The 71,004-nt window shown below is 44.6% G+C and overlaps 5 protein-coding genes across 5 annotated transcripts; 2 read left to right on the top strand and 3 right to left on the bottom strand.

Moving 5' to 3' along the window:
- Nucleotides 1-6,463: 6,463 nt before the first annotated feature.
- Nucleotides 6,464-7,318, bottom strand: LOC136652763 (olfactory receptor 13H1-like). The gene has a single exon (XM_066629686.1). The coding sequence runs from the start codon at nucleotides 7,316-7,318 to the stop codon at nucleotides 6,464-6,466; it is 855 nt and encodes a 284-aa protein (XP_066485783.1).
- Nucleotides 7,319-12,758: 5,440 nt separating this feature from the next.
- Nucleotides 12,759-22,018, top strand: LOC136652762 (vomeronasal type-2 receptor 26-like). Its single transcript, XM_066629685.1, has 5 exons — nucleotides 12,759-12,862; nucleotides 13,670-13,961; nucleotides 14,705-15,532; nucleotides 20,295-20,421; nucleotides 21,120-22,018. Exons 1-5 carry the CDS (start codon nucleotides 12,759-12,761, stop codon nucleotides 22,016-22,018), a joined length of 2,250 nt encoding a protein of 749 aa, XP_066485782.1.
- Nucleotides 22,019-31,367: 9,349 nt separating this feature from the next.
- Nucleotides 31,368-32,834, bottom strand: LOC136652761 (olfactory receptor 13H1-like). Its single transcript, XM_066629684.1, has 2 exons — nucleotides 32,815-32,834; nucleotides 31,368-32,310 (listed from the first exon to the last, which is right to left on the bottom strand). Exons 1-2 carry the CDS (start codon nucleotides 32,832-32,834, stop codon nucleotides 31,368-31,370), a joined length of 963 nt encoding a protein of 320 aa, XP_066485781.1.
- A 7,877-nt stretch (nucleotides 32,835-40,711) lies between these two features.
- Nucleotides 40,712-43,273, bottom strand: LOC136652760 (vomeronasal type-2 receptor 26-like). Its single transcript, XM_066629683.1, has 2 exons — nucleotides 43,255-43,273; nucleotides 40,712-41,622 (listed from the first exon to the last, which is right to left on the bottom strand). The coding sequence occupies exons 1-2, from the start codon at nucleotides 43,271-43,273 to the stop codon at nucleotides 40,712-40,714; spliced, it is 930 nt and encodes a 309-aa protein (XP_066485780.1).
- A 7,126-nt stretch (nucleotides 43,274-50,399) lies between these two features.
- LOC136652759 (vomeronasal type-2 receptor 26-like) lies at nucleotides 50,400-65,899 on the top strand. The gene is made up of 4 exons (XM_066629682.1): nucleotides 50,400-50,489; nucleotides 62,761-62,973; nucleotides 63,351-63,477; nucleotides 64,989-65,899. Exons 1-4 carry the CDS (start codon nucleotides 50,400-50,402, stop codon nucleotides 65,897-65,899), a joined length of 1,341 nt encoding a protein of 446 aa, XP_066485779.1.
- Nucleotides 65,900-71,004: the final 5,105 nt, after the last annotated feature.

The raw sequence follows: 71,004 nt of genomic DNA, 5'->3' as shown, positions 1-71,004 counted from the left end.
CCTGAGCATGCCAGGAAAGGGAGTGGTGCCTTTTAGAAAAGGTAAAATTCATGCTGAGATGTGCAATGGCAGAACCTCTTTGGGGAGGGCAGTGGTGGACAGAAAGGGTGGGGAAGGGCAGTAAAAGGGGACAGTGGGTGGGCGGATCATATTTGGGAGAGGGGCGGAATCAGCAACACCTGCAAACACCATATTATATTCCAATTCCCAGGCCTCATCTGCTGATATGGATCAACTTGTACTTGTGCCAGCAATATTGCTGGTCCTGGTCTCAGTTATCACATAGCAGTGGCTGGGACTTTCCCCTGGGCAAGGGGACAAATGTTCCTTTACCCTGAAAAGACTTCACCTGCTAAATTCCCCCATGGGATGCAGCACAAGCTATGGTGGCACCAATGCATCAGTGTGGGAAACTTAGGTAGTACTGAACTGCACACCAGCGCTAGATATCGTAGCATGTCACAAAGAATATTTATAATACCTGAAGAGTAGGAAGCGCCATGGCTGGGCCTCGGTGCAAGGAGGAAGATGTGGATAAGTAACACTACCTGATGTAGTGCAGTGGTGTAGCTTTTCAGGGTAGAGGGGATGAGTGAGTGGGATGAGGATGGACCAGCCTGGGGTGGCGGATTCAGCAGAGGCCTCCTCCACTGGATCCTATGCCCCACATTGTCTGTGCTGGCAAAACAGATGGCAATAGATGAGTACCCCATTGCGGAGGCTGGGGCATTCCTCAGGGAAGGGGGAAAAAGAAGACCTCTGATGGCTTCCCGGAACCTGCAAGATACAGCAGTCACCATTTTGGTGCTGCTGTTCCTCGGGGTGCCAGGAATCATAGGATTGGGTTGCCTGTGTTTCTGTTTTTAAATAACATACTTCTGCTTCTGATACATACAGTACATTGTACCCAAAATCTCATTTTACTGAGTGCCCAGTAATATGTTTTCACATGTATGCCTTAAAGACTACAGTACATAATAGATTCCATAATGACTTGGGAATTGTCCTTGCTCAATATTGCAAGACAAATGTATGCATATCAATACACATTAATGTTTTGAAGCATGATTTCTATGGATAAAAACTTTCAAAAATGAAATAATTCTCCCCACTCACCCGGTGCCTATGAAGCACCAGATCGGCAGGGAGAAGTGTTCCTGTGCCAACCCCACCTGCCTTTTACTTACTGCACCCTCTCTCCCTCCGCTGCACTACTTCTGCTGGAGATGAACAAAATCTAGCAATATAATTGAACAGAACAGATTTCATGACTTTCTTTGCAGGGTGGTGATTCTGGTCCAAATTTACCTTGATATATTCAAACAAAATGTGCCAAATATCTATCGCAGAAAATTGTTGATGAAAACATAGAATAGTGCTTTTGACAAAACATTTCTATTTCAGATCATTTAGAATTTCTAGTAGCATAGTTACAAACCATGCTGCTGTCATTTATGTACTATTATTGAAAAGTACAATGAAAAAATAAAAAAAAAATAATTGATTGTCAAATATTAAAAAAATAGGATGATTTCATTCAAGTTAGTTAGTTAGATAGATAGATAGATAGATAGATAGATAGATAGATAGATAGATAGATAGATAGATAGATAGATAGATAGATAGATCTCCATGTTATAAGGAAAGAACAGCAACTTCTTTATGGAACAGGTACTGGCAGAGGAAAATTGCAATAGCAGAAGAGTTTGCTGTAGAATGCAACATAAGCCATTAATGTAAATCTTTCCCCAAAAGTAATTATCAGTCTAATCATTAGCCTACTTAACACATGTTGTCCTTGGAGCAACGTCTTGCACACATGGTTTGTCTTCAGAACTTTAGGCTATGAAGGAATGTTTCACCCCTGGATTTCTATATACAAACCTGAACTGAGCCCATTTTCTTGAAATCAAAAAAGATTTTGAATGTTGAATATGTAATAAAGATCAAAATTACCTTTCGTATTCGTTTTCATATGACCGTTACGTAATAAACTTGCTGAAATGGTTTGTTAGAAGAAGGGGAAGCAGAAGCTGAGAGGGCTGAGAAAATACATGAAAAGGGAAATGTTCTAATAAAACATCCACTGGATGAATGTGAGTTTTAAAGAGGGAAAGGCCACTCCCATTCTTATGGGAAGTTGCATATACAAATGACATTTTGCTGAGGAGTGGCTTTGTTTCACAGTCTTTGTTTCTATATTTCCATTGGGCATCATCCCCAGAGTCTCATTTATTTCTGTTGTAACTTTCTGAAGGTATGTGTGCCTTAAAGGTTATTGTTTTAAATGTCTTTGCATAACTTTGAATGGGGAAGACAGTACAGGCATCACCCTGTTCTGGTTCACCTTGCAGTTTTCAGTTTCCAGTGAGATTTTGAAACGTAGCTCTTCATCCGTTTCTTGCAAGTTTATGAAATGTGGGGTTACACCTGGTTTTTGTGAGTTTCCAAAATGTGATTTTTCATCCATTTTCTGCAAGTTTATGAAACTTGGCTCTTTGCCTGTTTTTTTTTTGTTTGTTTGTTTGTTTTTTGCAACTTTCCAAAACACAGGGTTTCACCATTTTTTAATAAGTTTCAGAAATGCAGGCTTCTATCCATTTCCAGTGAGTTTCTAAAACGCAGGGTGTTCCCAATTTTTGATGAGTTTCCAAAATGAGAAGTTTCAACCATTCCTGGCAAGCTCCTGAAACACAGGTTTTCACCCATTTGCACCAAATTTCTGAAACTTCCAGATGCATATGGGAGACCATGTGAGGTGCAGAGAGGTCATGTGAATTGATAGGAGTGGTAAATGGATGGGACCCCACCTTACTACCTCCCTTAGGCTGCAATTCTAACTTGCACTGGAAGCTGGCAGGCCAGCAGGCCTGCACTGCATCCAGAACAAGTCTGGGGCCAAAAGCAGTGCAGCCCAAGGCAAGGGAAAACATTTCCCCTTACCCTGTGTCACACTGTAGCAGCCCCAAAGTCTACTTGGATCTCCACCACCGGATGAGATGGTGGAGATCTGAGCAACCAGGAGCCACACCGTGCTGCTCAGAAACGAGATCAGGATCTGGCATAACTGCCAGATCCAGACCCCACCTCCTGCTCCCCCCCACTTCCAGGAAGGCCTGCTGCCTGCCTTCCCCCTACCCTAAAATGCCTCCCTCCTGCCTCTTTGCAGCCCTCCCCATGCCACCTAGAACCCTGCATTGGCCAAGTTTAGCCGACGCAACTCACCTGTCCACTGGGGCCCATGTCAGCGTGCATGTCCGTGTGCCAGCCTATCTCCCCAACAAGTGGTGCAAAGTGCCTTATGGCACTTTTGCAACATTCTCGGGATGGAGCAAGGGACTTTTGTCAGCCCAAGTGCCCCATTGGATTGAGCCCTCAGTCAGCAAAGATGCTGTGAATGAGCCTGCAGCATCACAAAAGATAACACCTTGGCTAAAATGGTAAATGCATCATCACCTTCAGGAGGTGATTACATCTACATTCAATCCTGATTATGAAGTGTAGTCTCTTACCATACAAAATATGCCAAAGTTTAGTGTTTACTTACATTGGGGGAAGAAGACGCTGTTGATCATTTGAGAACCCCAAATGCCAAAACAATAATCTTTGCTGCTTTGTGACAAAAAATGGGATGACCCTAAAAATCTGGAAAAAGTTCTGAAAAACAGCATCAGGCCTCTACTTTTCACAGAAAATGTACAGAAAAAGTTGTGAAACATTGGTGGGGGAGGTTTTTAAAGCCCCCTACTTAGCACTGGTTTGCAAATGCAGCTTTGGGAGGAAACTGTTAACTGAAAAATGTGATGTGCAGCCTGCACGCTACAGGGAAGAAACTAAACGATTAGTGAGTCTCTGCTAGTGTGGAGCCACTTTAAAAACATGAAGAAAGTAAAACCCAAAATAGCTTTCCCTACAGTTGTGCAGCAAAATCGCTGTGTTTTGAGGGCTCCAGGCAATTTTCTGAGTTCCCTGCAGCCTCTTCAGTGTCGCACGGAGGTCCTTTGACAAGACTCACCTCGGAAGGCATCGCTCAGAAGACTGTAGCCCTTTAAATGCAGCTGTTTCACTGCACAATAGTAAGGGAAGCTACATTGGACATTTTTCTTTACTTTTACATGTTTTTAAAGTGATCCCCTAGTATATGGGGATCTGGTCTGGTCTGGTCTAGAGGGTAGAGCCTCCGTTAGCCCAAACATAACATCAGAAGGTCGCCAGTTTGAGGGCACCAGCAGCTTCCTGAATGAGACCTTGAAGCAGCTGACAAGCCCAGCTGAGTGATTCCACCTGTTCTTGGTGTGAGCAAGAAGCGTCTCGGCTACCCTCCATGTGAGAAATGGAGCTGCTTGTCAGCCTGCGTGGGAGAACTGGAGGCCAGAAGTGAGACCAAACCAGGAAGATCCATTCTGAAATGTTTGTATGTTTACCTCTATGTTTACCTCTATGATTGTGAAAATCCCCTTGTGGGATTTAGAAATGCCTGCCTATGCAAACCGCCTTGAATAAAGTCAGAGGAGTAATCCGATGACCAGAAAGGCAGTATATAAATACCTAGTTGTTGTTGTTGTTGTTGTTGTTGTTGTTGTTGTTATTATATGCAGATTCATGGTATGGGGGAGGGTCTGGAACCAAACCCCTCCAGATATAAGGGATGCCAGTACAGGTCCAGCCTATTTATACACAGGTTTTTTATACATGGATTTGACTCAACACGAATGGCCACTGCAAATGAGAAAGAATGTGCTGATTCCTGGAGGAGGGGAAAAATGCACCCCTTTAAAATCAGTTTAAAAAACTGAACAGTTATTTAACAACAGCCTCCTTAATGAGAGGGGGGGGCAGCTGGCTGACAATCCATCAGTCCTTCTGTCTCCAGCGGGGCCCCTCCCTTCCCCCTTAGCACTGAAAGAAAGGTGATCACTTTGTATTGGTGAAGGGAGGGGGTAGCTTGGAGGACGACTGATTGATGGATTGTCCTTATCTTACATCACAAAGGTCAGCAAGGTTGTTTTTCAATCCACGGAGCAAAGAAACTTTGTTTTTTCAATTGATTTGCTATAGTGCGTTTTTTGCCATCCACATGAGTGCTTGGAATGGAACCCATGCAGATAATGAGGCTCAACCTGTATATACGTATGTATATGTGTGTGCATGTCTACATGTGAGCGTGTATAAAATTTACACTTTTATCCCTTTGTGTCCCTTTATCTTTCTCTTGTTGTATTTCTGCTTTGTATTGTTGTTATAATATTTTTTCTATTATTATTCACGAATATAGGGGAAGAAAAAAGTTAATGCGGGAAGGCTGAGCCACTCCCTTTTCCAATTTGCCACCCTCCATCCCCTTCCATGCCATTCGTAATCCCCTGTTCCTCCCTTTCCTCCCATCACTGTTCTTGGTCATGGACAAACCACTTTGTTGTGAGGTCTGAGCTTTCCATGACCCCTTACCTCTTCATATTGGGGGATCCTGCCTTGATAAGTTTTTCCCCAGTCCAGTGTTGAGCTGAACGATCAAGGAAGAGGGTAGATAAGAGGGTAAGTACATTAATCCTAATTTGTAAAGGTAGTATAATTTAGGAGGCTACAAAAGTATGCATTGCTTATTTCATGTGGAATTTCAGGTGTACACCTTAAACTCACCTGAAATGTCCATATTTTTATTTCCACACTTATTGAGCACAAGTAAAAATTGAAAGCACCTGAAGTAACATCTTAAACCAAAAAGCTTTACCTTGCAACAACAACCGCCCTATAAGGGACACTACCTTGTAGTGGTGGTGGGGCTCGCATGCTTTGGTAAGGCAAAATGGCCGTACCTTTACTCCGTGGATCTATAGCAGCTGCTGGAGTATCCTCAAGTAAGGAAATATCAGTTCCCTTACACCAAGGGTGTCAAACATAAGTCCCGGGGGCCAGATGCAGCCTACGGAAGCTTTTTATCCTGCCTCAGACTATCGTCTGCTGAGCAGTGTTGTGGTGTTACTGCTGAAAGGACAGCCCACTTCAAAATTGGGCTCTCTCATATCTTGAAATATGATCAAGATTTGTGTATTTTCTCTTCTGTTGTTTGCAGTTAATGAGTTCCTAAGTAAGAAAAAAGTGCTTATTGTTGATTATGACATGTTTAATAACATCAATTCCTTCCTAATGACATAACTTCCAGCTCTCAGAAGGCATCATGAATGTCATTCGGCATGAAACAAGTTTGACACCATTGCCTTACACTGGGTAGAACTCCGCTGGGCAATATGTGAGGGACCAATGGATACTTTAGAAAAGTCAACAAAACATTTCAAGGTGTAGATATTTTTTTCTATAGGCTAAAGCCTCTCACAGATCTCTCAGTTTGCTCTTCAGTTTCTGTCATCCATTTTTACTTATTTTAGCCATAAGTCACACTCCAGGCAGGAAAATCACATGAAAGCCACTTAATTTACCATATTAAAATGTTTGCAATAAGTCTTCACTTTTTCTGACCAAATAATGTTTTGAGAGCTTCCAAAATGACTTTGTTTCGGAGTGTATAAACTAAAGGGTTAAACACAGGTGTCAGCACGCAATTAAAAAGGGAAAAAATCAAGTCACTTAAATGGGTTTCTTTGGTCTGAGGAAGCGAGTAGCTAACTATGGCTGTGCCATAGTACATGGTCACCACAGCCAGGTGGAAGCCACATGTGGAAAAGGCCTTGATTCTACTTGCTTCTGAGTTCATCCTCAGGATGGCCACAGGAATGCACACATAGGAAAAGAGGATCAAGCAGAGAGGGAAGACCAAGACCAGGAGGCTGATAAAACAGAGAGCAACTTGGTATAAACACCAATCTATACACCAGAGATTGATGAAGGCTTTAAGCTCACATGCTATGTGGTTAACAATGTAGTTTCCACATAATTTAATCTTTATAACAAATAGAGGAATTAGGAAAATAATCAGAGCACCAGCCCATGCAACAGTCACCAGCAGAATGCAAATGGTCCAGTTCATGATCATCATGTAGTGCAGGGGTGTGGAGATGGCCACGTAGCGGTCATAAGCCATGAACATCAGAAGAAAGCATTTCGTTATCGCCAGCATGGTAGAAGTCACCATTTGGATGTAGCATCTTTGAAGCGACATCACTGGTCTATCCTCTAAGCAATTGGCTATGGACTGTGGAACTGCTATTGTTATAATGCAGAAGTCAAGAACGGATAGGTTACAGAGGAAGAAATACATGGGGTTGTGGAGCCGTGGTTCAGAAATGACCACCATGATGATAATTCCATTCCCAATGACTGCTGCTGAATAGGCAACAGCTAAGAAAATCACCAAGGCCATCCTTTGCTTGATCCAAAGGGAGCATCCAATGAGGACAAATTCAGTCACTAATGTCTCGTTTTCTTCTCCTACCTACATCAGGATGAATCTGGAGTGAAGAATAGATGAATCAATACAAGTGAAAAATAAGAACTGTAGACTACAATGGAAATGTTACGGCCCAATCTTATCCCCCCTCTGCACCAGCCAAAGACGTTTGCTGGCGCAGACTGTCACAAATGTGCTGTCAGGTATGTTGCAACAGCTCAGGAGTTAGTATAGCCAGAGGGAAGACCTACAACATTGACATACAATGGAGCAGCTTATATCTGCACTTGGAAGGAAAAGAGTGGGGGAGGGTGGGGAGGGGTGTAGTATTCCCCTTCTTAGGAATGATCCACAGACATGCTGGAATTCAGAAGGCTGAATCTGGGGAAAAATGAATTATAAAATGCTACAAAGTAAGCACTGTTACAATTCACAAGTGGTGGAAACATACTCCGTATTAATGTAATTAAATAAAAAAATCTCTGCAATCAATTTCTGCAGAAATGTTGTTAAAATTCATTATGGGCATAATCCTACGATAGCTTGCGCAGGCAGAATGTGCGCTCCGTCAGCAGCATTGTTGATGGAAGGTGACAGAATAACCAGGGTAATTTGCCATTGGGGCAAAAGCTTAAAAGCCACACTGCTAAAGCATAAAGGCATACAGAATAGAAAGGCTGTTTTTATTTAGAAAAATCATAGTTAGTCTCACAGAAAAAGCTGCTGGAAAGACTCATTTTAGAAAGCTGTTTTGCTAGTTTCACAGAAGCTGAGACCTTGGGGCTTCAAAGCTGTGCTATACACTTTGGAATTTGGAAAAGGGAGTCGTATGTAAGGCAAAGATAGATAGGCTTCATCATTGGCAGAAGGACATCACAACTCTGAGAAAACACATATATGCAACAACTGTAGTCATTAGAAGTAAGTTATAGCTGCTGGCTTATCAGTTGGCAATGCTTCTTGGCAAACTAATATAGCGTCTAGCTAGCAACCACAGACACCTGCAAGAGACAAATTTAGAAGACAGTACACATTTTAATGGAATAAACAAGAGCTTTCTTGAGAATCAGAAAACTTCTTCTTTTAGTCTCTTTGTTTGAATTGCAACAGAATTAGAGGCAAACCATAAGGGACCAAAAGTTACTTAAAAAGTTTAAGAGAATCATAAGAAGTTGGCTGAAGCCTTACACATTAGCAGGTGCTAGGCAACCACACTTCTTAGCAAGGATATAAACTACTATACCCCTTAAATGTACTCAAAGTAACTGGTCACATATAGAATTAAGACATAGAGTGCAACTTTTAAAGGAAGTTTAAAGGACTTTGCCTCGTAGAGGATGGCAGATGGCCTAACCACACTTTCCTGAGAATAAGCCGCATTGAACAAAATGAAACTTACTTCTGAGTAGACCTGGTTAGGATTGTGCCCTTTATTTATTAATTGCAAGAAGACTATGTGCTTCCTGCAAGGAAGTAACAGGGGAAAGGAGGACATTTAAGTTCTTTTCCAGGACACAAGACTAAAAAATAGGATGTGTCCTGGAAAAAGAGGACATCTAGTCACCCTGACCAGCATAGACTGTCACAAACATACCATAAAGCATATTGTGACAGCTCACCATCCAGGCCCACTTGTGGGAAGGACAAAGTTTTCCTGAGCATGCCAGGAGAAGGAGTGGTGCATCTGAGAGAAAGTAAGATTCACGCTTAGCCGTGCAATGGCAGAACTGGTTTGGGGAGGGCAGGGGTGTGCAGAGCATGGTGGGGAAAGCAGTGATGAGGACAGTGGGTGGGTGGATCATATCTGGGAGAGGAGTGGAATCAGCAGCAACGGTGCACATCATATCCTATCCCAATTCCTATGCCTAATCCACTGATATGGATCAGCTTGTGTCAGCTTGGACTGTCTTATGCTCATATTGCTGATGCTGGTCCCATAGCAGTGGCTGGAACTTTCCCTTGGGCAAGGGGACAAATTTTTTCTTACTCTGAAAAGACTTTCCACCTGCTAAATTCCCTCCATGGGTTGCAGCACAAGCCGTGCAGTGCATGAAACATAGGTACTACTGGGCTGCCCGACAGGGAAAGCGGCTCTCTCTCTCTTAAGCTTTGGTTTTATCCCAGAAATTTAGGGGCCAATACTATGGACCTGAAGTGCTGGCACTGGAGCCCAGCACCAGCGGTAGGTACCATAACACACCATAAAGCACGTTTATGGTACCCAGAAAGTAGGAAGCACTACCCCTGGGCCTCAATGCAGGAGGAGGACGATGTGAGGCCTCTGGGGATAAGTAACACACCTGGTGCGGTGCAGTGGTGCAGCTTTTCAGGACAGGTGGGAGGTATTCTGGGGAGGGTGGGATGGGGAAGGACCAGTCCATAGTGGCAGGATCAACAGAGGCCTCCTCCACTGAATCCTGTGCCCCACGTTGTCTGCGCTGCCAAATAGATGGTGCAGACATGAGTACCCCACTGCAAGGGCTTTCCTCAGTGGAAGAGGATAAAAGGAGACCTCTGGTGGCTTCCCAGAACCTGCAGGATATAGCAGTCACCATTTTGGCACTGCTGTTCTTCAGGGATTCAGGAAGCATGAGACTCCCCATGTGAATTATATTTGCCAATGAAGACCCTGCCTCATCCTATTGTTGGATTTTAGTGTTTAGTGTTGTGATTCCCTATTTTTACTTTAGAGAGCATCTCTCCCCATGTCAGCTTACATAAGAACAGCCCCACTGGATCAGGCCATAGGCCCATCTAGTCCAGCTTCCTGTATCTCACAGCGGCCCAACAAATGCCCCAGGGAGCACACCTGATAACAAGAGACCTCATCCTGGTGCCCTCCCTTGCATCGGACATAGCCCATTTCTAAAATCAGGAGGTTGCACATACACATCATGGCTTGTAATGGATTTTACCTTCAGAAACTTGTTCAATCCCCTTTTAAAGGCATCCAGGCCAGATGCCGTCACCACATCCTGTGGCAAGGAGTTCCACAGACCAACCACACGCTGAGTAAAGAAATATTTTCTTTTGTCTGTCCTAACTCTTCCAACACTCAATTTTAGTGGATGTCCCCTGGTTCTGGTGTTATGTGAGAGTGTAAAGAGCATCTCTCTATCCACTTTATCCTTCCCATGCATAATTTTGTATGTCTCTCCACTTACTGACATTGAAACACATTTGCTATTTTGCTGCCCATTCTGCCAGTTTGGAGAGATCCTTCTAGAGCTCCTCACAATCATGTCCCCCCTCAGGTGTCTCTTTTCTAGGCTGAAGAGGCCTAAACGCCGTAGCCTTTCCTCATAAGGAAGGTGCCCCAGCCCAGCAATCAACTTAGTTGCCCTCTTTTGCACCTTTTCCATTTCCATTATATCCTTTTTGAGATGCGGCGACCAGAACTGGACACAATACTCCAGGTGTGGCCTTACCATCGATTTGTACAACGGCATTATAATATTAGCTGTTTTGTTCTCAATACCTTTTCTAATGATCCCCAGCATAGAATTGGCCTTCTTTACTGCCACCTCACTTTCGGTCGACACTTTCATCGACTTGTCCACCACCACTCCAAGACCTCTCTCCTGATCTGACACAGACAACTCAGAACCCATTAGCCTATATGCAAAGTTTTGATTTTTTTGCCCCAATGTGCATGACTTTACACTTACTGACATTGAAACACATTTGCTATTTTGCTGCCCATTCTGCCAGTTTGGAGAGATCCTTCTAGAGCTCCTCACAATCACTTCTGGTCTTCATCACTCGGATAAGTTTGGTGTCGTCTGTATACTTAGCCAGCTCACTGCTCATCCCTATTTCCAGGTCATTTATGAAGAGGTTGAAGAGCATCGATCCCAGGACAGATCCTTGGGGCACACCGCTTTTCACCTCTTTCCACTGTGAAAACTGCCCATTGACACCCACTCTCTGTTTCCTGGTCTTCAACCAGGTCCCAATCCAGGAGAGGATTTGCCCTCTAATTCCCTGACTGTGGAGTTTTTTCAGTAGCCTTTGGTGAGGGAACATGTCGAACGCCTTCTGAAAGTCCAAATATATAATGTCCACAGGTTCTCTCACATCCACATGCCTGTTGACCTTTTCAAAGAATTCTAAAAGGTTTGTGAGGCAAGACTTACACTTACAGAAGCCATGCTGATTCCCCCTCAGCAAGGCTTGTTCGTCTGTGTGTTTTGAGACACGTGCGTTTTCCTTGCTCCCAGTGGCATCTGGTGTGAGATCCAGGAAGCTGTCTAGATGGGCCCTTCATCTGATCGAGCAAGGCTCTTCTTTTGTTCTTACATCAATATCTCTTTCTTTCTGGACTCTTCTCCCTTCTTTCCCAACTTAAGCATAACCAAGGAATGCCTGTTCTAGTGCACCCATTCCCTTCTTGAGCTGACAGTGCACCCCTTCCCTTGGAAAAGCAGCTTCAGAGTTCTTGCCATGCTTCCATCTTTGGAGTGAGTGATGTCTGAGTAAAATATGCAATATGTCCCTTGAAATGGCCAGTCTTGATTGATGACCTGTGCTTGATTGATGACTGTATGGGGAAGCCCTTTCCTGTCTTTTGCATTGATCTGAGATAACTTGGATACTTAAACTGCACAATTTCTAATTAAACTGCACAATGTTTTGAACTCAACCAAGCATAAGATGGGTAACCTTGTTCACTGTCCAGCCTGGCTGTTATCATCACTGAATGAGCCATCCAACAACACTTGGGCCTTCCTCCTGGTGCCTCCCATCCTGGAAAGCAGGGCCTCTCCCTGTGAGGCCACACAATTCGTCTCCGATGCCATTGAGGTAAAATTAAGAACAGCACACTCAGCGATCGTCCAACTGCTCTCAGTAGTACAGTAGTAGTTTGAAGCAAACGTCCTAATTAGCTACAAATGTGAGTTTGTGGACATCTTGTAAACATGTCCAATCTCGCCCCCCATTGCACAGACCTAGAGTATTTGTTACCACAAAGGAGATGGTTGCTCTATAATCATCAAAATGGATAATTATGGATGCTCTATAATGATCAAAATCACTGTTGATGACTTATTTTCCTTCTTTTCCTCAGTTCAGGAGAATAACAAGTCAGAGTTAAAAATCAGTATATAACAATAGGTGGTGAAGTTCTGAGCTCGCAACTTTGCTGCCTCAAATGTATGACTCAAAGGTAAGAGTAGGAATTCATTTACAGAGAATGCCATTTTCAGGCAATTTTTCTTCACCAAAGAGACAAGAGCTTCTTAGCAGAAACCTATTTCTACGAGGCAGCATCAAGGACTGTGTTAGTTCCACTGGTGGTGTCTGCAATCAGGGCCACTGTAGTCAGGAAGACTGTAGCTTGTAAGAGTTCAGTAGTGCTCATGTTACTGTTGCTGTTACTGTTGTTGTGGCTGGTGCTACTCCTGACTTAACCATGCTGACAGAAGTTATCATAGCTGGAATCTTCTCTATAATGTCAGCTTCCATGAGAAGTCACACTTTTACAGAATATCCGCATAACTCTGGCCTGATTGTGAGGTAAGTCCTATATTGCTTCATAGTAGTAATATCAGTTGCTTGAAGATGTAGGGTAACTAAAAGCAATTGAATGGGTGGGATACATGTATTTGTCTGTTCATTGATCATCTGTGGAAAAACTGTGAACTTTTAACCGCTTGGAATGGGTGAAAGTCACGAACAGCCACTTTCTGCTACAGTTCTAAGAATAGCAGGAGAAATTGGCAGGAGAAGATGCAACAAGGCCTTAGATCAGCGGTTCTCAAACTGTGGCTCCAGGACCCACTAGTGGGTCATAACCCAATTTTTGGTGGTCCGTAAAACTGACAGGGTGGGTTAGGTTATGTGCATCATCGGTTAAACAACATGCTACTTGGAGAAAGCACTGCAGTTTGGCGGCATCTTTCTTAAAGGGAGGTGCCCAGAACTGGACACAGCACTCCACTTGAGGTCTGACTAACACAGACCAAAGAGGAACCACAACTTCTTCCCAGGTGGAAGCTACAGTTCTACTAAAGCAGGCTAAAATTGCATTTGCCTTTTTTGCTGTCGCCTCACATTGATGACTCAGGTTCATCTTGTGATCCACTGCAACTCCAAGATCCCTCTCACTTGTTGTGATGCCAAGCCAGGTATCTCCTATTTTATACCTGTGTCTGGTTATTTTTGCCCAAGTGCAGAACCTTGCATTTGTTCCTATTGAATTTCACTGTATTCATTTCAGTCCAGTATTCAGTTTTGTCAAGGTCTTCCTGTACGCTTCTGCTAGAAGTATCTCTGCCAGACAGTATTTCTGCTATAACATACAAAGTACAAATCTCTTTGCAGCCCAAATTATAAACTTTATCAGCAAGCCCTGGCCTTCATCTTTGCGATTCATGAGATCAATAGGAATCCTAACCTTTTGCCAAATGTCACCTTAAGACTGGACAAGTGTGACATCTTGCATGATTCAAAGAGAACATATAAGGTCATCTTGGACATTTTGTTCACAGAACAAAGGCGTGTAACTAATTATGCGTGCAATAGGAAAGAGAATGTGTTGTCTGTTATTGGAGGGCTCACTGAAGAAACTTCCAGCCAGTTGGCCACAATCACCAGTGTCTACAAGATCCCACAGGTATGTGATTCTGTTGTTGATGTTCATTCGTACTCTGCTTTAATGCAGTTCAGTTTAATTATGTTCACTGTAACTAAAGGACAAAGAGATTAAATAAGCAGAAAATATCATATTGGTGGAATCCAAATTTGTGTCCAGAAATTGTTGCATAGGGAAGGTGTGGCTGTCTGAAACCGATGCAGCCACATCTAGAAAACAGGTTTAGCCTCGTGATTTACAATCCAGTCTTATTCAGATGCTGCACTGACTATACACCATTGCTGGAGCAATGTATGTAATATCTCAAGATCAGTCCCATTAATGCTAGTACAACTTTTTTCCAGTAAGGCCAACAGCTTCCATGGAAATCCCAACACGGCCTTTCACCCATGGAGTGGTGTCCTGATATCCAGGCCTCATCACTGCGCTGTCCAAAGAGCCAATCCCTGCATCTAACCAGTCCAAATGCTGGCAGCCAGAACAGTGCCACTAGGGTGAGCTGAGAAGTGGGTACAGACAGGTTCAGGGCTAGTGAGAGGCCAACTGTGGGGAGGACGCCCTCCTGTGAGCTACTAAGTATGAAAAAAACAGAAACAGGCAAATCACTAGGTACGAGCAACAGAGGACAAGCGAAGATCTACTTGACACAGTGAAAATATAATGGAAAACGTTGATTTCGCTGGCTGAATATTGATAGACATTCAGAGGTAGTCACATTACTTCAGTCATTTATAATTTCTTTACGATCTCACTTTTCCCATTAGCTCTCTTATGGTGTATCTGAGACAGGGCTGAGTGATAAAAATGATTTTCCTGCTTTGTACCAAATGGCACCAAAGGAAACAACATATTATGTGGGGCTGGTCCAGCTTCTCTTGCACTTCAGATGGACATGGGTTGGCTTTGTTTCAAATGATGTGGAGGAGAGATTTGTACGGGACCTCAAGCCTTTGTTTGAACAGAACAGCATTTGTGTTGCCTTCGTGGAAACAGTCAATATATATGGTGGATTGAAAAAGGATCTCATGAACAACCTAGGTTTATTTCAAAAGGTAAGGGAAACCCTTTTATTAACCAAAGCCAATGTGATTATTCTCCATGGGGAATCATGGTTTCAGGATTACATAGCATTTGCCTTAGATATTTTTGAACACAACACCAAGGAGTACATCCGGAAAGTTTGGATAGTGCCACCTGAATGGAGTTTTGTTTCGCTACCCACTGGACGAGTATTGAGTCAAAACATTTTCAATGGAGCCTTATCTATTTCATGCCACGAAAATGCAGTGCCAGCTTTCAAGGACTTCCTTCATAACTTTACACCTAGCAAGTCACTCTTGAATTTTCTTCCTTTGTATTCTTCTGACAAACTCCATTGTTATTATCTCAATGAAACCCAATTCCAAAAAGAAAACTGTACAGGAGAGGGGAAACTAGAGGTCATTTATGACACTGGTATGACAGGCGAGAGCTTCAACATCTACAATGCTGTCTACGCAATTGCAAATGCTTTACATGCCATGTACATGTCCCGAGAGAAAGGGAGGCTTCATAAAAGTACATCTCAAAATCAGAATGTTCAGCCCTGGCAGGTAATCTTGTAACCATCTTTCCATCCATTCTCCCAGTTATACACTTCCTTCTCTCTTCCCATCTCCAAACCTCTACATTTCCTGCCCCTTCCCTCCCACCTCCTGTAACGTGCAGTGAGATCCAGGCCAGGGGAGGCAACACACATTCCGTCTCTTCCCTGTCCTCCCCGAAAACAGGCTGTGTGCTGCAGCATAGAGAAGCAGTTTGGGACATGCAAAAGGCACTTTTAACTTCTTGGGTCCTTTTGTATTTTTACTTGCTGGGTCAGGTGAAGCTCTGCCTACCCTGCCTACCCTGACTGCATGTCACTAGCATGATTGCTTCTCCAGGGCTCTATTCTGATGCACTTCACTCAAGCACTGTAGCAGAATGATTGTACAAGTCATTGTACAAGAATGATTGTACAAGAGGGGCCCAATCCTCTCCAATTTTCCACTGCTGGTGCAATTGTGCCAGTGGGGTGTGTGCTGCATCCTGTGATGGAGGGGCAGTCACTACGGCCTTCTTAACGTATGGGGAAATGTGGTCCATATCCATGGGGCTGCATTGTGGCTACACTGGAGCTGGAAAGTTGTTTAGGATTCGGCCCTGGGTGCCCAGTCCCATTCATCACCTGCACTGCTGGAAGTTGCATTCCAGAAGCACAGTGTGTTTTATGGCATTGTGAAATGCAACACTGTCATGCACTACTGGGCCAAGTAGCACTGGCCATGCAGCAGGGGCTCGTCTAGCTCCCTTGGCGCTGACTAGTTGTTGTAGGGGATTTGTGGTGGTGGTGGGTGGGCTGGGTAAGGATCAGGGCAAGGATTCATGCTGTCAGGATCATGCCAGGAGGTGGGGCACTTTTCTGCGGCAATGAGGTCACCATTATGCTATACCCCCTACCTCACCTTGCCACACCCCTTGGGTCCACTTGGATTTGTGTCAGCCAAGAAGCTGACATAGGGTAATGGGGGGGGGGGCTTACCAGGAGGTAAGGGAAATGTGCCATTTTCACCACCCCACCATAGGATGCTAAGTCTGCCTCCATCGAGCAGCTGATTTGGTGCAAATGGTGGGAGATAGGATTGGACATGATTGTCTACTATGAGTTTATCTGTCCTGTTTCAGTAGGTTTATTTGACTCTCTTTCAATGCAGCTCCACTCTTTCCTGAAAAACATTCACTTTAATAATGGAGCTGGACAGGAAATCTTTTTTGAGAAGAGGCATTTGTCAGCTGGGTATGACATCATCAACCACATCCATTCAGTCAATACATCCGGTTATATTGCCCCAATAGTTGGAATTTTTTTCCCAAGTGAAGAATTCATCATCAGAGAGGATTTTATTATATGGAATAAGAGATTAAAGCAGGTACAAATAAAGGAAAGAACTCTGAACTAAGCTTGATATGATCTGGTCTGGGGAGACATAATCTGTTCTTGTGACACCCAAAAATTTCACATTTATATTAGACTTGAGTATACTCTCCATTCTACAGTGTAACTAAGCCAAAGGCAGTTCTCATAATGAATAATCACACTTTTTTGAAATACTTTCCCTTCATTCACTTCTTTCCTGGTTCCCTGCTAACTCCATTGAGCGGTTATGTCCAAATTCAACTGGTTGATCAGAGATAGGTCTTACTGGGAGTGAAGTGAGACCACACCAGCTGGAAATGATGAAGATTGCTTCCATTTGGACAATGGATCTAGACATGTTAGCCATGTTGGATTATTTTTCTGTGAAGCATTCACCATCATTCAGGATTTAATTGCATGGAATAAGAGATTCAGGGCCCAATCCTATCCAATTTTCCATCGGTGGTACAATTGTACCAATGGGGCATGCACTGCATCCTGTGGTGGGGAAGCAGTCACAGAGGTCCCCTCAAGGTATGGGAACATTTGCACTGCGGCTACACTGGTGCTGGAAAGTTGGATAGGTTTGGGCCCTCAGGCAAGAACAAATATGGGGCAATTCTCTAGATTAAAGAACAAATGAGGGGCAATTCTCTGGATTGGCATGATCTGGGGAATTTGTAACAAATTTGTAATTTGTTTTTATGACATCTGAGATTTCCATCCTATCCTTCACTTTTTTCGCTTAAGTCCTCAATCCTATACTAAACTCCACCACCCTTTAATTAAACCTAAGGAAGTGCTCAACATGAAGAAACATATATTCTAGTAATTGCACAATCCGACACATGTCTACATGTAAGGAAATAAGTTTCACTCAATTTAGCGCAGCCTACTTACCACTCTTACATACTACTCTTTGGTATGTGTTTATAGGATTGCAACCAAATGGTGCAATACTGTCCTGGATTTGACTGGCACACAGAGAGATTTATGACAGCAGAATGCAGTTCTGCTGGTGTACAATGGGTTTCACTGGCACACGCCGTGTGCTGCTAGCAACCATTTTAGGAGTGTTACAGCAGCAGCAAGGGAAGTTTGCCTCCGGACCCAAAAAAGTAAGTCCAATGGTGGCAGGGGAAGAAGGTGGGATGGGAGGGAGCAAAGCAGGGAAGAAACAGGACAGGAAAGGGACAGATCGAGGTTGGGGAAGGGGGAGTTTCAATGGCTGCAGTGCCACCAACAATCTATTCCACTACCCAGCCTTGATCCACCTTCCTAGGTTCACTTGGATTTACACCAGTAGTACCTGGTAGAGATCCATGTAGGTCCATCAAGGCAGTGCAAGGTTCCCCTCATGCAAGGGAACAAATGTTCCCTTATCTGGAGGAGACCTCCAGGACTGCCCCTCCACAGGTTTTAGCATGCGCTCAGATCAGTGGTGGGATTCAGCAGGTTCTCACCTATTCTATAGAACCCGTACCTAATCCAGCTGTTGGTTCTAAGAACCGTTTGCTGGCCAGGGAGCTCGCACCTTGAAATGTCAGGGCTAACCCTCCTGGGGGCAGCAGCCGTGCGGGGCCAACCCCTCCCAGGGGAAAGCGGGTTGCTCCCAGCGGGTGCCGAGGCTGCTGGGGCTGAAGGGGCGAGCCAGACGCGGCCAACTGGAGTCTCCGGCGACGCGCGCCCGCAGATGCAGCCTACTGACTAGGGTGAGAGAAGCAGCCCAGCTGCCTGCCCTGCACCTCCCCTCCCCGGCCAAGCTGGCTGACTGGCGAGTAGACTGCTCCTGCGCCTGGAGGCTCCTTGGGCTCAGCTCTCGCGGTGGGTCGGGGGCGCGGGCGGGACGAAGAGGAGGGTGCCGGAGCAGCTCCCGCCCAAAGAGCCCCCGCTGCCCCTGAGGGCAAGCCCCCCTCCCCCCGCACGTCCATGGACACACAATGGAACTTACCTCTGGGTAGGCACTGAGCACAATCCTAACCAGGTCTAATCAGAAGTAACTCCTATTTTGTTCAATGGGGCTTACTCTCAGGAAAGTGTGGTTAGGATTGCAGCCACTGTCAATCATAAGGCGAAGGAAGGAAGCATCTCATCCTCATCACTGAGGCTGCGATCCTATCCACACTTTCCTGGGAGTAAGCCCCTTTGGCTATAATGACTTACTCCTGAGTAGACACGCATAGGATTGCGCTCAAAGGCTGCAGTCCTAGCCACACTTTCCTGCGAGTAAGCCCCTTTGGCTATAATGACTTACTCCTGAGTAGGCATGCATAGGATTGTGCTCAAAGGCTCTGTTGACTATAATGGGACTTACTTCTGAGTAGACGGGCATAGGGATAGTGCCCTTACTTCCCATAAGCACAGGACTGCACCTTGGGGTTGGTTTTCATCCTTGGGGTTTGGGAATGCAGTTTTGTGCCTGGGATCTTTTCATTGCAATACAATGTGTTGTTACACAACGATTGTATAATACACTATCAGACACATAGAGGCGATGCTCCCACAGCTCAAAGCCCAGTGCAGCAAGTTGGTTTGTGCAGATGTGAAGGTGCTATGCTGCTGTGGTGTCTCCAGAGGTTGGTAACCTGGAGCCCTGGCAGTTCCCACCTCCTCTTCTTGGTGCCTTCCTGATTTCATTATACAACTGCCTTGAGAATTCAAGAAAAATGTCCATTTGAAGTGTGCATTTCAGCCGCATGTTTATCCTCCTTGGAAACTAGAGGCCAGAGGCCTGTAAGTGTGACTACAGAGGACAGAATTGCAGCCTTGCCATTTGGATTTAGACATTGGGTTAAAGTTACAGTGCAACCCTATGACTGTCTACTCAGAAGTAAGTCCCATTATGTTCAATGGGACTTACTCCCAGGAAAGTGTGTACTGTACAGTATAGGAGTGCAGCCGTAGTCTTTCAACGCCCTTTGCGGCAGACAATTGAAGCTGAGTTGCTTATTGTTCATTAGGACATAGAACCTGTTGCTAATTTATTTGAATCCCACCACTGGCTCAGATGGTGTGGCTTCATAGGGGAGGAAGGATTTGGGTAGAATTGGGATGCCCCTCTTTCTCTGTATGTACTTCCCTCCTCTTCCTCTTCTGTCTCCCTTGGGTCTCTTTTCAATGGGGCCCCTTCACAATTCTGACTGGTGGTTTCATACGATCTCAATCAACAGTGATTTAGGGCCCAATCCTATCCAAATTTCCAGCAGTTATGCAGCCACAGTGCAGCCCTGACATAAGAGAACAAACATTCCCTTACCTTAAGGAGGCCTCTGTGAGTGCTCTCCCACCATAGGACCCGGTGTGTGCCCTGATGGCACTTTTGCATCACAACTGGAAAACTGGATAGAATTGGGGCCTTAAAGTTCTAATGTCCTGTATTCATAGTGCTAAATTCCTTCCAATTTTTTTTTAATCATTAGACACCACCAGCTTCTAGATGCGTTGAGAGTTGCCCTCTTGGACACATGAAACGAGATCGAGAGGGGAAGCAAGTTTGTTGCTATGACTGTGTATCATGCCCAGAAGACACAGTCTCTAATCACACAGGTTAGTGAATGCCAACAATTACCAGGTACTAATTACAAATATGTATTTGTTGTGACATTTTGTGACTATGGATCCCTGTTCATGCAGCACCTCAATATATGACAGACCATAATCCATGAGTATCCAAAGTGGGGGTGAGAAGGGCATATGTCCAACATCTACTGAATCTCTGCACTGGTGGGTAGGGGTTCCACTGGCACACACTGTCACTAAAGCACAACAGATGCGTCCTGGACCAGTTAAGTCCAGTGGAGGGGCTTGGGGAAGGTAGTGAGGGGGTGGAATAGGATGGGGGAAGGACAGGGAGGGGATGGAATGGAGTAGGGAAGGGCAGGTATGGGGTGGGCAAATCAGGTCCAGGAGAGAGGCGTAATTGATGTGATTGTTGGCACTGGTGGCACCATATCCTATTTCCCATCAATACACTGTATTTATTTGCTATTCATAGTCCAATTTGCAGAGTCTGTAACCATGCTATGTAGTGAAAATGGCCTCTCAAGATTCCACATCAAAGGGAAATATTCTCCTAAGTGATGGTTTTCATCTCTCCTCATCAGGGCTGTGCAGAAAGAGAGAAAACAGATGTGTTAAAGCTTTGGTTCATGGGTGCCAGCCTTCTTGATGTACTTTAAAGATGGCCACTCTGCACAATCAAAGTAAACTCAGAATGTCACAATGTTTACCTTTCTCAGATGCAGGTCACTGTGATCCATGCCCAGAAGATCAATATCCAAACAAGAACCATAATCAGTGTATCCCCAAGATGGCATCTTTCCTTTCCTACCAGGAGCCTTTAGGGATTGTTTTGGTTTCCCTTGCTGTTGCCTTTGCTGTGATCACAGGTCTGGTGATGCAAATCTTTCTCAAGCACTGGAACACTCCCATTGTCAAGGCCAACAACCGGAACCTCACCTGTGTTCTTCTGGGCGCCATCTTCCTTTGCTACCTTTCTTCCCTGCTCTTCATTGGCAAGCCTGGGAAGGTTTCCTGCCTTCTCCGGCAAAAGGCTTTTGGCATCATTTTCTCAGTGGCTGTTTCTTGTGTCTTGGCCAAAACCGTCATGGTATTCCTGGCCTTTATGGCCACCAAGCCAGGCAACAAGATGAGGAAATGGCTAGGCCCAAAAGTAGCCAACTCCATTGTTCTGTGCTGCTCCTTCATTCAGGTGGCCATCTGTCTTGCATGGCTGTCAGCATCACCTCCATTCCCAGATGCCAACAGGCATTCACAGATTGGGCTGATCATACTGGAATGTAACGAAGGTTCTGTTCTCATGTTTTACTGTGTACTGGGTTACATGGGTTTTCTGGCTATCATCAGCTTTGCATTAGCTTTTTTTGCCAGAAAGCTGCCAGATGCTTTCAATGAAGCCAAGTTCATCACCTTCAGCATGCTGGTCTTTTGCAGTGTTTGGATCTCCTTTCTCCCAGTGTATCTCAGCACCAAGGGGAAAACCACGGTGGCTGTGGAGGTGTTTGCTATCTTGGCCTCCACCCTTGGGTTATTGGCTTGCATCTTTTTCCCCAAATGTTATATTATTGTTCTAAGATCTGATCTGAACACCAGGAAGATGCTTATTGGAAGCAGGATTGAGTAAACTTGCTGATGTGTTGTTTCATGTCACAACATTTGCCTCTTGCAGTAATGTACAATGTTGGCCACGTAATTTGTCTAAGCTAGTCATGGCCAGCTTTAGCTTGATTGGGCAGATTGGGCCCAGTCAGGCCCCATGCCTAAGGTAACCTTATTTCCCCCAAACACCACTGAGGAACAGCTTGCATATAGGGCAGTATGTCAGTCGGTGAAGAGCCCTGAGGCCGCCAAAACAGAAGTGCTCCCTGTGTGAGCAGAACCAACGGTCCCCTTCTCCTCTACCCTAACCCTAACTGCTACTCCCTGCAAGCCAACCAACTTCACTCTGGTGCTTGAAGTGAGCCAACAAGAGAGGAACAGCAGTGGTGGCAGGTGGGGTGCAAGTTATATGTGAAGAATAAGAAACAAAAAAGGAGAGGCATGATGCCAAGGGATAAATGTGATGGAAAAGCCCTCAAAATAACTGCATGCCACATGTCTCAATGGTGCATTTAATGTTGTGATTGGGCAGTGAGCCCCTCTATTCTCTCCAAATGCATTTGAACTGATATTATGTAATGAAAATGGAACTTTAGCATATTTTGTATGGTAAGGGACTCAACTTTGCATTTCTGCACCACTAGGAACCACAACAAGAAGGTCAGAACAATTGGTTGGGGCTATTTTTTGTTCCTAATGGTGCAAAAATGCACCATAAGGTGAAACTGGGGTCTTCCGTAGTACTGTTGTGTCCTTCCAAGTTGATTTAGCAAGTGTGCTGCTGTTCATCATTTTTGTACATGTTTTTAAAGTAATCCCCTAGTATATGGGGATCTGGTCTGGTCTGGTCTGGTCTGGTCTGGTCTAGAGGGTAGAGCCTCTGTTAGCCCGAAGATAACATCAGAAGGTCACCAGTTCGAGGACACCAGCAGCTTCCTGAATGGCTGAGAATTCCGGTGGCACGTGTATTAGCACGCCACCGGCGTTTACCCTGCCCGCCCACGAGACACAGGAAGGGCCAGCCTCGCAGCCGATTGGCTGGGGGCTAATTGGTCTGGGGCCACGTGCAGGCTGCTCAGAGAAGCCCGCGCAGTCGGGACCAGGCAGCGGTCAGGGAAGGACCTCTTGCACGCTGCTCCCCGACTCAGGCCACATTGCTGGGGCCTCGAGCCCAGCAGACTTGGCTGCGGGAGCCCGCCTGCCCTCTCGGCTTACCTGAGGGCAGCGAGCGGTTGCTGGTGGTGTCGCCTGGGTTGGGCTTCTTGGCTGGGTTGCAGTGGGCTGCCTTGCAGGGGCGGTGGTCCAGCTGCGCCCCTCTTTGGCCGCGTGTGTGCGGCTGGTGTGCCCACGCCTTCAGTGGGCTTGGTGTGCCTTGCTGCTGGTGCTTGGCTGCTCGCTTGGCTGCTCTCCTCCAGGCTGCTGGCTGCGCTCAGGTAGAGCGCTCAGCGGGAGCCGCTGAGCGCCCGACCCCCCCCACCTCCCCAGGGTAGTTTGGGTGGCCAGCGCTTGGACGCCTGGCGGCTCTGCACGGGTCCGTGTTTGAGCCTGCTGGTCGTTTGGGGTGCGTGTGTGAAACGGGTCGCCTGCTTGGTGTGCAGGCGCCCCGTGGGAGCGCTGTTTGGGCGCGTGCCTGGCTGCAGCTGGTGCCTTCCGCCCTTGGGGTTGCTCTGCCTCCTGCCCGGCTGCTTGTTGAGCCTGCCCGCAGAGGCACCAGGAGCTTTTCTCCGCACCTTCCTCGTGTGTTTGGGGCTTTCAGGGCTTCGCCAGCCTCCTCCCCAGCACATAGCTGGGAAGGGCATTTTGCTGGTAGTTTGCTTTCTTTGCTTGCCTATAAGGCCTGCTGGCTGAGTGGTGTTTTACACTCAACATTGAGCAAAGCTAAGCAGAGTCAGCTGTGGTTTAGAAGTGGATGAGAGACCGCAAGTTGGATAGCTGTTTTGCTGTGTCATTTGCATGCTAGTTTAAAAAAAAAAGGGGGGGGGAGGAAAGAAAATAAGAAGTTGATTGGATAAATAAATAAAGAGGTGAGATTAATAATAATAATAATAATAATATTAATAAAAATAATAAATAATTAAAAAATAAGGGGGGGAGAAAACAAGAAGTTGATTGGATAAATAAATAAAGAGGTGAGATTGAAAAAAAAATAATATTAATAAAAATAATAAATAATAATAAAAAATTTAATTTAAAACAACAACAACAAAACAAACAAACAAAAAAACCAAATTCCATAATTAAGGAAGTTGTAGTTAAAATATAAATTAATAACAAAACAAAACAAAACAAAAAAGAAAATTAATGATTGTTAAATAATAAGATGGTCATGATAAATAAGACTTCAATCTTGTCTACACTTTCCTGGGAGTAAGCCCCATTGACTATAATGGGACTTACTTCTGAGTAGACATGCATAGGACTGGGCTCTCAGAAATAATATATATATATTTCTCTAATAGAAATATATTGGAGGGGTGAGAGGTGGCTGTCAGTTGCCACCACTCCCCCCCAGGTTTTTTGTTGAGACGTCTGTATGCCCAATGAGGAATAAGAAATCAGGGGGGAAGGCCCCCCCCAGCTTGCACTGATTTCTTCCTCAGAGGAGGAGGATGATACAGCTGAGCTGTGGGCTCTGGTTGCACAGGTAGAAGCTTTTAAGAAGGAGAGTGCAATGTGCAAACGCTGGTTTGGGTGATGGTCAATGCATCAGGCACTTCCCTCCCCAGGGAGGTCTACCAGGAAGGGACGTGGGGCGAACCTAACGCAAATCCTCTCTTCCAGAGTAACCATTGGAGGAGCTTAAGGAGTGACAGGCTCCAGCCAGACCTCCGGTTGTGCAAGCACAGTGGGACCCTGATGAGCAGCAGCAGCCACAGGTGGCATCTTCCCAGGTTGCTGGGTAGGGACAGTTCAGGTTCTTATCTGTGGGCACTCCATCATTTTCTGGGCACAGAAGAGATTAACCGCTTTGGACAAGCTCATTGAGTTACAGGCTCCGGGACCTCCAGTTGTTCAGGTACAGGCATCGGATCTTGATGGTCTCTGGTGTTCCTTACAGCCTAGCTCTTTATGCTGATGTCCTGTATGGGGTTTTCTCTCAGGGAGCTACGGAAGGGTCAGGTGAGCATCCACGAGTGGCCTAGTGGGATGCGGCCCTGCCTTTGGGTGGTCAACTCGCCTTGGCAGTTAAAGGAAAATTTAGCAGGGCGAGTTTGTTAATGTGTTTAGTTTATTGTGTGAGCAACCTGAGCCAGCCTTGAAGGTGGGTGACCCAGTGCCTGTCCCCCAAGTGGGGTGAAGGCAGGAAAATTGATAAAAATTGGAATAATTGGTTGACCTGATATATTATTTATGCTGCAGTAGTTATTCAAATGTAGGCAGCATGGGCAGCTGCACTTTAAGTACCTGGATATTATCCCCTCGACTGGCAGGTTTCAGAGCAGGATTGTGGGTTCAAATTATCTGGCTGGCCCGGTCCAATTTGGGCGATTGATCCTTAGTGGGCATTTGCTCTGGGTGCAGCCAGGCCAGTGGCAGGGATGTTAGGAATGTGATGTGTTCACCCCCTGCTCCTGCTGTGAGTTTAACTCCATGGGGCGGTGCGGCAGGGCAGGTTGCACCCTTGCACATGTCAGCGGGCAGTACAACGGCCAGCACTCAGTGTCCGTGTGCCCCAAGTTGGCAGGATTTAGGAGGAGTCCCAGGCGCCGAGCTGGGCAGGCCAAAAGTGGGGGTGGTCAGCCCCCTCAAGCTGGGAAGGTGGCCCACCCTGATTAGAGTAGAGGTGTTGGCTGTATTTTGTAGGGGTATCCTAAGTTTTCGGACGCTCAATCATTAGTTGAAGGTAGTGACAAGGGATTTCAGATTCCTGCGGCCCCTCCCTCCAGGTCTACCTGGGCCAGGAATCTCCTGTCGGTAAAGGGTATGGAAGGAACAGCTTAAGCTAAGATAGATAAGGAATAGGGAGCCGGCCATCTGGCCCCTTTAAGTCTCCTCCGTTTCCCAATGTTTAGGTGTTCCCGTTACGTGTAGTTCCAAGAAGGTCCCTGGACCTTCCATCTCATTCACCATCTGTCCTATCCTTATGGGGGTTCAGTTAGTGATAGGATCCCTGCACACCTTAGTTCGTTATGATATATTCTTTGGACCAAGCTATCAGGGTAGTATGTGGCTGTGGCCTTGACGCCCTTATGGCCAAGGCGGATATTGTGTCTACAATCAGACTCTTGCCCGTCCACCCTGATGATTTTTGTTTGCTTGGTTTTCAGTTTAATGGTTCCTTATATCTGGATAAAGCGCTACCAATGGGATGCGCAATTTCCTGTGCCCTTTCGAGAAATCTGCCTCCCTTTTGGGGTGGTTAGTGGTGAGCAGAACACGACTCGCCTCAATGGTCTATTATTTTGAGGGCCCCGCAACTACCCTTACGTTTTTGGTATTGAATTAGACACTGTCCAGCGGTGCAGTAGGCCGCCTGGCAACAGGTTGGTTAGGCTGCAGCAGCTAATACGTGCTGGCCTCCAGGCTCCGAAATTGTCCTAGAGACATTTGCAGGTTCTCGTGGGACATCTGAATTTTGCCTGCAGGGTAGTTGCCCCCGGCCAGGCCTTTTTTCAGGGGCTGCATGCCTGCATGGCGGGTATTAGAGGCCTCACCATCGCCTGCGGATCACCCAGGACATGAAGGCAGATTGGGTAATCTGGTTACAGTTTTGGAGTTTTATAATGGTGTATCCTTTTGGCAGCAGGAGTGTTTACTTGGGGCGGGGCTGCAGGTTCACTCTGATGTTGCGGGTGGTTTTGGATTTGGAGTTATTTTAGAGAGAGATGGTGTTCTGCCCCTTGGCCGGATACATGGGTTTCAGAAGGGGTTACTGTAGGCATGATTTTTTAGGGCTGTCCCCCCCTTGCGGTGGCAGTTCAATTATGGGCAGAGGAATTTACCAACTCTACCGTGCGTTTCTGGTGCGACAACCAAGCTGTGGACAACCAGCAGACGTCCCAGTCCCCACGGGTAATGGGACTGGTGAGGGTGTTTGTTTTGCATTGCCTTAAGATTAACACCTTGTTTTCATTAGGCACATCCAGGGTCTTGATAACGGCATAGCCGACACCCTATCTTGTTTTTTAGGTGGAGCATTTCCGGCAGCTGGCTCCAGGGGTGCGGCGGATCCTGACCCGATGCCCCTTTGGCTTAAGACCCTTGGCTGTGCAGAGCGCAGCATGTAATTTTGTCTGCGCTTGCGCCGTCTACCTTCACAGCTATCAAAGGGAGGCAAGGGAATTTGAGGCCTTTTGGGCAGCCCTGGCCGTACCCCAAGTCTGGCCTATTCCGCCAGAACACCTGATGCGGTTCTTTTATACCTGCAGGGCATTAACGTATCTTGTGGGTCTTTATCAGTGTACTTGGCGGCATTGGCGTTCTGTGCCAAGGCCTCAAGTTTTGCTGATGCTGGTCTTGTTTGGTTGTATGTCCTGTGGTTTGGGATGCCTTGTTCTGTCATGTTGATGCCTCACCTGTTATGTTTTTCCAGTTTAGGGTCCTTTTTCGCAGGGCAGTGGCGGACCTTGGGTTTCAGGCGGAAGATTACGGCCTGCACTCTTTCAGGACTGGGGCTGCATCGGCTGCAGCTGATATCGGCCTCCCAGCCCGGGACATTCAGAGGATTGGCCGTTGGCGCTCCTGCGCATTTTCGTATTACGTCAGAGAGCCTGACAAGCGCTGAGCGGGATTCGCTCGGCTATTCCCCCTCGCCCTGTTGGTAGGGGCGAGGGGTGATGCAGATACCACAGAAATTTCCAGGCGCGGCCTGTGACAGCGGTTGGGCGCTCTTTATACTGGCATTGCCAGGTGTTTATAGTGGCACTGCCACAAGTTCCTGTATTGCATGCTATATTTCCGGGCTTGTCCCGTGACAGCGGTTGGGCGCTCTTATACTGGCATTGCCAGAAGTTTATAGTGGCACTGCCACATGTTCCTGTTTTGCATGCTATATTTCCGGGCTCGTCCCGTGACAGCGGTTGGGTGCTCACTTGCACTGGCTTTGCCAGGTGCTATATGGTTAAGTGATGCATGTTTCTGGAATTGTGATTCCTGTTTTCCTGTCCACAGGTTCCAGGGCGGGAGCAGTTCAGGTCATTATCTTCAGCCACTCCATCATTTTATGAGCAAGGAAGAGGGCGGCATCCAGTAGCTTTGGCATGCAGTTGCAGCTTGGTTCCTTGGCTACTGTGCATTGGGTTGCACGGCGGGGAATGCTGTGGGATCAGCTTCTTCCTGCTTTTTATGAGTTTGTGCATGCCCATGCCCAGCCTCACATCGTTGTTATACATTTGGGAGAGAACGACCTGGGCCAGAGGACGACTCTGTCCTTGAGGCTTCAGGCCCACAGCGATATTCTCCACATTAATCAGCATCTTGCGGGACGGTCATCTTATGGTCTGACCTCTTGCCTCACAGTGTTTGGTGTTATGCCTCTGATGTTAAAAAGATTGAACTGGATAGGAAGAAGGTAAATTCGTATGTGAGGCGGGCAGTACCCCTTTACGGAGTCGGTGTCATTTATCACCCAGGCATCAGCTATGATGAGCCCCAGTTGTTCAGAAGCGATGGAGTACACCTTTCGGTGTTGGGCAATTATACTTTTCTTCTTGAATTGCAACTGGGCCTGCGGAAATTTGTTTCCGTGTGGGGCGGTGGGGCCAAGCACTAGGCTGACCCCCCCGGGTGGCAGGTGTCTTGCGGGTTTTGGGTAGGTAAGGTCATATCGGTGTACACCGCAGGGTGGCAAGGGCCGGGTGGACTCCACGCTTGGTCATGCTGGCATTCCTGGCTGGGTGGCGCAGGCTGGATGAACCTCGGCCTGGTGGTAAAGGTGCACCACGGGTTCACTTGGGTGGCCTGAGCTAGCCTGCCACCCTGCCCCTTCGGGGTGACAATGAAGGGGGCGGCAGGCTTGTACTGATGCTGCCCTGAGTCTGGTGTGGTCGCCCAAATCACTATAGGGGGAAGTAGACGGGCAGCTCCGTTTCCCCCATGTAGAACCCGCATGACTTATTTGTTAGGCCCTGTTGCAATCTGAAGTATATTTAAATAGTTAATAAAGTGGTCCTTTGTACCATATACCCTTGCCTGTGTCTTTATTGGGGGGTGCTGGGTAATGACGAGATCTTGAAGCAGCTGACAAGCCCAGCTGAGTGATTCCACCTGCTCTTGGTGTGAGCAAGAAGTGTCTTGGCTGCCCTCCATGTGAGAGATGGAGCTGCTTGTCAGCCTGCGTGGGAGAACTGGAGGCCAGAAGTGAGACCAAACCAGGAAGATCCATCTGAAATATTGTTGGTTCTTGAAAGAGAGAAACTCTATGATTGTAAAAATCCCCTTGAGGGATTTAGAAATGCCTGCCTATGTGAATCACCCTGAATAAAATCAGAAGAGTAATCCGATGACCAGAAAGGCAGTATATAAATACCTAGTTGTTGTTGTTGTTGTTGTTGTTATATGCAGATTCATGGTATGGGGGAGGGTCTGGAACCAAACCCCTCCAGATATAAGGGATGCCAGTACAGGTCCAGCCTATTTATACACAGGTTTTTTATACATGGATTTGACTCAACATGAATGGCCACTGCAAATGAGAAAGAATGTGCTGATTCCTGGAGAAGGGGAAAAATGCACCCCTTTAAAATCAGTTTAAAAAACTGAACAGTTCTTTAACAACAGCCTCCTAATGAGGGTGGGGGGGCAGCTGGCTGACAATCCATCAATCCTTCTCTCTCCAGAGGGGCCCCTCCCTTCCCCCTTAGCACTGAAAGAAAGGTGATCACTTTGTATTGGTGAAGGGAGGGGGTAGCTTGGAGGACGACTGATTGATGGATTGTCTTCTTAATGACTCTTATCTTACATCACAAAGGTCAGCAAGGTTGTTTTTCAATCCACGGAGCAAAGAAACTTTGTTTTTTCAATTGATTTGCTATAGTGCGTTTTTTGCCATCCACATGAGTGCTTGGAATGGAACCCATGCGGATAATGAGGCTCAACCTGTATAAACATATGTATGTGTGTGCACGTCTACATGTGAGCATGTATAAAATTTACACTTTTATCCTTTTGTGTCCCTTTATCTTTCTCTTGTTGTATTTCTGCTTTGTATTGTTACTGTAATATTTTTTCTATTATTATTCATGAATATAGGGGAAGTAAAAAGTTAATGCGGGAAGGCTGAGCCACTCCCTTTTCCAATTTGCCACCCTCCATCCCATTCCATGCCATTCATAATCCCCTGTTCCTCCCTTTCCTCCCATCACTGCTCTTGGTCATGGACAAACCACTTTGTTGTGAGGTCTGAGCTTTTCATGACCCCTTACTTCTTCATATTGGGGAATCCTGCCTGGATGAGTTTTTCCCCAGTCCAGTGTTGAGCTGAACGATCAAGGAAGAGGGTAGATAAGAGGGTAAGTACATTAATCCTAATTTGTAAAGGTAGTATAATTTAGGAGGCTACAAAAGTATGCATTGCTTATTTCATGTGGAATTTCAGGTGTACACCTTAAACACACCTGAAATGTCCATATTTTTATTTCCACACTTTTATTGAGCACAAGTAAAAATTGAAAGCACCTGAAATAACATCTTAAACCAAAAAGCTTCACCTTGCAACAACAACTGCCCTACACTACCTTGTAGTGGTGGTGGGGCTTGCATGCTTTAGTAAGGCAAAATGGCTGTACCTTTACTCTGTGGATCTATAGCAGCCGCTGGAGTATCCTTGAGTAAGGAAATATCAATTCCCTTACACCAGGGGTGTCAAACATAAGTCCCAGGGGCTGGATGCAGCCCACGGAAGCTTTTTATCCTGCCCTCAGACTATCATCTGCTGAGCCGTGTTGTGGTGTTACTGCTGAAAGGACAGCCCACGTGAAAATTGGGCTCTCTCATATCTTGAAATATGATCAAGATTTGTGTATTTTCTCTTCTGTTTTTTGCAGCTAATGAGTTCCTAAGTAAGAAAAAAGTGCTTATTTTTGATTATGACATGTTTAATTACATCAATTCCTTCCTAATGACATAACTTCCGGCCCTCAGCAGGCATCATGAATGTCATTCAGCATGAAACAAGTTTGACACCATTGCCTTACACTGGGTAGAACTCCGCTGGGCAATACGTGAGGGACCAATGGATACTTTAGAAAAGTCAACAAAACATTTCAAGGTGTAGATATTTTTTTCTATAGGCTAAAGCCTCTCACAGATCTCTCAGTTTGCTCTTCAGTTTCTGTCATCCATTCTTACTTATTTTAGCCATAAGTCACACTCTAGGCAGGAAAATCACATGAAAGCCACTTAATTTACCATATTAAAATGTTTGCAATAAGTCTTCACCTTTTCTGACCAAAGAGCGTTTTGAGAGCTTCCAAAATGACTTTGTTTCGGAGTGTATAAACTAAAGGGTTAAACACAGGTGTCAGCGCGTAATAAAAAAGAGAAATAATCAAGTCACTTAAATGGGTTTCTTTGGTCTGAGGAAGTGAGTAGCTAACTATGCTTGTGCCATAATACATGGTCACCACAGCCAGGTGGGAGCCACATGTGGAAAAGGCCTTCATTCTGCTTCCTTCTGAGTTCATCCTCAGGATGGCCACAAGAATGCGCACATAGGAAAAGAGGATGAAGCAGATGGGGAAAACTAGGACAAGGAGACTGACAAGGTAGAAAGCAACTTGGTATAAACGCCAATCTATACACCAGAGTTTGATGAAGGCTTTAAGCTCACATGCTATGTGGTTAACAATGTAGTTTCCACATAATTTAATCTTCATAACAAATAGAGGAACTAGGACAATAATCAGAGCACCAGCCCATGCAACAGTCACCAGCAGAATGCAAACAGTCCAGTTCATGATCATCATGTAGTGCAGGGGTGTGGAGATGGCCACGTAACGGTCATAAGCCATGAACATCAGAAGCAAGTATTCAGTTATCGTCAGCATGGTAGAAGTCACCATTTGGATGTAGCATCTTTGAAGCGACATCACTGGTCTATCCTCTAAGCAATTGGCTATGGACTGTGGAACTGTTGTTGTTATAATGCAGAAGTCAAGAACTGAGAGATTACAGAGGAAGAAATACATGGGGTTGTGGAGCTTTGGTTCAGAGATGACCACCATGATGATAATTCCATTCCCAATGAGTGCTGCTGAGTAGGCAACAGCTAAGAAAATCACCAAGACCATCCTCTGCTTGATCCAAAGGGAGCATCCAATGAGGACAAATTCAGTCACTAATGTCTCGTTTTCTTCTGCTACCTGCATCAGGATGAATCTGGAAAGAAGAACAGATGAAATTAATATAACTGAACAATATATAAAATATGAGAATGCAAGTATAACTGTAGACCACAATGGAAATGTTATGACCCAGTCCTATCCCCCCTCTGCATCAGCAGAACACGTCTGTTGGTGCAGACTGTAGCAAATGTGCTGTCAGCTATGTTGCAACAGCTCAGGAGTTAGTATAGCCAGAGGGAAGACCTGCACCATTGACATGCACTGGAGCAGGTGATATCTGTACCGGGAAGCAGAAGAGTAGGAGCAGTGTGGACTGGGTGTAACAGGTCAGAGGGATGGTGGGAAGGGTGTGGCTCTGCGTGGATCAGGCCCATGGGGCAGGATTGGCAGCAGAGGTCCATGCCATATATTATCCCCCTTTTGGGGCATGATCCGTGGATATGAGTCAATGTGCACTTGTGCCAGCAATTTAGCAGGCACAGGTCGCATTTTGGCAGCTGGGCCTTATCCCAGAACAAGAGGAAGGATGTCCCCTTACCTTGATGAGCCCATCAGCATTGCCAGTTCCCCATAGGATGCAGCGGATCATTCGCTTGCGCCACTGCATCCATGTGGGGGAGGTTGGCTAGGACAGGGCTATTAGCCATTAAGACTTGTTGTTGTTGCTGCCCCTGCCTTAGGCTTGTAAAATATGGATTCTCGAAAATTTTCCTATGATTTCATGTGAAAACAAGGGGAGGAAGAAGAGCAAGGGGAAATTCAGAAGGCTGAATCTGAAAAAAAAAAAGAATTATAAAATGATACAAATTAAACACTGTTAGAATTCACAAGTGGTGAAAACAGACTCTGTAGAAATGTAATTAAATAAGAAAATTGTTGCAATCTATTTCTGCAGAAATGTGGTCAAAACTCCTTATGGCTACAATCTTATGGCAGTTTGCGCTGGTGGAATGTGTTCTCCACCAGCACCAGGGTAACCAGATGTAAGGACAAGGCACCCCAAAATGTAGGACATCCTGGAAAAATATAAGACATGACAAAAAATAAAAGCTAAAAACACTTGTAAATTGATTTCTTATATTTAATTTAAACACTATGGGCACAATTCTAACCAACTTTCCAACATGGACATAGCTGTGTCAATGTGGCACGCACTGCATCCTGCACTGGGGAGGCAATCAAGGAGGCCTTCACAAGGTAAGGGCATGTTTGTTACCTTAACTTGTGGCTGCATTGCAGCTAAATCAATGCTGGAAAGTTGGTTAGGATTTCGCCCTATATTACTTATTATTAAATTTCAAACTATACAGGTGCAGCCTATTTATCCACGGATTTTTTATCTGTGGATTTGTCTCAATGCGAATGGGGTGGGGGAACTGAAGGTCACACACACCTTTGCCCTGCAGCACTGGCGTCTTGCTCCTTTTCCAGGCAGCTCAAAACACTGCAGAAAGACTCTGCCTCTCCCAAGCAGGGAAATAGCCCTGGAAGAGGTTCCCCTTGCAAGGAACAGTAACATTCCTGGAGCTCCTGAGCCAGCAAAAAGGCTGAAGAGGGGAAGGGGCATGGAAAACCTCTATAGCCAGAACACGTGCAGCAAGGTGGAGCTCACTCTCTCTCACTCACACACACACACACAGGGGCAGGTGTGGTAGCAACAGAGGGGATTGTTTTAAAAAACCCAGGGAGTTGTCAGATCCCGGAGAGGGGGTTGAGGGTCCTCCAGCCAAAAAGAGGTTCAGACTCACCCTGTGGCAGGTCCCTGGGGTGAGGCTGAGTGGCCTCAGGTCCAAAAAGGGGGGTTAGATCCACCCGGGTCCCCCTCCTTGGCTTCTAAGGTAGCCTGGGTCTCATGGGCATGCAGCCTTCCTCCTGGCTGTTAGCCTTGCCCAGCTTCCTCCTCATCATTGGCCTCCCTGGCCTTTATGGAGTTCCCGGCTCCACCCCTCTCATCCAGTCAGCCCACGCACCTGGTCCTGGAGCCAACCCCGCCCTGCTGTCTGAGTCTGTGGGGAGGCTTGCTCGCCAGCTGAGTGGCTCTATGGCCCAGCCTGCCTCCTGCTCCTCCTCCCCGTCTTTCTCCCCACCACCCTGCTCCTGGCTGAGCCCCCCCATGGGGCAAAAAGACCCAGCAGCATCCACGGGGGAGGCCGCTTGCGGGCCAGTGTGCTTCCCCGCTCGTCTTCCCCCACCAGACCCAGCCGCGGGGCTCCCTTCCCCACCTCCCAGGCAGCTGCAGGTGAGGTGAGGTGAAGAGCAGCCCTCGCCAGAGCCACGCTGCCTGTGTCACTGTGGGCAGGTGGCCAGGCGCCTCTCAGGGGATTGCTCCTCCTACCACCCACAGCTCCCTGCCATCCCTGGCAGCCTGCAGGGGCAACTGGTGGGGTCTGCCCTCCATCTCCTTTGGCTCTCCCCTGCCTGTTCTCCACCCCCCTGCACCTCCATGTAAGGCAGGGGCTGGCCAGGCAGCAAGCCCCTGACAGGAGTGACTTCCTCCCCCCCCATGGTGCAGGCAATCATCAACTCTAGCAAGCCTTCCCACCAAGCAAAGCATGAGATTTAGCCTACAATCGTCTCCACACTTTCCTGGGAGTAAGCCCCATTGACTACAATGGGGTTTACTTTTGAGTATAAACGCATCTGAGTCGACTCTTAAAAGCTCAGCATCCCACCTGTGAAAGAAGCCGGACAGCTGGGAATGGGGGAGGGCTGAGTACGGAGCGGAGGGGAGGGGATTGATAACAGCTGCCTTAGTTTCCTTCCATCTGGAAGTGTCAGGCTGCAGTGTATTTGCGTAACTCTATGGAATTGAGCACAATGTTTTTGTTAATTGCACCAAGACACGGAATGGAACTAACGCAGATAAATAGGCTCCACCTGTATTACATATAATTTATTAATTACAAGATTTATTAATTTACAAGAATACTTAATTTATTAATTGCAAGAAGTCTATGCACTGTCTGCAGGGGCATTTCTATGGGACAAGCCCAGGATGGCGGGATCACTGGATCCTAAGCCCTGCAATGTCTGTGCTGGCAAAATAGATTACACAGACATGAGTACCCCATCACAGAGGCTGGGGTGTTCCTCAGGAAAGAGGACAAAAGAAGGTGTTGGCTTTCCAGAACCTACAGGATACAACAGTCACCATTTTGGCACAGCTGTTCCTCGGGGCTCTGGGAAGCATAGGACTGAGCTACCTGTGTGTCCATTTTTAAATAACATACTTCTACTTCTGACGCATACAGTACATTGTCCCCAAAGACTCATTTTGTAGAGTAGATTCAGTAATATGTTTTCACATGCATTGGCTTGGTCATGTCATGAGAATGGACGATGGCTGGATCCCAAAGGATCTCCTCTATGGAGAACTAGTGCAGGGAAAGTGCCCTACAGGTAAACCATAGCTGTGATACAAGGACATCTGCAAGAGGGATCTGAAGGCCTTAGGAATGGATCTCAACAGATGGGAAACCTTGGCTTCTGAGCATCCCGCTTGGAGGCAGGCTGTGCAGCATGGCCTCTCCCAGTTTGAGGAGACACTTGCCCAACAGACTGAGGCAAAGAAGGAAGGCCCATAGCCAGGTAGACAGACCAGGGACACACTATACTTGCTCCCAGTGTGGAAGGGATTGTCACTCCCAAATTGCCCTTTTCAGTCACACTAGACGCTGTTCCAGAACCAGCATTCAGAGCGCGATACCAGAGTCTTCTGAGTCTAAAGGATGCCAACAAGCAACATGTGACAAGTTAAAGACTACGGTGCATAATAGTTTCCATGATGACTTGGAAATCGTTCTTGCTCAATATAGCAAGAAAAAATATGTATATCAATACAAATCAATGTTTAGAAGCATGATTTCTAAAGCTAAAAGCTTTCAAAAATGAGATCTCTCCCTACTGCCTATGAAACATCAGGTTGGCAGGGAGAAGTGATCCTGAGCCAACCCCATCTTCCTTTTACTTTCCTCTGCACTACTTCTGTTGGAGATGAACAAGATCTAGCAATATAATTAAACAGAATAGATTTCAAGACTTCTTTTTGGGGCAGGGGGGTGGTTCTGGTCCCAATTTCCCTTGAAATATTCAATGTGCTAAATGTATATTGCAGAAAATTGTCAATGAAACCATAGAATAGTCCTTTTGACAAAAGATTTTTGTTTCAGATATTTTAGAATTCCTAGCAGCATAATTGCAAATCATGCTGCTGTCATTTACTTACTACTATTGAAAAGTATGATGAAAAAATAAAAAATATATAATTGGTTGTGAAATATTAAAAAATAGGATGATTTCTTTCAAATTAGATAGATAGATAGATAGATAGATAGATAGATAGATAGATAGATAGATAGATAGATAGATAGATAGATAGATAGATAGATAGATAGATAGAACTCCATGTTTTAAGGAAAGAGCAGCAACTTCTGTATGGAACATGCAAACTTACTGGCAGAGAAAAATTACTTCTGCTATAGTAAAAGAGTTTGCTGTAGAATGTAACATGAGCCATTAATGCAAATCTTTCCCCAAAAGTAACAATGAATCAAATCACTTGCCTACTTAACACTTGTCTCCTTGGAGCAGCTTCTTGCACACATGGCTTGATATCAGAACTTCAAACTGTGGTGGAATACCTAAATTTCTATATGCAAAGCTTAAATGAGCCGGTTTCTTGAAATAAAAAAAAAATCTTGAAAGTTGAAGATGTAAACAAGATCAAATTTCCATTTCCTATTGATTTTCATCTGTTCAATAAGTAATGATGCTTGGTGAAATATTCTATTAGAAGAAGTGGAAGCAGGAGCTGAGAGAGCAGAGAGAAAAATAAAAAAGGAAACAAAGGTCTAACAAATGTCTACCTGATGGACATGAATTTTAAGAGGGGAAAGGGATCCTCTCTTTCTGAAGGGAAATTTTATATACATATGACACTATGCTTAGGAGTGGCTTTGGGATCTCATTTGCCGTCTTTGTTTCTGTATTCCCATTGGGCATCATCTCCAGAGTCTCAGTTATTTTTGAAGTTCTATTAACTTTCTGAAGTTACTTTGTCTGTGTGCCTTAAAGGTCATTGTTTTGGATGCCTTCATGTAATTGTGAATGGGGAAGAGAATACAGACATTTCCCCATGTATCCGTGGGGGTTTTGTTCTGGGGGCTACTGCAGATACAGAAACTGTGGATCCTTGGGAACCCTGCAAAAATACACCACCCCCATGCCCATTACCTCTGTTTTTCTTGAATAGCAACTGAAACATGGGTGTTTGTTGCTTAACAAAGGAAGATTCTTGCTCAACTGAAGAACAGAAAGTGCAGGCAACCAGCCTGCACGCTACCGGGACGAGACTAAGCAAACATCAACAGGCAGCAGGATAAGGCCTATGCAATAGGGGGCATGGATCCAGTCCAATCAGTGTCCTGTCTTAGCAAAATGGAATTCTTGATATAAACCTAAACAGCCTCTTTACACTGTCTTGTCCCGCAGCTCCAATGGCCGGCTCTGCTTAGGCTGCTACATTTCGCATTGTTGTGAAGATACAAGTGGTGTGGGAAATGGGGTGGTCAGGAGCGGAGGTGGTTGGTCAGTGATGGGGGCAGGGAGTGAGTGAATTAGCTCCCAGGATGGGGGCAGGATATGTGATGGGTTCCCAGTCTCATACATTCTTTATTTATTTACACACACACACAATTTACAGTTGATCCTTTTTTCCTCTTTTGATTTTTATCTTCTTGTATTTGCTGCTTTGTATTGTTATTCTATTGCTGTTTTAATTATTTACTAATAAAGGAGGAGAAAAAAGTCAATGCAGGTGGGATCCACCACTCCCCCTCCCAATCTACCTCATTCCACCCACTTCTATGCCAAGACAATCTCCTGTTGCTCCCCTTCCCCACCCCATTCTTCCTATCACCATTCTTCCTATTACCTGCACTCCCATGGACAGCTGGCTGTGGCCATTTTGTGAAAATGGAACTTCAGTTGTGCTCAGTTAGGATTGGGCTATAAGATCTCTCCTTTGTCATGGACAGACCACATCCTTGTAGGGTCTAGGCTTCTCATGACCTCTTACTTCTGCATAGTGGAGGTCACCTTGTCTGTCTACCCACAGAGGCTTATAGAGCCTATTGGATTCCTGATGGCTCTGGGGCAATTTCCTGCTACTAGGGCTGATGTCTCAAATGTAGCTCTGGTTGACCTCTGGAAGTAGTAAGCAGCCAGAGCTGTGGATCAGATTGCTTCAGACTGAGGTGCCTTAGGCACACATTCAACAGGCACATCTTGCAGATGACTAGCAAGTCTTGCAACTGACTACCTGTTGAAATTCTGCCTGGATGCATTTCTCCCCTGCCCAATTTTGAGCTGAATGATCAAGGCATATGGGCTGGATGCATGTTTCCTAATTTGCAAGGGTGGTATAACTTAGGAGACTACACAAAAGATGCATTAAAGTGTTTCAGGTGAACACCTTAAGTTTCAGTTTCCACACTTTTATTAAGTACCAGTGAAAATTGAAAGCACCTGAAATGACATCTTAAACTAAAGCTTTTTATATTGTCACAACAACAACAGTAGCAGCATTACAACCAATAGCAACAGTGCAGTTAAACTGATACGAAGTAGGGGAGATCTTGTCAAATAACATTTTCAGCTTTTTCCTGAAGACTGCAACTGCGACATTCTGGGAAGTGAGTTAGTAGGGCCACCTCAGATCATGCCTGCCTCTTTTTGCCATCAGATTGTTAAGGTTTGTTAAATTAACAGGCCAAGACTGTTTCAAATATTCCAGCAAACCAGTTGCCAGCCAGTGTAGATGGTGCAGAATAGGTATTATATGTGCATCTATTTGTCTCTGTCAGTAATCTGCTGGGTGGTGTTCTGGCCTACTTAAAGCATCTGAATGGTTTTCAATGATAGCCCCAATACACACCCCACTAGCATAAGTCTGATCTAGATGTGTTCAGCACATAAATAACAATGACTAGAAGTGACCTCTTAAGGCAGGACCACTGCAGAAGGACCCACCAAAGCTTGTGAGAACAGTCCAGGTGGTAGCTGTCACCTGGGCTTTCAGGCACAGTGCAGGCTCCAGGAGGACTGCTAAGAAGGGATCTCACCTATTCAGGGGAAGTGCAACCCCATCCCAAAAATAGTGTCAGCATGCCCTACCTAGAGGACCATGGTCTTATCAGGATTCAGCTTCAGTTTGTTTACCACCATCCTGTCTAATAGCAAAATCCTATTCTCTGTTTGTGGTGCACACTGTCATATATGTGCCATAAAGCACATTGTGACAGCATGCCTTCAAAAAGTGCCAGCGGGAAGGCCAGAGCCTTGTTGCCGGTGCCAGCATAAGGAATGGCACCCATCAGAGCAAGGAAGTTATGTGCAGGGACGGGGAGAGCGCAGGGGTAAGGAGGGGCAAAATGGAGTGTTGGAGGGTGGCGATAGTGGTGGTGGTGAGTTTGGGTCCGCAGGGTGGTTGGGACTGGTGGAACTGGTGTGCACTGTTTCCTATTCCCCTTCCCTTCCCATTTGGCAACATGGATCAATAAACATTGCTCCAGTGATTTTGTTGGTGAATGGCCAAGTTGAGCTAGAGCGGCAGCTGGTGCTTTCCCTGGGTCAAGGGGAGGGATGTCCCCTTACCTGGAGGAGATTTTCCACTTGCTAAATCTTCTGTGCTCCTTTAGCATGGGGAGGTTTAGGTAGGATTGGTCTGTACCTGTCACATGGTCCAACCTCAATTTTTTTACTACTTGAGGCTTACAGAGCAGTCCTATACAAGTTTACGCAGATGTAAATATATATGCTGCTGCTGGTTTTTTAAAGTGTATTTTTATGGTTCAGAGTTTTATGTCTATTTTATAGTTTTACGTATTATCTTTTATGTCTTATATATTATTGCTTAGTCGCCTTGGGTGCCCTTTGGGGAGAAGCCGGTGTAAAAATCAAAAAGATAAATAATAAATAAATGTAAATTCCATCACTTTCAATGGCACTTACTCCCAGGAAAATATATATAGGATTGCAGACTTAGGGCCCAATCCTATCCAACTTTCCAGCACCGGTGCAGCCACAATGCAGCCCCAAGGTAAGGGAACAAGTGTTCTCCTACTTTGAGGGCCTCTGTGACTGCACCCCCAGCACAGGAAGCAGTGCATACCCCATTGGCACAGCAGCACCGGCACTGGAAAATTGGATAGAACTGGGCCCTTAATTGAAGAGAGACAATTCACAGAAAAAGCTACATGCATGTCCCATGTGAACTATACAAAGATGATTCTGCATCCAGGGGATTTTTTTTCTTTTTTTGAAGAAGTACTTTGCCATTCTTTTCTTCTCAAAGATCTTTCTAAAGCTGCTTTCTGCTAAGTACAGTTGTTTATCCCAGATACATACAGTGGACCACAAATAATTAGCCTTTAGAATCAAGGTCCATAATTTATTTTCTCTGTTAGAAGTTTCTTGGTGTTGAGATCAGGTCTTAGAGCAATAATGTAACACTTGGGGGAAAAGATGCAGGCCAACAACCCAGTGTTGGAGGCCAGGATGGCAAACACTTCCACTGCCACAACTGTTTTCCCCTTAGTGCTCAGATAGGCTGGAAGAAAGGAGATCCAAACACTGCAAAAGACCAGCATACTGAAGGTGATGAACTTGGCTTCATTGAAAGCATCTGGCAGTTTTCTGGCTTGGAAAGCCACAGTGAAACAGATGATGGCCAGAAAGCCCATGTAGCCAAGGGCACCATAGAACATGAAAGGAGACCCTTCATGACATTCCAGTATGATGTGCTCAATGTCTGAGTGCATGTCAGCATCTGGGAATGGAGGTGAGATTGATAGCCATGCAATACAGATGGCCACTTGAATGAAGGAGCAGGTCAGAACAATGGAATTGGCCACTTTCTGTCCTAGAAATATCCTCATTCTACTTCCTGGCTTTGAGGCCATGAATACAAGGACCACCATGATTGTTTTTGCCAAGACACAAGAAATGGCCACTGAGAAAATTATGGCAAAAGCCGGTTGTCTCAGAATGCAGGTCATCTTTCCAGGTTTCCCAATGAATAGCAGGGAAGAGATATAGCAAAGCAGGATGGAGCTGAGAAGAACACAGGTGAGCTTCCGGTTGTTGGCTTTGACAATGGGAGTATCCCAGTTCTTGAGAAAGCTTTGCATCACCAGACCTGTGATCACAGCACAGGTAATGGCAAAAGCAGCCATAAGAGTGCCCATGAACTCGTTGTACGAAATGAAAGTTATGACCTTTGCAGTACAGTGATCGTGTTTCTTGTTTGGGTACTGACCTTCTGCACATGGAACACAACGATCTGCATCTAAAAGGGACAAATGGGGTCTGGAGCTGTGTTCATTCATAAACCAGGTGATTAATAAATGCATTAAATTTTCAAAAATCTTTAGTTTTTTATTAGAGTTAAGATCAGCAACTTTATATACAAAGTAAAATGTGTTGCCAGGTGTGCTCTGAATACACATTAACATGCACAGATGAGGGAAAGCTACTTCATACAATGGGATCCTCTGTAGTGGCCAATGGCACAGCTCACTCAGTAGTTCCCAGGGGTCTTTATTGAGGCTTAGGGCACAATCCTAACCACCTTTCCAGCACTGACCTACCCACAATGCAGCTCCAAGGAAAGGTAACAAACATGCCCTTACCCCTTCACTGCCTCCCCACTGCAGGACGCAGTGCATGCTACAATGGCACAGCTATGTCAGTGCTGGGAAGTTGGTTAGCATTGTGCCCTTAATTGAATTTAGGTAACTTTTTAGATGCAGGTTAGTCCATAGAAGACTCGTCTTAGTTCTCAGATGATTTATGGCCCAATTTTAATCATGCTGCACCAGCACTAGGTGTCAGTAACAAGCCATCAAGTATGTTTGCGGCACCATACAAGTAGGAGTCCTGCTGGTCCTGAATCTGGAGGAATAACTGTCAGCACTGGTGAGCAGTTGCGGACCTACCATTAGGTTTGATGGGGCAAATGCCCCAGGCGCGAGCCTCTAGGACCCCACAGAAGCCTCTCTGAGGCTCCCATTGGGGTCGGAAACTGTGCTTCCAGTTTTCTGGAAGCATAGTTTATAGTGTTGGGGAACCTCAGAGTGGCTTCCCTGACGTGGGCTCAGTTTGTGCAAGGCTCCGTGAGCCTCAGTTGAGGGGGGGCAGATTTTTGCACGAAGGGGTGGCGAGTACTGGTGCTGGTGAGTACTACACTGGGTGGTGCAGGGGCGGGGAATAGCAGAATAGTGGCAGTGAGGGTGTTTTGGGGTGAGGAGAGGTAGGGACAGGGTGGTTCAGGCACAGGAGAGGGGCTGAATTGGTGGAGGAGACCTACAATGAATCTTATTCCCTCTCCCAGTTCTGAAAACCCTACATGAGGCTTCTCAGACTTGCATCAGCAATTTCACTGGCGCTGATACAAGCAGCCCCGTTGGACAGACTGGGGCTCAACACAGCATAAAGGAACAAATATTCCCTTACCCTGAGAAGACCTCCCACCTGCTCAAACCCAGCACGGGATACAGTGTAGGCCACATGGCCCTGCTGCACCAGATTGGGCTGCCCTTCTCACATTTTGCTTAGCTTTGGTTTTGCTATGGTTTGGGTGGCTATAAATTCTGGATGATCTGTTTAGGCTGCAGTTTGGTGCATCAACTTTTCCTTTTGCATTCCGTTTGTGAGGAATTTGATTGTTGTTATTTTTAAGCATTTCACAAATGAAGTACGAGATCAAATCAAACAAGTGGTGACTCCTTCTCCACTCACCTTGCCCATTTATTTACCATTTCACCATTTTGCTTTAGACTTTTGAATGGAATGACCCAGCCCAGACTTTCCTCCCTCCCTCTGTAGTAACTTGACAATTAACTGCCAATAATTGAGAATGAAACCTGTATAAGAATTCTTTCAAAATGCCACGGTCCACTGATTTTATTCTCGAACTTACCTGTTCGATTAGAAATCATGTTATCTGAGCATGGAGTGCAATCATAGCAGCAACTGGGTTTCCCCTCCCAAATCTTCCTGCTGTATCCAAGCTGGCAGCTTTCAACACATGTGGAATGAGGTGGCACCTAGAATTTTTTTTTAAACAGGATCTTATTGTTAACCAAACTGCGAGTAAAACAAGTTCATACACCACAGAGATGAATTACAGAAAATATTTTTATAGATACTACAGAATAAGAGTAAAAGAAGCAACTGATCATGGCTGCTTAGGCAAGGAGACATAAAACAGCAAGACAGGAAAAGAAGCAAATGAGATGTCTAAACGAATTAGGAGAGAGCAACACTTACTTGGAACTGACTAGTAACTGCTGTCCCTCAGAGAGGCTTCCCAAATGCAGGCTCAGGTCGCCCCTCCCCTACTGGAGGGGATGAATACATACATATCCATACCCACATTGTACAGACCTTACTCACACAGTGTCACTCTTCTAACAATTCTGAGCCACGCTCACCTATCGATGGTTACGCTTACTGACTCCTAGAGAACTGTGAACCCAGCAACCCAGGCTTCTGGTATCACAGTTGATAGGGATCTGCTTTGGGGAGGTGGGCCTAGCGCATATCACCTTCAAAAGTTACTGGACCACTCCCAATGCTGGACCGCTGGGATGGCAGAAAGGAGATAAACGGTAAGGGGCAGCCCAATCCTACATAAACCCCCATGCAGCAATTCAGCAGTGCTGACATGACCACTACTGCATCCTTTGAGGACATTTGGGTTGCTGGAGGTCTCCTCTGGGTAAGGGGACATTTGTAAGCCCCAATAGACATTATGGATCAACACAGACCTGTGGCAATGATATATCTGGTTCTCCTTGACTTGAGCAGATGGATCAGACCAGGGAAGGGGGTTCAGATTCGGTAGGGATTGCCACAGCTGAATCCACCCCAGACCCAATCTGCCCATCCTCACCCTATCTCCTCCCCTTTCTGTCCACCTCTTTCCCATTCCTCCTCCTCTTCACCTTTCTCCACCCCTTTTCACCCTTGCACTGAGCTTACTTGCCCCAGTGGGCCTCCTGCCATCTGCCAAAGCACATGGGAAGGCTCCAGCCATCCTGCTAGGGTGCCAACTGCTTGTGCTACTGTAAATCACTTTATGTGTTCTACTGGCAGTGGTGTAGCTAAGGGGGTGCAGGTGGTAGCAGCTGCACTTGGCATCAAGCTTTAGGGGGACAGCAAGCTGAACTTGACACTAGTGACCAAAATTGTGAAAATCTTGGTATGTAAGAATAATACCATCATGTTATATATCATTGGAAAGGTAATTTAATGCAGAATGCAATGAAACAAACTACATTGGAATATCTGTATTCTATCAAAGGTTTTGGCCAATTAACCAGAAAATGAAAACATAACAAAAAGTGGATTTTCTTAACTCAAAACTGACCTATGAGACTGATTATTCTGAGAGCCAATGACATGTTATTGACATATTATCACGATATAGCATGAAACCAATAAGGGGTTAATATGAATCAGCTCTCATTTCCATGTATCATAATACAGTTACCCCTGCTAACTGGGTAAAAAGGCACTTTTTCAAGTGGTGCCCCTTTTATATTTAGCAGGGAGAGAATAACCATCCCTCTTCACCCAGGGGCACACTTTTTATTTATTTATTTATTTATTTATTTATTTATTTATTTATTTATTTATTTAAGTTGATTTTGTTGGGAGGGCTACAAATGTTATTTGACCCCAGGTAGCAGAAAGATGCCTTAGCTATGCCACTGACTGGGAGGAGGCAACAGAGCAAGTGGGTGGGGAGCTGCTGGGGGGAGGAGTTGGATTCCTCCCAATTTTCACTTTTTAAAAAGCCCAGCTGTGACATCACTTCTGGTTGTGACATCACTTCTGGGGCAACATTTTGAGCTTGGCACCAGGCTACACAATCTTTCGCTATGCTACTGCCTACTGGTACTAGTTTTAGATAGGATTGAACCTTTAGAAATAGAAAAGGAGAGAGACATTGGAAAGACTGAATTGGAAGACAGAGAGGAGAATAAAGGAAAGGAGGAGCAGTGAAGGGAGGAGAATCTAGAGAGTTTGGAGAGGAGGTGAAGACACAACAAGAGGAATAAAGCAGAAAACAAGGGGAAAGAGGATGGGGAATGAGAAGGGATGGTGGTTGTTCACTGAATTTTTCTTAAAAACATTTTTTTTTGTGCATGTGTAGGTAGTACTGTATGCTTGCCAAGCAAGCATGATCCAGAGCAGTTTTTTGGCATTTATTAATGGTGTGGAGGCATCAGATCCCACAGGCCTCAGGAAAAAAAAAAAAAAAAAGATAAAACTTCGGTTTATCAACATAAACCACCCCCCACTGCTGCAGGCTAGATAAGATGAAGCACTTTTTGTCAAATCTAATGACTGCCTGCACCTTGTTGAGTCAGGGCATTTACCAACCAAGCAAGTAAAGAAACCAAATCAAGGAAGCATCCTGACCAACATTGTTAGTGAAGACAAAATGACTGACCTTCGCTCCTTCACAAACTGCACTGAAAAATCAATCAGCAATTATACGATAATTCAGGCACAGGATTCCCTAGCAATGAAGGAATATTCTGCAATTCCTCTGGCAGGATTCAGAACTAAGAGGCAAGGATGGCCCATCAAGGGCCATCAAGGTACAAATGACATGTCCTTGCTGAGTTCATCCTACAATAGCCTCGATAATTCCCAACAGGGATTTTGGGTACAAAAAGCTGGGTCCCAGGTTCTTTGTGACTTGTTTAGCCATTCCCCATGCTAACTATTATTGCTGCAGCTCATAGATTGCTCTGACACTTGCTGGTGCTGCATCATTCACCCCCATTTCTACTACTGCCACCTAAGAACCAAAGTGCCAATCAGAGCTGGCTTTAAGCAATTGGATCAATTGCTCCCAAATGGGTACTGCACATAAGGGGGCCTCACACTCGGGTAATTTACTCTAGTCTGGTCAAATACACACACTAACATATTGCAACGGACACCTAACCCTGCAATGTTATATTCAAATGTACTTCGATGCAGTTGGTCCATTAACTCGCATGCACTTTTTAAGCGCACATTTTGATTGCTTTCCATTCTACCATAGAGCTCTAAAGTCTTTAATAAATTTTATTTATATTGCTGTGATCCTGGGGACCAACAAAAAAAATGTTTCCAATTTGGCCCTGCAGCTCCTAAGGCTGGCCGTGGTTCCAATTTGTAGCAAGGCAGGTATCTCTCTTCTTCCGTGCATCCTTCAGCAAAACCATAAACCAGAGCTCCAGTGTCTGCAGAACCCTTGCTGCCAGGAAAGCAAATTCCAACTGTTTGCCCTGCTTTTCTTCCTGGAATAAGTTAAGACTACTGCCCAGTCTTCTTAGGTATGCTTTTCAAGCCCTTTAATAACATGCTCCCCAAGCTGAATCAGGAGACCACTGTGTCTTGTCACCTAGAACCTACTGTCATCTCAGCAGATTCTGATATATAACTTGGGCCTTTGGCAACCCTGATCATTGGCTCCTCTGTCTTTTGTTTCTCATGTAAGGTCACATTGATTATGTGTTTAGAGCAGGGGTCTCCAAACCCCGACCCAGGGAACAGATGCCGCACATGGCGAGCCTGTATCCAGCCTCTGATCTCCTGAGAGCTTCTGGCCCAGCTGACCAAACACAGCCAAAAATGCTTGTGGGTACTGAGTGGGGAAATGGGGGTCCATTTAAGTGTGTGCTTTATTTCTTGGACTGTGTCGGTGCTTGGAGAAACTGTGGACATTTAAGCCCATTCATTCATTTATTCATTCATCTAAGTTCCATCTCTAATGTATTTATTTACATTATATATATATATATATATATATATATATATATATATATATATATATATATATATATATATATCTGTCAGTGGGCCAGATATTTGATATTTGGCCAGATATTTGGCCAAAAGGTTTAGAGACCCCTGGTTTAGAGTTTCTGTCTTTTCCAAAGGTGTGATTTTGGTGAGTGTGCGCATGAATTTAGGTCCCCAATTGTGCCACGGCCAGCATTGCCAATGCTGCCACACTAAAAAGGAGTGCACTGCTTGCAGCAGTGGGGGAGCAACCTGAAAGTTGTGTGTGCACATTATTGTTGTGTACACTGCATTATATTATATGTATAACATACATTATATATGATACTGCATTATCTTTCCTGTTCCCCATCCCTATTATTGTATTCTTATTCCCACAATAAAAGGCATCTATTGTGCCACCTGTGCTGGACTCCACCCACCACTCTTTGGCAAGTGGAAGTCAGTTCTGCTTCCATCTTCATGACATGGGATGCCATTGATTTGTGCCTTGAGCCACTGTATTTGTTCTTCGCACACACAATAAATGTTCCCCGTGTATACATTTTATATGTGTCTTCAAGCATACGTGGTAGCAAGGAAATTAAACAAATTTAAATTTAAAACAACAACAACAACAATTTTTTTCTCATAAAAATTATACTACCATATTGTCACACAGCTGATTTGGGGAATAAATCTGAGCTGACCCCTCCCACATCTGAATAAGGATGTGGATACACATGCCCCATCTTCACCTCCCCAACGCATGTCCAACTGCCTTAGAAAATGTGTCTCTGTTTGCTGCTTTTTACAATGGAAAAACAGTTGACACTCCTGATAATTATGTGCAGACAAATTAGACAGACAAAACAGGAAATAATCATGACTTTTAACAAATATTCCTAAATCAGATATGCATTATGTTCATACCTGCTTCAATCTTTTGTTCCATACAATGGCATCCTCATTGATGGTGAATTCTTGGCTTGCTGAAATCATTCCCACTGGGACTTTAAGGAAGGTTTGATTGGGGAAAGTGATCCAGTTGATGATATCATAGCCAGAGATAAATTCTCCATTTGTGAAGAAGACTTGATGCCCAGCACCATTGTTGAAACGGATGCTTTTCAGGAAACTGTGGAGCTAGAGGGGGGGGAGGGGGGCAGTATATGATTTAGCTTCTGAATTGGAATAAAAAGCACAAGTAGCATTCCTCTCGTAGAAATTTGGGTCCTCCAACTATTTCTGCCCCCTTCAGCATCACAAACTCCATGAAGGTCCTGACAGCTAAGGAACCATTCAGAATAGGATGATATGTGGCATAGGATAGCCCATGATATTAGGCACAGTGAGCTACACATGGACATGGGAACCTAGAGAAACCAGAAATCCTACAACCGTGTGCATGTCCACTGCTCAGACAACAGTTTGTTAAAGACCAGCAATGGTCTTCAAGCACACAATCATTCTGATATTAGACAATCTTTTTAACATAGTGCCTGAAGCAATGTGAAGGGGTTGCAATTAGAGTCCATTTAGCCATCCATGCCATCATTTCAAATCAGTGTGAATTTACTGTTAGAGACTATCGCAATGTTTATAACATCATGGAAGTGAATCTACTGAATTTTGTCTTGGAGATCTGATTTGGACATGATAAAGACAAAGGCAGTTTTCCCCACTTTCTTATGAGCTAACCAGTGTTCAATATGACTTCATGTTGGTTCTTTATCTCTAATTCTACACCCAAAATTTGCAGTAAATTTTCCCACTGCCAGTTGCCTGAATGATTTCAGACAATGTAAAGATTCCATTGTCTCCGTATTATAGCTAGGGAACTGAGGCTGAGAGAGAGAGAGAGAGAGAGAGAGAGAGAGAGAGAGGTTTGCCCTAAGGCCACAAGGTGATCATGGCAGATGTGAGATTCATTCAGTCTTGAATCACTGCTCACTTTCTTAGCCACCACCCTACTCCAGCCTCTGCTCATTCTATTGGTAAGTTTACCTGCCATGGCTGAATAATGAAAGACTTAGATTTGCTTCTGTGTTGGGTCGTTCTTTGTCTGGTCAAGTGTGTGGCATGCAGGGCATGTGCCACAGCAGAGACAGCATTGTAGATACCGTAGCTCTCACCAGACATACTCATCTCAAAGAAAGATAGGGGCGGTTTCCTCAGTTTATTTTCCCCTTTACATTTTTGGCAGTGTATATATCCCAGATCCCAGAACAAACAGAGAAAATTCCTCAGTGTCTCATCAGGCTTTAATGTCAGAAGAAAGTCCTCAAATGCTGGCATTGCACTTGTGTGGAATAAGAAAAGCAATGCTCCATGTAATATGTTTCTACCTACCAATTTACCATTGTGTGTGACTGCAAAATACCACTTGGGCGGCATGATCCACACCTTCCCTACAGAGGCCCCTTTAACAGAATCAATCCATTCTAGGAAGTTCAGAACAGAATGCAACCCTATTGTGCTCCCACCGACAACAGTCACTTTGACTTCAGTTATTAACAATGTATATTGCATCTCTTCAACTTTTGCAATTAGAGTTGATGTAAGATATTTTTGAAATCCATCCCTTCGCAACCATGCAATGCAAATGCTGTTCTGGGTCAGCAGAGGTGTCAGGCGCTGCACAAACTTTTCTCCATCCTCATCATCAGAAACCATAAGACCAACCCACGTCCATCTGAAATGCAGAAGTAGCTGGACAATTCCAAAAAGATGGAGAGTTTCCTTTGGTGAAGTCCAGTACAGAAAAGGGAAATCAGTTCTGCCGCTGACTGTCCTCTCAGCTGTACCATAAGTGAACTAGAGAAGAGGAAAGAATCACTTATACCTTGGAGAAATACATTGCTAGTGTGATATGCTTTCTTAAATGATCTACCAATGCCAATTCCTCATGTTTCCTATTTTTATCTTATACAATAGATATTTACCATTGATGTGAGCATTTCCATCTGAACTATAATTGGGGCATGCTCAAGGCAGATCAGTACATCAAATTGTAATATACTGCAATCCTAATCAAATCATTAAACAATTATTAAGCAAAGCTCTGTTCAGAGCACAGCTAGGTATGGCAAAAGGTGGATATAAAGTTCAATGAGTAAAAACATCAGATCACCCACTTGGCTCCAAATCCTTTCAAAAAATAACCAAGAAAGCTCTCCAGAAAGTGAGTGGTCATTTGGTAGTTACCAATGGCCCAATCCCATCAAGTTCCTTGTGATAACATAATGAGTTACGACTTTGCAAAGGCCTTCTGGTATCATGCAGATTGGACCCCTGGTGGCTATTTTGGATTTGCCCTCTGAAATTGTGGATCCACCCTCTGGCACCCATCTGAAAACAGCAGTGCAGGTAAGCTGGTGGGGTGAGTAGAAGGGGGCAGGTAGGGTGGTATGGGAAGGGAAGGGGATGTCAGGGTGGGAGTGTGTCCTGGTGCATGCAACCTGTGCCAGTATGCTACCCCTTCCTCGCCTCCCAACATGCCCCCATTGTCTCCCCAGACTTTTGTGTTTTATGGCAGGAGGGCTTACTATTATCCCACTAAATAACAGGTTCAGTATCAAGTCCCCTCTTCCTCTTAACATTGTCTTGGTCTTGCTCCATACATACTTCTGAAAATTTATCCTACATACAGGAGAGCAAAGTACACATCTAAGGTCAATCATTATGGCAGTAAATGAGAGTTCCTTTGGAATATTTTGATATCCTAAGGAAGGACCAGCTATGGACTGAGTCAAATTCCCCTCTGCATGTGAGTGAAACAACTGCACAAATAGGAGTCAGGTTAACAGCTCATGACCTGCCATGAGCCCAAGGGGGTTTGTGCCTAGTGGTTAGCATTAATTCACCTCTTCCTGCTATTTTCCCTTTCTACTGAATCGGCATTTCCCTTCCTTTTCACATCGCAGCACATGGCTCTTCTGTACCTGTGTGGTGGCATCCATGGAAGGTCATCCATGGTCATCAGTGATGACATTCATTATTGCCAACTTTCAAACAGCCAAGTTTCAAGCAAGCTTAGGGAAGACAGTAGATCTGGCCAGTGCTACCATTCTCATGGTTTTAGCACACAACCCATAATGCTCCTGCCTCCTTTCTCATACCTCAAACTGCATTTGACATTTGACAGGATTTGACAGGATGCATTTGACAGGATGCCTTTAAAAGGGGATTGGACAAGTTTCTGTAGGAAAAATCCATTATGGGTTAAAAGCTATGATGTGTATGTGCAACCTCCTGATTTTAGAAATGGGCTATGTCAGATGCAAGGGAGGGCACCAGGATGCAGGTCTATTGTTATCTGGTGTACTCCCTGGGGCATTTGGTGGGGCCGCTGTGAGATAAAGGAAGCTGGACTAGATGGGCCTATGGCCTGATCCAGTGGGGTTGTTCTTATGTTCTTATGCCATCATTGGTTACAAATGACCTGCAGTGTATTACTTGCACTCACTCCTCTATCCACTGCATAACATTTGCAACTGCTTAAGACTGCAATCCTATGTGCACTAACCTGAGAACAAGTTTGATTGAACTCAATGGAATTTAGGGCAAAATCCTAACCAGGTCTACTCAGAAGTAAGTCCTATTTTGTTCAATGGGGCTTACTCTCACTAAATTGTGGTTCAGATTGCAGCCTTAGTTTTGCAGACACATGCATAGTGTTTGGTTGTACATGTCCCTAACTTAAAAGACTCTTTTTTTATTTGTTGCTTTCTACCCAACCAATGAAATGGATGTTGCAAGAGCACAACAGAATACTGAACATAATTTCAGCTTCCAAAAGGACACCTTCAGGCGATGTTTCTACTCTTCCTTCTCCAGTCACAAGATGCAAACTGCTGTACTGCAGCTAATTTTCAGCAGACAATAGTGAAAGTTAAAATGCTGATACACGGACTCTGTCAAAGAGATCCCTCTTTCCAATTATCATAGATGGAGGACGTCATGGTCTGAGGAATCGCATTTCCATGCATTCACCCTAAGCGTAAAGCTGCTCCTGTTGCTCTATAATGAAAGGGCATTTCATGCCAGTATAACTCAACAACAGCCCTATGCAGAGGGGGTTCCATCATACCCAAGCCATACACATACCTGTGGAATCTTGTAGACATTTAAAATGTTGGCCATTTGCAAGGAGGATTCTTGACTGGCTGTTCCAATGACAGACAACACATCTTTCCTATTGCACTTGTAATTGGGGCTAGCATTTTGCTGAGTGAACAAGTCCAGGGTGCTCTCATAGGTGATTCTTGAATTAAAGAAGTTATCATAAATGTGGAACCCCAAGGTGACATTGGGCAAGAGTCTGGGATTGCTGTTGATCTCATGGGTGGCAAACACCAAGGACAGGGCGTACTGATAACATGTGACACAATTTCTGAAATGAGATTAAAACTGAGACTCAGCAAATTCCATCTGTCCCAGTTACTTCAGCTATAAGGTGTCAAAAGATATACCTGTGAAACTTCCTCATGCAGCTGTTGGACTGCCTGACTTCATCAGGGAAATAGCAATATTAATAAGCAATATAAATGTGGCCATGCTGCAGATCACAAGGTGGCCTTTTTGCCCAGCCCTGCCCCCTACAGGAGGCAAGTGATGCAGAGCACTTACAGATGGGATGATCTGGAGGGGCAGTGCTCCGTCAGTGTTCTCTCTGCTGATTTTGCACAGTTTGCCATTCAGAGCACAGGCAACTTTGCACCCATTTCTCCCACCCTGGGATAGTTTGAGATTAGCTGGGTACCCTCTGGGTTTGGCTAGAAAGTTTTGGCTATCTGACTGATTGGCTCATGGTGGGGGGGGGGGTTCGCCTACCCAAGACGGTTTCCTTTGGTGAGGTGTTAGTTTGATCCCTTCTGGCAGATATAGTACAAGACTGGGATCCAACATTCACCTTAAGGTATGCAAAGGACAGACGGAAAGTCAGTACTGATCTCAAGAGGTGGTCTGGATCGGGGATTCTGGCAGGCAACCCTTGTCCACCCTAAAGGCTTTCCGTCTTGGAATGAACTGGGACATTTGGCTGCCTCAACCCCCATTTCAGGGGTTGGAGGTGAAGACCTGAGTTTGGCATGAGCAGAGCTCTGGTTGGAGTCAGGGTGCTAACGTCCAAAGTGGAAGTGCATCTTTCTGCCTCAAAGTAAGTGCCCTCACTGAAGGGGGAGGAGTTTGGAAGACAGGATCCACTGAAGGATTTAAGAATACTCCATCACAGAATTAATAAAATGGCCCTGCTCTATATCAGGTATTACTTGGTCCCATTTGATTTTTTTTCTTGGGAGGAGGGGTTGCGCAAAGAGGATCTTACTTTGCAGTCTTATGACTTTTATCTGGAACTTCGGTATAATTGAGCAAGTGTGGGAAAATAATTATTAGAGAAAGGATCCCGCCAACGATGGCTTCTCCTGGCTTATATACATTGTCCTGGATGCTTCTAAAATGGCATTTCCCTTCTTTATCCAGGCACTGAAGAGGAAGGAACATCAGTTGGAGTAACAGCAACAACAGCAACTTGGTTAGTGACATGGGGCTATCCATGTCACAATGGCTCATCTGCCTTCTTCACTGCACTTCTCTGACTAACAATTATCCCCCCAAAAGGCACAGAAAACGATAGATTAGTTGTTCACCTATCTGGAGTAACAGTCCCACTCCAACTAAGTGGCACATTGCAGCTTGCATAGAAGTGGTCTGAGCATTTAACTGTCTCTGTTTCCAATCTGAATTGTTTTCTGAAGAAGTGGAAGAATAAATAACTGTCATTTTAATAATTAGAGAGTAGATAAATGCCTCAGTGGCACAAGAAATGTATGTCCCAAAGGTCACTTATATTCAGCTAACTGGGAAACTGAGAGAGAGAGAGAGAGAGAGAGAGAGAGAGAGAGAGAGAGAGAGAGAGAGAGAGAGAGAGAGGAGATGAGCCAGACTGTCATCTGTTTCTCAGTGAAGTACTATAGGAAAAGTTTGTTCCTTCAGCAATATTTGGTCCTCATATTCTGAATGAATGCTTCTCTCTTATGGGATATGGAGAGATCTCCCTTGAACCAGTTTGGCTATTTTAGTAGGGGGTAGCACACATCAGCTTGGAAGACAAGAAAACCTGCTTTGATGGAGAACTTCCCTAGGCTTACTGATACTCTTGGATCCATTGCTTTACTCAAGCATGTGTAATGCTTGAGTAAACTAATACTCCCAACTAATGCTTCTAACTAACTAAACTGTTCCCAACTAATGCTCCAACTTGCTCAATTTTATATATTCCTGCTCAGTGGTGTCAATAATGGGTGTGAGGGTGTGGACCACACTGGGTAACAGCCTGGGGGGGGGGCTGACACCACTAGTGGCCAAAATTGTGGAAACCTTTAGGAAAATTTGTGTTTATGAATAATACCATCACGTTATAGATCAGGGGCGTCAAACCCATTTCATACCGAGGGCCAAACAACATTCATGATGCCTGATGAGGGCTGGAAGTGATTACATTAGGCAGGAAGTGATGTCATTAAAGAGGTCATAACCAAAAATAAGCACTTTTTCTCACTTAGGAACACATTAGCTGCAAATGACAGAAGATAACATACACAAATGATCATATTTCAAGATATGGCCCAATTTTCATGTGGGCTGCCCTTACAGCAGTAATACCTGCTGTATTACTTAATAGTAGATAAGAGACTGAGGGTCAGATAAAAAGATCCCGCAGGCCAGATCTGGCCCCCAGGCCTTGACACTCCTGTTATAGAATTCAGTTTCATGCAGAATGTAATAAAACATTACATTACCTCTAACCTGTCAAATGGCCAATTAAGTAGAAAAACTGCAACTGCCTTCTGTAACAAAAAGTGAATTTTCTTTGGTCAAAACTGACCAATGAAATTGATTGTTCCAAGAGCCAATGAGATGTTATAATAACAGCAGGCAACCAATAACATGTTAGTGCAAGTCAGTTCTCATTTCCATGTATCAGAACTAGTACTAGAACTCTTATTGAATTATGTGAGTGTTGTCGAGTTGGCCACTGTTTGTTTTTATTATTTTTTTTGTTATAGATTTGTTGGGAGACCTGTACTGTTATCTATTAAAATGAGTAAATAAAAACATGAATGAATAAAGCTAAAATGAATAAATAAAATGAATCATAAAGAATAAATGGGGGTTACATCAACCCTAGTGATGCCACTATTTTGGCTGTGTGTATTACATTGCTATTTATTCTGTATGGTCTGGTACGGGAGGAGGTCGATCATGGGAGTGGTGCAATGAGCTCTCTGACCGGGTGATGCAATCCCCAGTGACCCCACTGTTCCTGCTGAATTAAACCACTGAATCCTCAGCATGCACAATTCAGCAATCATGTCTAGTTACATCTGAGAGTATCAACCAGGGATGGGAACTTGGCACCATGGCAAGACTCGAGTCGAGTCCTGAGTCTCTGCCCCCCACAACTCAACTCAGGCACCAGTCCTAATGGGCGCCCTTTGCTGACTCGTCCCATGAAATTCCCAAGCCATTGTGACTTGAGTCAGTTTCTTTTGGGTCAGGAATGCGAGGGCCAGGCATGCCAGGGCATGGACCAAAAGGGACTGGGAGGCATCCGAGCTCGGCAAGGTGGGAGGAGGCGGGATGGAAAGTGGAAAGGGACAGAAATGGCAAGCAGAAGGGTCACGCAGCAGCAGCTGGGAGGCTTACATTAAGAATACGACCCAATCCTTTGCAAGCTGTACTCAGAAGTAGTCCCATTGCCCATCATTCAATGAGACAGGATCTTCCTCCCTGGTAACAATGGCTGGAGCCATGAGGAACTGCTTCCTGGCTTACCCACCTCCTTTTCCCCCCTCCAGTCAATCCTAATGCAAGAACCCCCTTGGGTTCCTCCTTCTGCCCACCCTTATTTAGAGGGGGGGGGGAAAGACCACCCATTCCTCCTTCAATGATCATTGGTTCCTTGTGAGATAGACAAGAGAGCCCACTCCTCCTCAATACAAAACGTTAACCCTTCACTGACTCTGGGTTGGAATTTTCCTGCTGCCGCTTGCCTGGTCTGAATTATGGCCCCAGGAGGTGTTTCACAACTGGACACAGACAGACTCAAGTCTGCACACTTGGGGACTCATTTCCAAGTCAGTGGTTCAAATTAAGTTAGTGTCTGAATCAGTGACACACCTGATTTGAGTATACACAAGTCAGCAGAAAACAAGAATTTTTGTGACTCGGACTCGAGTCACGTGACTTGAGTTCCCATCCCTGGTATCGCCTTAAAGCTATCAGCTTTTGGGCATACGTTTACACCAATGTGAACACCACTCAAAGGGCATGCGTCTTTCAACACCTATCTGGCCAGGTAGGCATTAGGTTTCCTTATCTCACCTTGACATCTGTATCTGCAGCAAATAAATCTGGTTTGATTTGAAAAGTGAGAAGTTGACGGGAGGGGTTAAATAAAGGTATTTGTTACAATAATTTCTAAGTGCTTGGATCAGGGATTCCACTTGTGGTGTCACACCTGCCATTCCTGAACGGTGCCCTGTTTGTTTCGTGGAACCAAGTTTGGAAGCACAATTGGAGGAGGTAACAGGAAGTCAAGGCAAATTAAGGAAAAGGAAACGGACCACAGAATTGCCTACATCATCTGGAAGGAGGCAGGCTTCTTCTCAAGAGTAGTTTGCACCTTGTGGTTGGCTCAGTCTTCCAGGCATTCCAGGCCAGGCTATGCACATGGGGCAAAACAGGTATTAACTGTTCTATAATACAGCTCAGCAAATGTGATTTTGCCTGGACGGAAGCCTATCCAAAGAGGTAATGGTCTTTCTGGGAAAAGCATGGGAATGGAGAGCCACACAGTACTGTCCTCCCAAGAGGACACTCACAGCAGACAGTAAGGCAGACACTTTGAAGACAGGCTGCTACTTCAGTCAAGTGAGGCCGAGTGGAGTGACACTATGCTTGTCCTATCCATTTGGGCCTTGCTGTCCCTCTAGTGGAGGACTATCTCCATTACAACCACCAGCAGGATATGAAGGCCAGCACTACATATGGTCATTGGTTCGGTCCAAGCATTGCAACACACACACACACACACACACACACACACACACACACACACACACACACAGAGAAAGTTTGGTTGAGATGGAACAAACATATTTCTAGTTGCACCATCTGAGCCTGTGTGACCTTTGGAGGAGAAATAGATGTCTTCTGCCTCAGGGAGATGAATATCATCTGCTCCATAATTATTAAAATCACAGTTATTTTTCCCCCTCCTTCAAAACACAATTCAGGTGTAAAAATGTATGCAGTTAAATCCTCAGCTCAGTTCTGTGGTGACTGCAATTCGTCACTCAGGTGGGGCGTGTTACTCAAGAAAACTGCCTCAATCCATCAGCTGTTGTGCTTCTGGAAGTGGCTATTATTCATGGGAGTGTGATGAAGATAGTTGTGCAGCTGTGGCATGGCTAGGCATGTATTTCTAGGCAGGTCGCTATTTGTGGCCCTGTTTTTCCAGTTGCTGTTCCTCCTTGTCGTGTGCCTGGGCCAAAAAGAGATCTGTGTTTTTAGAGATGTGCAAGACAATGTATATAAGCCAGGGGAAGCCATCATTGGTGGGATCCTTTCCCTAATAATTCCTCGTTTGCATTTACTTAATTTTACAGAAGTTCCAGATAACAGTCATATGTTTTTAATGTAAGTTCTCCTTGATTATTCTTCAGTAAACTTGCTGTTTGCCTGATGAGGTCCAGGGTATGTACCAGCTACATGAGGAGTTTACCTGGGAATCTGATACAGTTTGCCACTGAATGAATCTGATGTTGTTTGGACAGATGGATCCGTTCAATTCCTATTTATAATAAATTTACTACAGGAACAGAATTTCCCATAATTAAAGAGTTTAAATTTATTAAAGGGTTTGCAACAGAAGAAATGTGCCTGATCAAATCTAACCTATGAAACAGTCAGATGTGTACATAAATATGCGAATGCAATAATAATAAAACTTTAAAAGTAATCTGCAGTAAGTTTCAGAACGAGCCTGACTGTGTTTGATTCAAGACTGGCAAATGAAAATATATGTTTGTGCCATCTTTTCTATGTCCATTTCATTCTAGTTCAATCTTTGTCAGTGTTTGTACTATGCCTCTCTAGCCTCTCTCAGGAATGTGAACATAATTTCAAATAAATAAATAAATAAATAATTCAAAGTACCTCTCTCACAGACATTGTCATTCATCATTAGTCAGAAATATTAAAATAATCAAAAGATAATTTCACATCCCTGTGGGGTGCAGAACAATGGAGGTTGTTCAATGTATATTAGCTTGGATAGAATTTTCTGAGTTTCTTTGTTAATCTCATTTCAGAAGAGGGATTACATATTACCAACATGCCCTGTCCTTTATATTTGCCATTCATGAGGTCAATAAAAATCCCAGGCTCTTGCCAAACACCACCTTGGGATTCCACATTTATGACAACCTGTTTAATTCAAGGACTACTTACGAAACTATCCTAGATCTCCTATTCATACAGTCAAAGTATAGCCCCAATTACAAGTGTGATAGGAAAGTGGTGTTGTCTGTCATTGGGGGATTCACTAAAGAAAACTCCATCCAAATGGCCAATATTTTCAATGTCTACCAGATTCCACAGGTATGTGTACATGTCTAGGGCATGATGGGGTAATTTCTGTGTAGATTTACTCTTCAGTTAAATTGCAATGAAAAGCCTTTTAATTATACAGCAACAGGAGATGCTTGCTTAAAGTTTGACAATTATTTATAAGCAAGAACATTGTATTCCTCCTATATTTCCATGATTTATCCTTACATTTGGTAAGAGACAAAGATAGAAGATAGAAAGAGATAGAAAGATTCCCATCAATTCGATAATAAATACCTGGCATATATAATTTAAAAAATGGAAAGAAGAGAAAGAGGATCATTTGAGAAATCTTATCAGTGAAAACCTGTTATTTCTTCAAGATATAAGTAATATTCTTCCCATTCTCTAGTTCACTTATGGTACAGCTGAGAGGCTGGTCAGTGGTAGAATTGAGTTCCCTTCTTTGTACTGGACTGCACCAAGGGAAACTCTCCATCACATTGGGATTGTCCAGCTGGTTCTGCATTTCCAATGGACATGGATTGGCCTTGTGGTTTCTGATGATGATGATGATGATGGTGAAAGTTTTATCTGGAGCCTGACACCTTTGCTGATCCAGGACAGTATTTGCACTGCATGGGTGCTTAGGAATGGAGAGAAGCAATATACTGGTGAAAGTGAGATTTCACAAATGAAGGAGATAAGATCAACCATGTTAATAACTGAAGTCAAAGTGATTATTGTTGGTGGGAACTCAAATTTGTTCTCTTTGTTAATAATGTGCTTAGAAACTATTGAATCCGATGGAGAGACCTATAAAGGGAAAGTTTGGATCGTGCCACCTCAGTGGTACTTTTTTGTCTTCGACAATCGGGAATTGGTGGGGTCGAACATTTTACATGGAGCATTGACTTTCTTATTCCACACAAACACTGTACCAGCATTTGAGGACTTTCTTCAGACATTAAAGCCTGATGAGTCACTGAAGAACTTTCTCTGTACATTATGGGACTTGGAATATATACACTGTCAAAAATGTAAAGGGGAAAATAAACTGAGGCAACCACCTCTATCTCTCTTTGAGATGAGTATGTCTGGTGAGAGTTACGGAATCTACAACGCTGTCTATGCTGTGGCACATGCCCTGCATGCCACACACTTGACCAGAGAAAGACCATTGAAACCCCAAAGCAAAGCCAAGTCTTTCAGTGTTCGTCCATGGCAGGTAAAATCACCAGAAGAACAAAAATGAGTTCGTGCAATGTAATGGATAACAACAGTGAGTAATGGTTCAGGAAAGAATGGATCTCATCTCTCCTGGGTATTGTCACTAGGTGCCCTTAGACAAGCTTCTCTCTGTCAGACCAAGCTCCCCAGATGCAATACGGAGACAATGGGTGCAATCCTGACTGCACCTCGGGCTGGCACAAGTCTCTTGCGCTGGCCCATGAGGGTTGCAAACGTGCCATAAAGCACATTCACACTTCCTCAAGAGTCGGCTGGGCCAGTGCAGAGATGTGCTCTGGCCTGCGGAGCCTGCATCCAGCCTTTGCGCCGATTTGAGGAGGGAGGGTTGCATTGGTCAAGCTTGGTCGACGCAGAGATCTGGGGTAGGCAGGGAGGAGGCAGTAGGGCAGCATTCTGAGGTGGGGTGAGGGAAGGTGGAGGGTGGTCCCGAGGGCAGGCGGGAAGAGGAAGGCAGGGTTGGGACCCAGCTGTTATGCCGGATCCCAACCTCTTTCCCCGAGCTGTGTGAAGCAGCTGCAAGCAGCTCCGCTCTCCTCTGACTTGCCATCTCTGGAGGTGGCGCAAGTCCTAGGAGACCCATTGGGGCTGTGGTGGCTTACCTGGGGTAAGAGTTTCCCCTTGCCTCTGGCTGAGCCACTTCAGGCCCCAATCTTGCGCTGGATACAGCACAGGCCTCCTGGTCTGCCTGTTCCAGTGCAAGATTGGATTACACTGAACGTGTGATATTTTCTGATGTCTGAAATTACACAGCAAATTTGTCACTAGAAAATTTACTGTAACAGTTTGGGAACAGAGTCAGATAAAAATACCCAATGTAATGAATTGACCAGCTGATAGGAAAGGGAGAAAACTCTTTTATTTCTATTCAAGTAAGACCTAAAATATTGAATAGCAGAATCAGTAGAATCACTGCATGTTCTGATCAGATTCAGTTGTGCTTCACTACTTAATTCGCTAATTGTTAGATTCACTAATGTTGCTAAAGAGTACCCCAGTAAATTCACCATGACAAGAAATGAAGGCATGATGAATAGCTGACTGACTCTTAATGGAACCTCTTCTTAAGCAATTCAGGCACAATATTGAAAAGACTGTATGATATCAGGATTATAGGCAGTGTGGTTAGTGATTATTGCTAGTGTTGTACTGACAAAAGCTGCTTTACGGCTACCGTAAAGCAGCCTCTGCTGTTGAGTGCAGTTGGCCTCCAGTGGAAAGGCTGCAGTGGCATCCCATGTCCTGGTGGGCCCACAGACACTTGCCAAAGCAGGTAAGTTCATGTAGGGGGTTGGAGGGAGATGGGGAGGGGATTGACCATGGTGAGGGTTGGTGGAATGGGGAAGAGGTAGGTGGAAAGAATAGTGATGGGTGAGGAGGAGGCAGAATCAACAGTGGTGGTAATTGCCAAAACCCAACCCCCTTCCCAGGCCTGATCCACTTGCACAGACCAACACCGACTAGCACCAGCGATTGACCTGGTGTGGGTCTGAGTAGCGCTATAGCATTTGCTGGTTTCCATAGGTTCCCCTGTGTAGGTGTAGCTCCTTCTACCACATGGCTTGATTTTCTGAAGGGTTCTCAAGGTATCTTGATCTTCATGGAATATTGTTGTTGTTGGCATCCTTCAGTCTCAGAAAACTATTGTATTGTGCTCTGAATGGGGGTTAGTGTCCTCTCCAGTGCTCAAAGCCTGCATAAAGTAGATATGGAAGACAGACTGTTACCCATGCAGCAAATCCCCCTCTACGTAGCTGAAATAGTCCAATGGAAAGGCAGAAGCCAATACGGTTGGTTCCAGCGGCGTCGCAGCAGTTGCCAGAGCGTGACTGTATACAGCCGCGAACTGCCTCAGGGACTCCGGCTCCAAATTTTGCCTCAAGGTTGATTCCTGAAGCCTTTTCCATAACTGGATGTAGCCACAAGGCATTGGAGGTTTGGGATCAGAATTTTCCTTCTCTCAGATGAACTGCCGTCCTAGGCTGACGAGTCCCATCTACCCGGTGGCTGTTTAGTTGCCTCTGACAAGTACAGCCAAACCGAGGGCCTATTCTTATCCCCCAGCCCCCAGGGTGATAAGGAATACATGGAATACATGACACTGAAGTGGACAGAAAGTGCTGGAAGATCCCAATTTCTTCGAGTTGGATTTCTGTGAGTGCAGTTCTGTTTTTACTCCATGATTACAGTTCAGAAGCTTTCAGCCCAATCCTATGGGGATGTCATGTCACAAAACGTGATGCACCATAGAGCGCAGCCTGGACACCACCAAAAACAGTGTGCGGAAGCAGCTCAGTGACATCCTCACAAGCCTCAACACTGGTCATTTGGAAGTTATGTGATGGGCAGAAGAGGGTGGGGACTGGCGTAGGGGTGGGAATGCCCTATCCCCTTCCTCCTTTCCCAGGCTCAATTCACCTGCCTGGGTCCATCTGGACTTTCACCCACAAAATCGCTGGTGCAGGTCAGGGTAGGACCACTGGGCAGTAGAGGCTTACCCCAGGGCAAGATAACTTTCTCTTACCTGGAAGAGACCCCCATCACTGTTGGTGGTTGGCAACCTTCAGTCTTGAAAGACTATGGTATAAGCCTACAGCACCCAGTATTCCCAGGCAGTCTCCCATTCAAGTACTGACCAGGCCTGACCCTGCTTAGTTTCCGAGATCAGACGGCTACCCCTCACAGAATGAAGCTTCTACTCTGGTGGTTCTGTTGCATCAGCAGGGGGTGTATTTTGATAGAACTGGTCTCTTAATGGAATTCTGTCCCATTCTAGCTCCACTCTTGTCTGAAGAACATCCATTTCAACAATGGTGCTGGACATCAAGTCTTCTTCAAAAATGGGGAATTCATCTCTGGCTATGACATCATCAACTGGATCACTTTCCCCAATCAAACCTTCCTTAAAGTCCCTGTTGGAATGATTTCAGCAAGCCAAGAATTCAGCATCAGTGATGATGCCATTGTGTGGAACAAAAGATTGAAGCAGGTATAGATATACTGCAAATCTGAATTTGGAATATTTGTTACAAATCATGATTAATTCCCATTTTATCTATCCAATTTGTCCATGCACCATTAATCATATGTATGTGTTCATTCCCACCAGTAGAGAGAGCAGTTACAAGTTCAGTCCCTAGTTTAGAGGCTTATGAGTTGCTCTCTCCTATTTTAAAGAGACTTTTCATTGGTTTCTTTTCCAGTCTTCTTGTTTTATGTCTCCCTGCATAATTGGCATGGGTCAGTTTCTTCTTTTGATTTTATTTGGCAGTGTACATAAATACTCTTTGTGTAGCTCAGTCATGGCTGAGTTTTCTTTGCACAGCTCTGCCAACAACAGTGCCATTCAATTGTTTTAACCATTAGGTGCCGCCCCGTTCCATATGCGTTGAAAGCTGTCATCCTGGATTCATCAGGAGAGTTGGGGAGGGGAAATCCATTTGTTGCTATAATTGCACACCTTGCTCAGAAAACACAATTTCTAATCAGACAGGTAAGTGCCATTGTAGAATCAGTGTACAGTTACATTTTGAAAGACTCTTTCATATGGGTTTCTGTTTTCAGAACACCTCACTTGTTGGTAGTAATCTTCAAGTTACTGCAGAGGGAAGGAGGAATGTCTGGGCTGGGTCATTCCATTCAGCCTTCAGAATGATATTGAAATGGTAACTAAAATGCACTTGGTAAATGGGCAGGGTGGCTGGGATAGGTTGGCCATTTCATTTACCTGACTTCAGAGTTCAGTTTCAAAGAAGGGTAAACAAAATGACAACTAAAAAATCAAATGTCCAAAACAAAAGAATTCAAAAGGAAAAGCTGATGCACCAAACTGTAACCAAAATGAAGCATCCAGATTTAATCCAAACTGGATTGAAGTCCATTTACTCTCTTGGATGGTTAGAAGTTGCTGACACTGAATTGAGAAGGCCCACTGAGCACCAGGAAGTGGTGGAGAAGGTAAGTTGAAAAAGTATCTTTCCATCACAGCCTGTCCATGTATGGCCCATGGCATGCAGCAGATGTTGTGTTAGTGCTGTTGCACACTCCAGGCTGGGAATGGATAGGCTTGTCCTTTGAGATGTATAGGAATACACTGACAGCTGCAAGAATTTGTTTTCCTAATAAACCACTTGGGATGTGCCAAGTGTGAAGAATTGTGTATTGAGATTATGGAAGATGCTTTGGAAGATTGTGGAGGATGCTGGGGTTTTTATGGGTGTGATCCTGCCCTCAACAAACATGGCTTTGAGTGTACACAAATTTTGACACATCATTCCTCCTACTTTTCTATGTCAATTGTGTTTATAGCATTATACACCCCTTACCCATATAATGATTTCCTCCCCTCCCTCCTCTTCTCTCTGTAGATAACTGTCACTTACACTTAGGACCAAACTGTATGGTTGCTTTCTTCACATAATAAGAATTGGTTGCACCTTCTACCAGGGCCAGATTTACAGTCCAAGCCTATGCATGTCTACTCAAAAGTTAGTCTCCTTCTGTTCAATGGGGCTTACTTCCAGGAAAGTGTGGATAGGATCTTTAGAGGCCCTAAGCTCTGAAAAAGATTATAGTGCCTCCATATATATGCAATTCAAATTCAAATCCATTACTGGAAAACAAAACAAAACTCTGTGGTGCCCACTTTCCCTTTACCTCCTAAGCAAGTGCTTCTTTTGCTTAATATTTAATCCAGGGTTGCTTTTCACCCTTTCCTCCCTAATAATTTCCTTTCGGTACTAGTTTCAGTACTGTCCAATGCAAAGTGGCCAAGAATATAAGGTTCAATTCCCTCATGCTGATGGATCGTACTGCATGTTCATGCATGTTTAAAGCACTCATGATAACACCTTCTTCATATATAATCTCACTGATCTCTAATCAAATTTTTAAAAACTAATCAAAAACTAATTTAAAACTAAATGCTTTTGACAAGTGAATTCCTGTATCAACTACCATGCTGTATGACTGATACTAGCTCCAGACCGCATGTGTCCCTTTCAGATGCAGATGGTTGTGTTCCATGTGCAGAAGATGAGTATCCAAATGAGAAGCATGATCAATGTGTTCTGAAAACTACAACCTTCCTTTCCTACCAAGAGCCCTTGGGGATTGTGATGGCTGCTCTGGCCATTTCCTGCACTGTGATCACAGGTCTCGTGATGCAAACCTTTCTTAAGAACTGGGATACTCCCATTGTGAAAGCCAACAATCGGAACCTCACCTGTGTTCTTCTGGGCTCCATCCTGCTTTGCTACCTCTCTTCCCTTCTATTCATTGGGAAACCTGGAAAGATGACCTGCCTTCTGAGACAGCCAGCTTTTGGCATCATGTTCTCTACTGCAATTTCTTGCATTTTGGCAAAAACAATCATGGTAGTCCTTGTTTTCATGGCTTCAAAGCCAGGAAGCCAGATGCGGGCATTTCTAGGTCAGAAAGTGACCAACTTCATTGTTCTGTCCTGCTCCTTCATTCAAGTAGGCATCTGCACAGCATGGTTGTCATCTTCTCCCCCATTTCCAGATGCTGACATACACTCACAGATAGGGTATATTGTACTGGAATGCCGTGAAGGGTTCCTGGTTATGTTCTATTGCGTCCTGGGCTACATGGGCTTTCTGGCCACCATCAGCTTCGCTGTTGCTTTTCTAGCCAGAAAATTGCCAGATGCTTTCAATGAAGCCAAGTTCATCACCTTCAGCATGCTGGTCTTCTGCAGCGTTTGGATCTCCTTTTTCCCAGCTTATCTGAGCACCAAGGGGAAGACAGTTGTGACAGTGGAAGTTTTTGCCATCCTGGCCTCCAACACGGGGCTATTGGCTTGCATCTTTTTCCCCAAATGTTACATGATTGTTCTTAGAGCTGATCTCAACACCAAGAAACTTTTAGTAGAGAAAAGAAATTATGGACATTGATTCTAAAAGACTAATTAATGGTGATCCTCTGCATGCATCTGGGATAAACAACTGTACTTACTACAAAACAGCTTAAGAAAGATCTTTGCAAGAAAGAATTGCAAAGTAATTTTTGAAAGTGGGATGTATATTGGGACTTCCACTAAAACTTGTTGCTATGCAATTCCACTAAAATTGTCAGGGCACACCATCAGGTTTTTGACAATTGACAATTGACAATTGACAAGGCACACCATGGTGGCAATGGTGGCCCTACTAATAACTGACCTTCCCCCAAATTCCTGTGGCACACCTGTGGACCGCTCGCCATGGCACAGTGGTGGAAAATGACTGATTTAGACTGTGGAAGGAGACTTCACTCTTCTCTCTTATACATACTGTAGCTTCTGAGACCAGACTCAGAGACTAGATGAAACTTCAACCAGTTCCTTCAATCACATGGAAAGGGCTGAAAGCCCACACATCTCGCTGGTGGAAGTCTAGGGGGGTGATAGAATTTTCACCTCAAGCTCCACAGAAATGTTGGCAAGAGAGTTGATAGTGCGCCAGGCACTCTCTCTTCTCTCTCTTCTTCTCTTCAGGGAAGTGGGGCAGGCAGAAGAGAAGAAGAAACACTGTTTTTGAAAATGTTTGAATAAGCTTTCAGTGGCTAGCACACATACCACAAGGCAGTTGGCACTGCTAGCTTGTAACATTTTGCCTGTCAGTTGGATTTAATGGTTGTGCACCAAGCAGAAAAATGATGGGCCGCCAGGTCAAAACCTCTCCCTTTCTTTAAATGCTGTGCAGAATAGTTCCACAGATCTTTCTTATCATGTTTAAATTGTTTTGTTTTTGTTTTTTTGGCCTGGATGGAAGCCTATCAAAACTAAGTGTGTGTGAAAAGCAGGGGACTGGAGAGCCACACAGTACTCTCCTCCCAAGAGGACACTCACAGCAGAGTAAACTTTGAAGACAGGCTGCTACTTAAACTGGACCTTGCTGTCTACCTAGTGGAGGACCAGTGGCAGACCTTCCCAGTCCTGTGCCCTGGGGCAAAGGTCCACGATGGTGGAAATTATAATTTATAATTATAAATTATAAACTCTTTAAGAGTACTAGGTAGGTGATAAAGGTGTTATAGTGTGTATAAATGTATAGGTGTATAAATGTATAGGTGTATAAATGCAGCCATATGTATGCAGAGGTATTAGAGAATATGTAGAGGTGTTAGAACAGTGTTTCTCAAACTGTGGGTCACAAGCCAATTTCAAGTGGGTCCCCATTTGTTTCAAAGTGTATTTTATTTTTAATATATTAGACTTGATGCTACAAAGGGATGTAACTGCATTTGGGGAAATGTTACAGATCTGTACTTTTTCACAGGCTACCATATATATGCTTTTAACAGTGATAGTCAATGGAGCATACTCCTGAGTAAGTGTGGATAGGATTGCAGCATTTGGGATGTTTAGAGAATTTCTTTAAAACAGAAAGTTTTGTGAGGGTTAGGAGGGTTCTTCTTTATTTTAATTTTTTCAAATTATACTTATTGCAAACTTTTAATTTACTTAGGCCCAAATCCTAAGCAACTTTTCAGCACTGGCATAGCTGTGCCAATGGGCATGTGCTCTATCCTGCAGTTGGGTAGCACTCACGGAGGCCTCCTCAAAGTAAGGGAATGTTTTCCCTTACATCAGAAATGCATTGCCCTTGTGTCAGAGTTAGAAAGTGGGTTAGGATTGTGCCCTTAATTAATTAGATTTTACTTTTGTTGTATGGGGGGTGTTTAAAACTTTCCTGCTTGATGACATCATTTCTAGGTTAATGACATCACTTCCAGTGAGTCCTGACTGATTGTCGTTCTAAAAAGTGGGTCCAGTGCTAAAATGTTTGAGAAAGGCAGCCATCGCGCCTTGTGGGATTGCCCTGCCCCCCCTGGCCGACAGCAGGCTATGGCTGTTAGCTGATTGGCTGAGTAGAGGAGGAGGCAGGAGCAGAGCTCTGCTCAGGCATGTGTGCACCTGGGCAGCTCAGTTGGCTCCTGGCTTGCAACCCCCACCCACCTGTGCTTGACTAGTCTGAGGATAGCTGGCCGCTCTTTGAGGGCCAGGCAGGAATTCTTGGCTACCATCTAGATTGGCATGAGGATGGTGGTTTTTTCACCTACCCTGGACTGGTTGTTGAGTTAAGGTGACTAATGATTAGGAGCAGTGCTTTTTCTGTTAAAAAAAAAAAAAAAAGTACAGGAACTCACAACTTGTTGATCTCTTATTTATTTATTTTTAAACCATTTTTATTGGAGAAATAAGTAATAAGATACAACTAGACAACATGTGATTAACATGTACAGAGGAGGCAAGCTAGGGCTGCAGGTCAACTGAATTTCTCTTCTTTTTGAGACAAGGCCATAAAGGCAGCCAAGATTATGCTAAGAGACCAGAATGTATACCTGCTCAGTGAAAATGAAATGTCATGATGCTTTGTTCAAATGTATGTTTGAAAAGCAATCCAAACTTATGAACCAAATGTTATGTTGTGTTAGGGGAAAAATATGCATTTAGCATGACCAAAGTCAACCATTTGTGTAAAGGCAGATTATTTGAACAGAGCAATATGTTTGTGCATAGGACAGTTCAGTTCATATGTTCACAAACATTGCTTTAGGCAAATGACTCAAGGAAGTTTTAAGATATATACTTTCCATTTATAAGTGAATCAGTATAAAACAAATGTTTAATAATGTAGATGCAATGGGTAAATTAGTTTGGAAATAGGGAATAAAGTAAAATCAAATGAACTCCATGTAACCCTTCAGAGTCAGAGCTGGGTCATAAAAATGCAGGGCTAGGATGGCATGGGAGGCCCCAGTCATAAAATTACCTAATTGACACAGAAGAAAGATAAGAAGCTAGAGACTCTGCAATTAGCAGGCTAACTGTCAAATTGATATATAGAGTCAAGCTTCAAAGAGTTAAGAATGTAAACCCCCCTCAAACCTATGGGCTGCTTTTGGGCAGAGAAAATAGGATTTAAACAAAAGGAAAACACATAGAGGGAGGAAGAACAAATATGTTGAATTTTAAGGGAAGCTTAATTTGAGAATTAGATATTAATGAGAGATCATAGTTAAGTTAGTTATTTGTCTTATGTGTAGCAGTACTTTAGAACAAAAAGCAATAAAAGAGAGAGTTACAGCTACTAGGCAATAAAGTAATAAAACCTAATAAAAGAGTTACCAAAGTTGTGAAATCATTAGCAGGGAAGTAAACAGAAGCTGAGAATAGTAAATGCCAGCTTCTGGACAAAAAGCAGTTTACAAGCTCCCTAGCACCAAAATAGAAACCAAGATTGGCAGCATCAGAAGTGAATCCTGATGCAGAATAAAAGACAGAAGTAATTATTAGAAAAGGCTCAAATGTGATTCAGAATTAGGGTTAGAAGCAAACTGCCAGCCATGAGAGTCTAACAGAAGAGCCTGCAGCTCTGTAACTTCAAAGTGACAGATCTAGATATTTCAATTAGAACTCCTATAAGAGAGGTACCTAAAGCAGGATACAGTATGAAATACATAGGATGTTTGCAGATATTCTTAATCAATATAAGTCAATAGTAAAAGTTTAATTGCTAATGTTATTAGAAGCCAGAATATAAAATCCACAAGAAAGAAGAAAAGCTAAGTTTACTTAGCCAGCTAATAAGCAGATCTGTCTCAGCCTAAATTTCCAGAATTTATGGCATGCCACAGATAAAGAGACTCTGTAGGATACAGACTTATAATTAGATCATAGAAGCTAGCAAGTAGATTCTTCACTGCTCTAATAAGTTAGAAAATACAATTAAAAGTATAAATAAAGGGTGAATTCTAGTTTTGTTAATATTAGTTAGATTAATAAGAGAAACTAAATTGAAAGGATTTAAGTTTCAAATGTGTCTCAAAGTAAACTAGAAGAACAAACTTGGAATGTGTTAGAGTTAATGGGTAACTCCTCACAGTTGAAATTCTTATCTAGCAAAGAATATTTCAAATCTGACAATTAGCTAAAATGCCCAGACTTTCCCTGGCGCCAAGTAGACCCAAGAAGTATTTCTAATAATGAGAGACAGTTAATCAAATTGGCAGGACCCTGATAAGAAAGAATGTTAGAAGGGGCCCAGTTGAAGATATTCCAGAGAAAACACAGCTTGTATTCTGAAATCATCAGAGCAAAGCTGAGATTTTACAGAGAGAAGAAAACCCTTAAAACTTTGTTTAGAAGCAAAATATAGGCTGTTCAAGATCAGAATAAGTTAGTACATTTGAAAACAAACAAAAGAAGTCTAAACACTAATTAATTAGAAGCATAATTAAAAAAACAAGAATAATTAAAGAATTAAGATAAGTGCACAGTGCCCCCTACAGGAAGATAAAACCAGTGCATTCTGGAAATATGATAGCACTAGGGAGGGAGGAGCTTTCCAAATATGGCATATGCGGTAACCTGATGCATGCTCCATATATGGCATAGCCAATCAGAAAGAAGGTTCCATTTCTGATGTCACCCAGCTCTTCAACCAATGATAGTAAGATTTTTAGAACAAAGAACCTAGGGGTATTTAAACAAGAAACATGCACTGGAAAGTTGCTATTCTCTGGAGCAGGGGTCGGCAACCTGCAGCTCTAGAGCCGCATGTGGCTCTTTCAGCTGTCTGCTGCGGCTCCTCCCGGTGAAAGTGGCAAAGAGGGTAACAGGAGGCACCTGTGTTGGGAGTGCAGGCTGCTTCCCTCCACCCCCTGAGCTCACTGCCCTCCTCTCCCTTCACCCCCACCTGCCCCGCGTTGGTTTCCCTTTCAATTTTGCCCGCTCTGCAGACTTAAGCTCCCTGTTTTTCCCTTCCCCAACTCTCCGGCAGGCTCAGCCAATCAGCATCCAGCAGGCTCCTGGCTTTTTCTGTTGGAATGGCTCAGGGCCCTTCACTGGCTGACCACCAGCCAATCCTGAGCCGCCTTCCTCCTCAGCCATTTCAAGCCCTTGCAGCCGCCTTTCCCTGAGCAGGTCCCCACTCAGTGCAAGGAGAGGCTTTTCCTCCACAGCTGAGGAGACATCCTGTGTGTTTACTCAGTAGTAAGCCCCATTACGTTGGAT

Source organism: Tiliqua scincoides, chromosome 5 (genome assembly GCF_035046505.1).
Source record: "Tiliqua scincoides isolate rTilSci1 chromosome 5, rTilSci1.hap2, whole genome shotgun sequence".
Lineage (NCBI taxonomy): Eukaryota > Metazoa > Chordata > Lepidosauria > Squamata > Scincidae > Tiliqua > Tiliqua scincoides.
This window is presented reverse-complemented; position numbering and strand designations above follow the sequence as displayed.

What these genes read in the sequence shown, in the direction of transcription:
- LOC136652762 (XM_066629685.1), top strand. Translation starts at nt 12,759, where the DNA reads ATGCTGACAGAAGTTATCATAGCTGGAATCTTCTCTATAATGTCAGCT. An exon ending in AGAATGTTCAGCCCTGGCAG is followed by an intron (nt 15,533 to 20,294) that starts GTAATCTTGTAA and finishes TTTAATCATTAG; the next exon opens with ACACCACCAGCTTCTAGATG. An exon ending in CACAGTCTCTAATCACACAG is followed by an intron (nt 20,422 to 21,119) that starts GTTAGTGAATGC and finishes TCTCAGATGCAG; the next exon opens with GTCACTGTGATCCATGCCCA.
- LOC136652763 (XM_066629686.1), bottom strand. Translation starts at nt 7,318, where the DNA reads ATGGCCTTGGTGATTTTCTTAGCTGTTGCCTATTCAGCAGCAGTCATT.
- LOC136652759 (XM_066629682.1), top strand. Translation starts at nt 50,400, where the DNA reads ATGCAGATTGGACCCCTGGTGGCTATTTTGGATTTGCCCTCTGAAATT. An exon ending in ATCTGAAAACAGCAGTGCAG is followed by an intron (nt 50,490 to 62,760) that starts GTAAGCTGGTGG and finishes GTCCCATTCTAG; the next exon opens with CTCCACTCTTGTCTGAAGAA. An exon ending in CACAATTTCTAATCAGACAG is followed by an intron (nt 63,478 to 64,988) that starts GTAAGTGCCATT and finishes TGTCCCTTTCAG; the next exon opens with ATGCAGATGGTTGTGTTCCA.
- LOC136652761 (XM_066629684.1), bottom strand. Translation starts at nt 32,834, where the DNA reads ATGCTGATGGGCTCATCAAG. An exon ending in ATGCTGATGGGCTCATCAAG is followed by an intron (nt 32,311 to 32,814) that starts GTAAGGGGACAT and finishes TCTTCTTTCCAG; the next exon opens with ATTCATCCTGATGCAGGTAG.